Raw genomic sequence first — 51,381 nt, 5'->3', positions numbered from 1 at the left:
CCTCTGGGCTGGTGCCTCCCCCTGAGATGGGCCCCTCCCTGTTCCCATCACCTACTCCTCAAACTCCCCTTTCAAGACCCAGGATACACACGCCTGCCCCCCTACAGAACCAACCAAAATACAAACTGAAAGGGACCTTGCAAGCTCTCACCACAGATGTCTGCAGTCCAGGGGACTCAAAGAGGAACTGGTTCTCTGGGGCTGAGGTACTTGGCCACAGTGCGGGGGAACTTCCTGCCCCCTGCGTCACCCCTCACCAGCCTAGAGAGACCCTGAAGAGTCAGTGCCTGAATAGCACGTGGCCATTCTGGGCACCCAGTCCTCACCAGGCACGAAGTTTCCCCCATCTTTGCTCATTAACACCAGTGACTGTAAATTTGCGACTGCCCTGGTCAACACAAACCAAAACACATTGAGTGGCAGGACATATTATATTGTTAACTGTGATAAAATATACATAACATGAAAGTTACCATTTTAACCATTTTAAAGTGTATTATCCAATGGCATTAAGTATACTCACTCTGTTGTACAACTACCACCACTATCCGCAGCCTGAACTTTTTCATCCTCCCAAACTGAACCTCTGTCCCTACTGAACACTAACTCCCCAGCTCCCCCTCCCCTAGCCCCCCAGCTGCCCCTACCCTAGCCTCCAGCACCCACCCTCCTGCTTTCTGTCTCCCTGAATTTGACTTCTCTAAGTGTGGCGTATGAGTGAGTCACACAGTATTTGTGTTTTTGTGACTGGCTAATTTCTCTTTAATATAATGTCCTTACGGTTCACACGTTGTAGCCTGTATCAGAATTTCTTTCCTTTTTACAATCGAATAATAGCCCATTGTGTGGATACAATACATTTTTGCTCATCCATTCATCCGTTGGTGGGAGTTTTATCCATCGATGGGTTGCTTTCACCTTTTCCCGATCGTAAATAATGCGGCTACGGATGTCAGTGTATAAATATTTGTTTAAGTCTCTGCTTCCTCTTCTCTTGGGTGTTTACCCAGAAATGGAATTGCTGGATCATACGGTAATTCTATGTTTAATTTAGGACTTATCTTTAAGCGATTATTCAGATGATCCTAAATAGGATTATAGTCAATTTGTTTTTAATTCACAGACCCAAAACTCACTGAATTTTTAAACTCTCATACTCTGCAGGTTATGTCCCAAGACTCCAGGCTGAGACTCGCTAGAGCTACACAGTCCTACTGGGGTGACCGCGCGGCATGAGTGACTGTGAGTGCAGGAATGTGGACAGCCTGCGTCAAGATGCTCTCTGCAGATAAAGACACTCATGTTTCAAACATTTACCGTGAAAGAGCCCTCTCATTAGTAATTTTTGCATTGATTACCTGTTGAAATGATAATATTTTGGCTATACTGGTTAAAGAAACGCGGTTCTTTCTGTCTTGGCGCAGAAAGAATTCAGTGAGAGGCAAAGTGGTAGATGAGAAGCGATTGATTAGAATGGGATGCTTTGGAGGCTTACCAGTGGGCAGGCAAGAGGGTGCTCCGCCCTGAGAACTTAATGGGCTACAGTTTTATAGTCAAAGGAAAAGTGGGGCGGAGGAGAGGACCGCCTTCTTCCTCATTCTGGAGCAGATGTCAAGCTTCCATCATCAGCTCCTCCTGCACAGAAGGAGGAGTTTTCTTGTCCCTGCATGGCCAAGCCAGGACTGTCATAGCGCAACAGAAATGAGCAGAAAGGTGGTCACACACACTAAAATATGGCAAGTCATCTCAGGTTTCAGTATAAAGCCACCCTCTCCGCATATTCTGGCTTTTAGGGTACACAGAGGAGTGTATCCTACGAATCGTTAACTTACTGAGCTCACCGGGCTGGATGTGGGGCTCACGCCAACATTATTTTATTGTTTGGGGGCATCGTGCTCCTGTTGCCCAGTTTTGTGGTTAAGCAAAACTGCTTTCTCGAGTGACCATCAGCTTAAGGAGGACTCCCACGCTTTTTTCTTTACTTAGGATCCCCTGGTGCGGTTAACTATTTAATCACCTGCTTTGTCCCTTTACTCTGTGCCTATCAGTTTCACTCGTATCTTTTCACTTTTTGAGTGTGACTCTGAAGGAATCCAGCATGGCATTTGTGATTCAAACTTCCTGTCTATTGAAAACATAACCCTGGCAGGTTAATCCAGGTGATTGCTGAGTCTAGAGGAGGAGTGTGGAGCTTGGAAGCCTTGGCTGGCTCTCTTGTTTATTTTTAATTGAGAGAAAGTTCACAGAACATACACTCAACCACATTAAAGAGCACAATTCTATGTGGCACATGGTGTGTTCACAACCTTGGAAAACTACCACCTCTCCCTAGTTTCAGGCTTTTTCATCACCCCAGAAAAACACCTCATATCCACTAAGGATACACTCTCATTTTCTCCTCCCCCTGGGCCATGGCAACCACTGATCTGTCTTATGTCTCTATGGATTTGCCTAGTCCCAACACTTCATATAAATGGAATTAGACAACACATGGCCTTACGTGTCTATCTTCTTTCACTGGGCATAATGTCATCAAGGCTCATCCATTTTACAGAGTACATCACTGCTTCACTGCTTTTTATGGCTGAATAATATTCCACTGTATGCACAGACCACCATGAGCTGATCCACCCACCCACTGAGGAATGCTGGGGTTGTTTCCGCCTTTTGACTGTTATGAGTTGTGCTGCTGTGAACATTTGTGTATAAATTCTGTGTGGACATCTGTTTCCATTTCCTGGGATGGAATTCCTGGGTCACTTGGTAACAGCTGCATCTGTTTGTCTTTTTTACCTTACTTATGTACCAAAATCCTAGATACACATTTTCAAAGAGCCAACAGCTTCCTTGTGGTGTGTTAGGACACACCCTTGAACCTGCTGAAGTAGGGTCTGGGAGGTACTTGCTGGGGATGCCCCCCATGTCACTATTTTTAGGAATCTGTTCTTAGAGGATTCAAATCTCCAGAGGGTCCTTCAATGTCCTGCCTGGAGGGTCAAGGCCTGGCTGCTGCTTGGAGCAGGACAGGAGATAAGGCAGGGGCTCTGGACTCAGAAGACCCCAACTCTTGGCTCTGTATTTTCAGTATGACGCCCCTATCCCCAGGCCAGGGATCCCTGTTGCCAGGGAACGACTCTTCTCCTGCTGGGGTTGGGAGGGGTGGCTACCTAGCAGTTCTGCGATAGTTTTTGGGGGCCCGACTACTCTTTACTTCGCCCCCTCCCGCTACCCTACCTGGGGCTGTCCCATCAGGCGAAACCCTTGGTGGTTCTACGGGGTAAACCACACTGGGGCTCAGCTGCCACCCTGCTCGCTCGGCACGTGGCCGCCACTCTGTGTTTACTTTCCAGCTTCAGAACTGCACTGGCTTGTCTCCCGCCCTGCTTGCCCCATCCTCATGGCTTACACCTTTTTTTTCTTTCGCCACGCCATTCAGCTTGCTACGTCTTAGTTCCTAGACTAGGGGTTGAACCTGGATCCTCAGGAGGGAAAGTGTGGCACGCTAAGCACTGGACCACCAGGGAATTCCCAAAACATTGCTATCTTTTTTCTTTTTATGCTTTTTTTTTTGGCTGCACCATGCAACTTGCAGGTGCAGATCCCTAGTTCCCCAACTAGGGATCGAACCTGGGCCCCCAGCAGTGGACGTGCAGAGTTCTAACCACTGGACAGTCAGGGAATTCTATACTTTAAAAAAAATTTCTGTAGTCTTCACAGGGTTTCAGAGGGGAAGAAAGTTAGTGCCTGTTTAGTTTGCCATCTTTAGCAAAGTTGTTAGGACGTGACTAGACTAGAAGCCCATATCCTCAAGGAGTATGCCAGCCCTGGCTCTGGGGAGTTTCCGAACCCATCAGCAAGAAGTGGGGCTCCCACTCAGCTTGGGTCTCAGGGCCTATTCCAGCTGGAGTTCCAGGTGCTGGGTTATCTTCCCTCTAGGGCAGGAATCTCATTGGACTTGCCCCTCTCTCCACCCTCCCACCCACAGCCCCTGACCCAGGGCTGCACACAGCTGGCGCTCAGCGTGCTTTGCCACTAGACAGAGAAAGAAAGCAAAGGATACATGGGAAGAAGCGACTGTTGGGCAAAGGCTTGGAGCTGACGGAAGCGGAGTGTGAGGGGACCTTCCTCTGCTTTCATCTCAGGATCACCTCCTACCTGTCCTTGAACTCTCCTCGGGTTTTCTTCCTGGGCCTGAGACCCCAGGAGTGCTCAGTTCAGGAAGGCTGGGACCAGGCCCTCAACTGCAGGCCACCCCACTAAAGGGAACCGAGGCCCTGCTGGTCACTGAGAGGCAGGGCCGACCTCATTAGGCGCTACAGACAGCCCCAGGGTTGGGACCTTCAGGGAAGGGCTGGACCCAGCACACCCGCCCGCCCCCACTATCTGGGCCTGACTTTCTGCCCAGCGCCCTGCCGCCTGCTGTCAGCCCGGCCCCACTCCCTGCTAAAACGTGTGCCGCCTCCTCCCCGGAGAGGGTGGCCTGACCGCCACAGCCTCCTCAGGCCCGCTGCAGCCGCCAGCCCTACAGGCCCTCCACACCCTGGGCCTGTGCTCCTGCCTTTCAGGCCACCCGGAGCTGCCTTCTTTTCCTTCTCTACCCAGCTGAATGCTACTTCTGTCAAGATGCCACCCCAGTCCCTCCAGACGATATTCCAGGAGCCCTCGAATCTTGGTCAGGTGTAACCCCAGACTGCGAGCCAGGACAGGGCCATAGCCGATTCCTGCCTGGTCTGAAGTTGAGGGCCACATCCCAGTGTGGGGGAAGGCCTGGTACCTCCCCTGTCCCTAAATCCCAGAGGACAAGTCAGACCTGGCAAGAAAATTCCAGTGTGACCTGTGATCTCAGAGGGTCCTTGTGAAAGTTCCCCTCCTTCACCCGGGGGGTCAGGATATGTTAAACCCACACTGAGGGACTGCTGTCAAATCCCACCTCTCAGGCCTGGAAGGTCCTTTGAAAATCATGAGGCAACCTCCTGGGGCGTAGAGAAAAGCCTCAGGTTCAAATTCCTGCTGCCACGTGATCCTGGGCACCAGCTCATCCTCTCTGAGTCTTGGTTTCCTTTTCTCTATGGTGAGGTCACTGACATCTGCTGCTTGGCCAGGTTGGTAACTATTACGCGAGACCTCATTGTCAGGTACCTGCCTGGTACATGAGTACAATTCATTAAATGATAGTTGTGGGCTTTCACAGAAAGCTGAGCTGTAAACCCTCATTTGGAACTGAGACAGGGATCAGAGAGCTTTGGGGCCTCGTCCAAGGCCACTCAGGGGCACAGAGATTTACCATTCACAGAAGCACCAACTCAAGGAAGGCCACCTGGAGGGGGCAGGTAGGCAGAGGCCTTCAGTCAAGAACTCCAGGGGTACCTGGTCCTGTGGGGTTCCAGACCCAGGGGTCTCCCTCTGGAGGGGGTGATTTGTGAGTCCAGGGTAGGGCCAAGGAATCTGTATTTTTAATAACTACGCCCTCTTCAGTGTCTGTGACAGGCTGGGTCTAGAGCTCAACCCTTCCGCTCCAGCAGATGCCAGGGGTGCAGCTCGGCTCACACACCAGAAAGATGGACATCTCCATGTTTACGGTGTGCGCAGGTAGCCCCCTCTGACGTTCAACAGCTCACAGGCTTACTGCTCTTCTCCTGAGCAGAACTGTCTCCTGATCACTCTTCAAAGTCCCACCTGTGCTTTATTTCATTTCTAAAGCGAGGACTATCAACAGGACCCAGCGAACCTTCGGGCACACATCCCTTTATTTCATTTCTAAAGCGAGGACTATCAACAGGACCCAGCGAACCTTCGGGCACACGTCCCCGCCTGGTGGCACTGGGAGGCATGTGGGGGGCAGCCGCCCTGAGGGCCTCCCTCACAAGTTAATGCCTTGCAGGTTCCCACCTGGCACGGAGTAGTTAAAGAGCTTTATAGGGTCACCTGGGTCCCTCAACCTGGGAACTGCTGGGCTCCCTGCAATATGCCGAGGCCTCCGAATCTTCAGGTCTGACAGGGAGTGCTTCCTGAAGCATCGATTTACTTGGTGGTAAGTAACTAACTCACCTAGATATTCAAAATAAGTTATAAGACATCTAATTGCTTACACACTTCCAAACTCTGGGGAGGGGGGTACTGGTGGGAGTAGTTTTCTATAGGCTAGAGATGTTTCCTGTAGGAAAGTTCTAGAAGCTCTTCCCCAGGCAGTTCACCCATTGCCTGTTCTTGCTCCTCTGATGTTTCTTCGACTTGCCCAGGCGCTGGCCTGTTGAGATGACTGAAGAAGAGGGTTTAGGTTGGAGGGGGCGGAGGAGAGGAGTGAGCAAACACAAAGGACTGCAACACAGCAGGTGTCGGGAGGTGGAGGCAGGAGGTATGGAAGGTTCTTGAGCTCAGCATTGTCTGGACAACAGGAAGGCTTTGCTGAAGAGACAACTGCAGGAAACAGGCAGGGGCTTTGGCCGTGAAAGAGACGGTGGGGCTCTGAGGTCCACCCTGGCCCACTGAGTGACTTGGGAGAACAAGGCAAGCAGGGGCTGAATGAGCCAGCTGGTCCGATAGCCTGAAGGTGGCGGGTAGAGGGGGTCACAGAGGCAGGAATGGAGACTATGAACTGGTGTCAATACTCCTCAAAACTGGCCGCCTGACACTGTCTGTCCTCGAGGAGTCCACCTGGACTCATGGAAACATCCAGCTCCGCTCTGAGCGGACATCACCTGTGTGGGGGAACCAAGCGCGTGCACATGCCAAGCCTGTCCGGGTTAGCAGTGATCTGCATCGTTGTCTGGTTTCAAAGGAGGGGGCCCAGAAAGAATCATGGAAGATGCTCTTGTTGGAGGAAACGTTTGGGAGCCTGGCTGACAGCCTCCCTCTGGGCTTCACTGAGAAGAGGTTGAACCACACCCATGGCCTGACGTCTGGGTTCCTGGGATAAGCGGCTGGTAGCACCTGCTACATGCAATGACCAGGCAGAGTCTTCATAATACATGACTCCACAGTGTTAGAGGGATGAGGTCTCAAGTCCCGTAAAGCAGGAAGAGGCTCTTTGTGGACCAGTATTCATAGAATAGCTTCCACGCAGACAAAACTGAAATGAAGCTGAGCAACCCTCTCAACATGTATTAACCAGTGAGGATGGGAGGCCTGCAGCCCAGCCAGCCACACCACACTGGTGCTGAGAACCGGGCCTGCCACCAGGAAGACTGGGGGCCACACAACAGCCGCGCCACCGTCCACAGGCCTGGAGGACCTGGCCCGCAGCAGGAGAGACCTGTTGGCCTCTCCAGATGTGCAAGGACCTGGGGGGCCCTGGACAACACAGCGCTCTCCCTGGGGCTGGGAGACGGCAGCTCTGGTCCAGTCAGGAGGCCGGGTCCGCATCCCGGCTCTGCCACTCCCGGCCTGGGGAGCTGGTGCTTCCAGGTGCCGAGCGGGGTAGGCAACAGCAGCCACCTCCCAGGGCCACCGAGAGTTACACGAGATATGAGTGAAAGACTCAACACCACGGCATATAATACCACCCTTTATTATTTCTTTACTGCAGTAAAAAAGTGATTCTATTTCTAGAGACCAAACAGCATCCCAGACACTCTTGGAAGAGAATTCCTTTTGTTCCTGAGCCTCTGTGACTGATCTGAAATCTGCTCACCTGCACAACAGAGACGGCCTCGTAGTCGGGGCGGGCTGAGGGCTCCCTGCTGAGATCCGCTCCCTATGGAAACCGGCACCGTGTGGGGCCCTGCCCCACCACAGGGAAACACATTCCTGGACCACAGAGCCAACAGGGGACCTTGGAACTGGCCTCAGACTTTTCACACTCCAAGCACACCTGACGCCACACACTGTGGCCAGTCCCTGGTGAGCTGTCTGGGGAGTGGTGGGCAGGAGCCTGGGAGCTGGGGAGGGGGCAGTAAGAATCCCGGGGACCTCAGAGACTGACAGAAAGATGCGAATTCTGCCCCACCACTAACTGGGCTTCCCAGGTGGCACAAAAGTAAAGAATCTGCCTGTCAATACAGGAGATGCCAGAGACACGGGTTTGATCCCTGGATCGGGAGGATCCCCTGGAGGAGGGCAGAGCAAGTACACTTGCCTGGGAAATCCCAAGGACAGAGGATCCTGGAGGGCAACAGTCCATGGGGTCACAAGAGTTGGACACAAGTGAGCGACTAAGCCTACACGCCACCCCTAACTGTGTGACCTGGGCCTGCTTCCTCCTCTGAAAACACGAAGGGCAATTCTAGCCGAGAGCCCTGGAGGCACCCCTCCCCGCTGAAGGCAGACCACAGGCATGGAACGATCTGACTCGGGGCCTGGGCTGGCCTGATCCTGCCCTAAGAGTCTGTAGAAACAGTGCGCATCTCCAAAGCTCCGGACCACCCAGAGCAGCTCGTCTCCAAGACGTCTTCCCTTTCAGAACCATTTCCCACCGTTCTCTGTTTCTAATGAGCCCCGTGGCCTGACCGAAGACCTGTTTGTTACTCTGAAAACAGCAGAGACTCACAGTCAGTGGTAAAGATTGCAATCTTAGTGGCTCCCCAACCTGGGGCTCCCCGGGTCTGGGAGGGAAAGAGCTGCACCGGCTCCCGGAGAAGAGCAGCCGCTGTCCCGCTGAGGCCAGGCATGTCCTCACCTCTCCTTCACCCGGCTCTGGTGGGCTCCAGGACCACTGCTCCTGTCAGACCAGTTCCTTCCAGGTCCTTCCCACCTGACAGCCCCTCTGCAGTCATCCCAGTCCGCCTGAACCCAGGCGGGCCCAGGGACAGGTACAGGCCTCAAAGGTGCAGACGCCAACTGGAATTCCCCTCTGGAGGCCAGAGAAGAAAGACGAGAACCACCGCGGAGGTGAAGGGGTTTGCCAGCAGTGGCCACAGGCTCTTCCAGGCCAGGCGGGGGCGGGAAGGGATGGCCTCGGGAAAGCAGGGCCGCGGGCCTGCAGCACGCAAGGCTCCACTTGGTGGGCTCCTGGCTGCCGTACGCGTGCCCCGCGTTCGGAGAAACACGACGGTCCTGGCTGAGGCAGCCCCGTGCCGGCGCCATAATAAGGGGCCCAGCCTGCATTGGCACACTCGGAGAACATTCTCCGCCGCACTGAAGGCTGTGGGGTGAGAGAATGACGCAGGCTGAGGATGGGGCCCTGCCAGCCCCTACGGCACAGGCAAATGGCAGGAAAAGGTCCATCCTGCCCGGAGCTGGGTCCCCCGTCCCCGGGCCCCATCCTGTCGGGCAGCACTCCACGACCAGGCTACGGCGCTGTCACCACACTCTGCTCGCCATGGTCCACGCTCCAGAGGCGGTAGAACTCGGCAAAGTCCACGTAGGGCTCCACGCGGCCGTCCTCGCCGGGCGGCAGGGAGTGGGCGGGCCGGGAGCGGAAGAGGCCCCCGTCCGAGCTGGAGCTGCTGCTCTGGGTGTGCGTGTCGGTGGACTGCAGGGTCAGGGTCGGGCTCTGGCTGTGGGCACGACAGAGGCAAGTCAGTCACAGGCCTTGGCTTCTGGCCTGGGGACACACGGCGCCTGCCTTGGCCAATCCCTCTGGGCACAGGCCTCTCTGACAAAGGCCATCACGAAAGCCAGCCTGGCCAGGTGTTCTTTGGGGCAGGTGAAAAGTGAAAAGCATTTGCGAAGTTCTCGCTATAAGTGGCTATTTAAATTACCTGGAATTAAGTAAAACGGACCACTCATGCCAGTGCTCAACAATCACGAGGGGCTAGTGGCTGCTGTGTGGGACACAGAACGCGTCGCCCTCCGAGCTGCGCTGAGCCATCCATTCCAGCCTCTCTGAATCCACCCTACGCCAGACCCCACTGACTGCAGGGAGGCCAGCATTCTTCTCCCAGGAAACCTCCTCACTCCTCCTCCTCGTTCCTCTCACTGCTGGGTCAGGACAGGCCCCCCTCAGGCACCCACCCTCAGAGCCTGTAACATCTGGGAATTACCTGCCAACCCACCGTCCTGCAAATGTCGCGCACTGCCTAGCACTCTGCACTGGGCCAGCCCCGGGGGCCCAACTAAGCTCCAGCGCGGGGTGGAGGAAAGAGGCTGTTTGGGGTCCTGGGGAGCCGGAGGCACAGAACGGCTAGTCTCCCTGCCTGGTCCGGGACGACTGCTACCACTCCCGGCCTTTGTGGACACAGCTGGTGGCTCTGCTGCAGGGGCGGGGAGATGCCCATTACTCAGTGGCCTGGCAGGCCCCTTGATCCCACAGTGGCAGTGGCGGGGGAGGCGGGCAGGGAGCTGGAAAGGCCCCCTGCAAGGCAGAGGGAAACCTTACTGGTGGCCCTTCCAACTGGCCAGCTCCTGAGTGGGCCGGGTGTGGCATCTCTATTATTCTCTGCGGGGGCTGGAATGTGGAAACCGGACCCACCTCCTGCTGTGGCAGCTGGTTGGGGGGCGGGACACACTCCCCAGAATGGAGGGGGTGGGGTGGACACCAGACCTGTCAGGCAGGTCTGCCCTGCGGAGTGAGGAGAAGGCCTGCCTGCCACACCCCCAGGATCCAGACCCCCCAGCTCCAGCCACCCCTCCCCAAGCCTGAAACTAGAGGCCTCACTTCAAAGCTAACACTGGACACTTTCAGTCAGAGCGCACCAGCTCCCACGGGCCAGCACAGGTCAAACAATGCCCCACAAGCACGGGCGCCATGGGGTGGCCTCCCAAACCACACACTCTGAGCCGGGAGCAAAGAACAAGAGGAAAACATTCCTATTAAATGAAAACTGACCTGCGGCACCTGCAGGAAGAAGTGAACGGCAGGCTGTCGGCATGAACCGCCTGTCCCCACCCTTCTGCCCGGCTTCAGGGAGCTGCTGGAACCAGATCTACGCAGGCCTACCCAGGGATGTGGAGTTGGGGAGTTCGAGAGGAACAAGACCCTACAGGATGCGGCCTGTGGCCACTCCATCCAGGGATCGAGGGCTGTCCTGGGGAAGCAGGCCTGCCTGAAAGCGGCTGGGGGTGGGGGTGGATGCTTACTTGGTGAGGGTGGGAGTGGCCTCGTCCAGGGTGGAAGCGCTGTGGGCCCCGTTGACCAGCTGGCCCTGGGAGGGCATGACGAGGGACAGAGTCACGCTGGTCTTGCTGGTGCTCTGGGCGCTCGAGTAAGGCACGGACACGGGGTACACGCGTCCTCCAGCGGCTATGGGAGGAAGAGAGTGGTGGGCCACGGGATGCAGCTGGTGGGGAACCCTGGGGTGGCAGGAAGAGGACTGCGCCGGGAGCTGAGAAGATGGGCAGGGGCCCGGCTTGGTGCCCCGAGCTCGGCCCTCTGCCTCTTGGGACGGCGAAGGAGTATTTGGCAGAGACAAGGTCCTGGCCAGGCGGGGGCCTGCTCTCAGCAGCAAAGCATCGCTGGTGCTCAAGCAGGAGAAAACACCAGGGCTGCGCTGCCTCAGTGAAAGGGTTACTGCATGGCTTCCCACGACGCTTTAACCCGAGGGCTAAGAATGCTCCTGGGTGAGCTTGGCCCAACAAAAATATGGTTGCAATAACAACCTAAAACTGCAGGAACCCCGCTGCCCGTGGGAGAACGAATCCCTCTGCGGAGGCCTGAGTGCTGGGGCTCGCTTGTTTGAAAAAAGAAAAGGAAGCGCAGCCTCAGGAACTGATGGTCTTGACACGACACAGCACTAGGAGGGAGGGGAAAAGCGCAATCGCCTCTCTTCCTGGGCAGCTCGATCCAGAATTAGACCAAATCACCTCCAACACAGGCAACTGTGCCTAGGTCCCTTCCTCCCAGGGCCTCGGTTTCCTTTCTGTAAATGGTCATTAATGAGGACGAAAGGAAATGTGGCAGGTGAGGCGCCTGCTGCACAGCGGGCCCTGGGCCAGCGGGTGCCACGGTCCCAGAGATGTGGCCCGTGGCGCTGCAAAGTGCTTCCCGCAGCTCGGGTCTTTAGGGGGAGGCCAGGGCAGAAGCTACTGTCCTGGTTTCACAGACAAAAAGGGAAATGTAAGCGCAGCTCAGAGAGCTTTCAAGTCAGAACCTGACCTGGAAGTGCTCAAAGGCAGGCCTCCCAACCCCACTCCACCCAAGGCAGCGAGGCCCAAGGCCTCAGCTGCTCTGCCCGAGCCCGGCCCAGACGGTGGCCTCGGACGCCTTCCTGTGCACGCGGCATACATACCTGGGGCTGGGGAGGGTGCAGACTGGCTCATCTCGCCCAGGGGGTAGCCAAAGTTCCGCACCAGCAGGGTCATGTCCTCATGCCTCGGACAGAACTTGGCACGCTCCCCGCCACTGGCAAAGGTGTCGCTGTGGATCCGCTTCACCCGGTCCACCACGGCCTGGGCCACCGCGTCGAGCGAAGTCTGCTTGGCGAACTCCGTGTCGATCATGGCGGCGATCTCCTGGGGGTGGGGCGAGCACCAAGCCGGTGAGGAATGCGCGGTCCCAGCGGCTGCAGGCCCCAACCGCACCGTCTTCACAGTCTAATCAGGACACTTAGGGGTCACCAGCCAAGCCTGCGATCTGAGCTTCTCAAGCTATTCAGGATAACTCTCCCGGAACTTTCTCATTAGAGAAGATGTGACCTTGTGATTTCTCTGATTTTTGGCTTTCAGACCAAAACAATGGGGGAGTAACATCCACCTCGCTGCATTACAATGAGGATAAAATGGATGTGAGGACACTTCGGAGACTACTAAAAAGCCCAGTACAAACCGTCATTATGAATAAGCTTTCTTTCCTGGAACAAACTTACTGTAGGAGATAATATGCCAGTTTTGCCAGAAACTGAGGACACAGGATGAAGACGGGGCCCTGCCCCCAGAAAAGTCCACTGTTCAGTGCATTCTAGAAGCCAGAAAAAGCCACTACATAATCTTATTGTGAAGACCAAAGAAACAACAACAACAAAAAAAATCACACTGCTGGCCGCAGTCTCCTGGAGGTAGGAGAGCAGAAGCAGGTAACAGGAAATGACCTGGGCATGGTCCGGGGGAGGTGGCAGAAATGGGCTCAGCTCTATCACCGAGCAGCTGTGTCGCCTCCGACAAGACCCTGGACTCTGTGAGCCCCAAAGTCCCTATTCTGACATGGCAGTGAGCCCTCGCCCCCTTACGTCATCAGGCAACTGGAAGGAATGAGATAAAATAGGCGAAAAACCTAGAGCACAGGTGGTAAGAGACAGTTAGGCGCCTACACTTCCCCTTCTTACTCTCATTAGGACAGAATCACAGATGGGAGGGGGAGCACCAGCTGAACTTCCCTGCCCGGCCCCGCCAGCCGAGGTCTTCCTTCAAGGTCATCCTTCAAGTGACTGCCTCGAGTCCCACTTCAGAGACACGCACACACTCCGAGGCAGAGGGGAAAGCAGCCTCTCCCACGGGCTAAGGACCTATGTCTTCCCCGCCCGGCCCTCACCGCAGCCCCACAAAGTTAAGAGGTCAGCATCCTCATCTTAGAAATGAGGATCAAACTATAAGTCGTCTCAGCTCAAAGAGGAAAGTGGAAGAGGCAGCGGAGTGGGACCTGGGCAGGCCCCACAAGTCCTCATCCGGCACTCTGGGTACCAGGCTGCACCCCTGCAGGCCAGGCCCTTCCCAGCAGTCTCCAGAGCCATGCCTGCCTCCACTTTCCTCACCCTCTTCCCTGAGGCTCTGCTCAGGGCCCTGGGGACTGACACTGCTTCAAGTCCGGAAGAGCAAAGCTTTTGGGTGGGATGGGTTTGCCTAGAACTCTGGGCTTTTTCTTCTCCCAGTTTTGAACACAGCAATGTCTAGCAAAAGCATTTGAGAATCAGAACTCTAGGTCCCTGATTACCCTGGAGCTGAGGGGGAGAGCTGACTGCAGCCCCCGGGGAGCATGCCACCCTGCAGGCTGGTCAGCCACGCTCTGCCCATGCCCAGCTCACCTGGTTGGCCTGCCCAGGCCCGTGGGCTGCCTCCAGGGCCTTGTACAGCCCCTCGGACATCAGCACCAGGAAGCCTGTCACCCCATCCAGGGGCTGTGCACCGTGGATTTCAGGCTCCGCGATGATCGGCTTGGACTTGGCAGCGCTGTGGGAAGAGAGTGGAGGGGAGAGCTGTGCTTGGAATGGGCCCTGGGACATTTATCCTGGTGAGAAGAATCTACACCCAGAATGTAAAATAAAACATACTTCTGACAAGAGCAAAAGAAATAGAGGAAAGAGCAAAACCAAGAAAACAGACCTGTCTTCTGAGGACAGCTGCCAAAATAAAGCTCAGCAGGCCAGGAAAGTCAGTGGGCAGCTGAGGTCAGAACAGCCAAGGTCAAAGGCCCAATCCTGGCCCCACCCCACATCTCCTGTCCATAAAGAAGTCCACATCTCCCCGAAGCTGACTAGAGTCCAAATACACTGCAACTGCAAAGGGACCATGAGCTGATGGTCCATCAGAGCTGGGCAATGTCAGGAAGTTCCAACACATGCACGCAGGGCAAGGATGAGGGGACGATCCTGGCAACAGGATTTAAAAGAGTGAGTCTAGAAACACCCCAAAAGTCCATCAGCAGGGGCAGGTTAGGCAGGTGCTGACAGCTGCACCCTGGAATCCTAGTTGCAGCTACCAAGAGTGTGGCAGCCGAGACTGCAGGTGTGCAGGAAAGGAGAGGCACACGCCTATGCTGAGAACAGTCAGGTGCATAACACGGCATGGGATGTGAGATCTGTAGCTGTTCTGAAAAACAAATCTGCCCCCTCCCTGCACCCACCACACGCACACACACACACACAGACACACACAGACACACACAGACACACACACACACACACGTATACACTCATGTGCACGGAAACTAGCAGCCTCTGAGGAAGGAGTCTGAGCCTAGGGTCGGGGGAAGATCCACTTTTCACTCCGTATCCTGGGCATTTCTTGAATTGTTGTAAAATGCAATGTGCCTTCCCATAAAGCAAACACAACCCTGTGAATTAGACAAAAGGTTCCAAACTCGATTATTTAAACCCAAGCTCTGAATCCAGGCTCCCTGGGTGCAAGTCTTGACTCAGCCCATTGTTAGCCTTGAGACCAAGCAGGCTACCCACTGTCTGCATGTGTCAGTTTCCTCATATGAAAATATTTTGGGGGCAGAAACAGCACCCACCTCACAGGGCCTGAGTGAGGACGGAATAAGAGCATGGATGTGAAGAGCCGTGCACCGCCTTAGATGAAGGCTCACGATTATTACCCTCTCCCGTCTGCTGCGAGCACTGGGTGGCGCCTAGCGGGGACAACCCATCTAGCACCCCCGCCTTGGCCTCAGCCACGAGAGCGCTGACCAACAGGCTTCGGTCCGTTTCTGTCCACACGAGGCTGCTCATGCCAACTCTGGCCTGCCAGGCCCCGTGGCACCGGATGCTGCCTGTGGCTTTGACCCAGCTCCCTAACTGACCCCCTGCCAGCCTGGTCTACAGGATCCTGACTCCTAGCCTACTGGGTCCAGGGCCTGCCCTACACTAACCTCTCTGGGAGGATGAAAGAATCTCCTTGGGCTCGGAACTACCTCAACTCTACCGCTTGTCCCCAGAGCCTACAATCTGTTATCTGCCCCTGGGCCTCCGGTTTTCCAGACAAACGAGGGGCAGCTGGGCCGGCGCTTACCTGAGTAGGTCGGTGTCAGTGTACCCGTACTTGACCTTGTAATCCCCGATGCGCCTGGTGCTCTCCTGCCCACAGATGACCCCCACTTGCTTGATCTTTCCTGCATCCAAACCTACCAAAGGGAGAAAAACACACCTCAGGCTTTGTTCATAACGAAGAACCCAGCGGCTTCCCTGGTGGCCCAGTGGTTAAGAATCCACCTGCCAGTGCAGGGGACAAGGGTTCAATCCCTGGTCTGGGAAAACAGCACGTGCTTCAGAGCCACTAAGCCCATGTGCACAGCTCCTGAGCCTGCAGGCCCCAGAGCCCGTGCTGCTGAGAGAAGCCACCAGAGGGAGGAGCCTGCACGCCGCAACCAGGGACGAGCCTCCGCTCTCCACAGCTGGAGAAAGCCGTGCACAGCAACAAGGACCCAGCGCCGCCAAAACCAACAATAAAAAATAGAAAAAAAAAGAACCGAAAGGGGACAACACAGACATGTCCACAAAAACAAAGCAATGGGGACCCACTGAACAGGAAGCGAGGTCACAGCAGGGAGCCTTGGAAGGCAGCTAACCCCAAGTGCCCCAGTGTCCTCAGCCCCCCTGCTGTCGGAACACGCCTGGCTCAGAGTCCCTCCCTGACGGGAGACGAGACCCAGCACCGGCCAGCCAGGCTCCCTCTGCGGCCTGAGCTCACAGGGGAGAGCGGGGGTGGCCGTGGCAGGGCTGGAATCCCAGGACTTCTTTGGCCTCTCAGGCTCCACCAGCAACAGTGAGCACCAGGGACACTTGGAAGCAATGCACACATGATAACCCTTTCAACCCTTACACCATCCTGAGTGTTACTACTATCCTCGGTGCACAGAAGGGGAAAGTAAGGCACAGAAAACTCGAGTAAGATCCCAAACCACCAGCGAGTAAGTGGCCGAGCTGGGATTCGACCCCGGGCAGGCCAGTCCCAAGCCCAAGGTCACAGCCTGTCCACACTGTGCCTCTCTCTACACGGCCACAGAATGAGCCGCTGGGTTCGAGCCCCTCCCCCCAGAGCCCTCAGTCTGCACTGCCCGCCCCCACTCACCCAGCTGCGAGAGCCGGAAAAGCTCATCCTCATTCTCTGTGGTGTGGTCCACGTTCAGCTGCGTCACCTGCAGGCCATCCACCGTGGATTTGCATAGGAGTGCGCGGTTTGTACCTGCAGCGGAATGTGAGCAGCTGAGCTAAGACTGAGAACACAGCGAAGAACAGGACACGTTGTGAAAAAGAGAGACAAGAGGCAGGCGTCTCACATGCGGAACTCCCTCAAAAGAGCAAAGAAAACAGGCTCAGACCACTGGAGCAAGTCACTAGCTGGGGAGAGCTGAGGAGATTAAGGAATTCGTTCAGACTTCTCCAGTGTCAACCAAGGATGATTATGATTTGAATAAGAGACCTTTTTTCTAAGGAGACACACTGCAATATTTACAGATAACACGACAGTGTCAGGATTTGCTCCACAACAAGGCAGGGACAGAGGGCTGTGGATGAAATGAAACTGGCCGGGGGAAGGGATGCTGGGGCTGGGAGAGGGGCACACGGAAATTCATTAAATGCTATTCTATTTGTTTACACTTTTGAGTTTTTCCCATAATGAAATCTTAAGGGAAGGAGGAAGAGAAGAGGCACCCTGTCAGAGGGATCTCTCAGAGCCCCTGCAGTAGCCTGCACCCAGGGGGCACCAGCTTCTCGGGTTCCCAGATGGCCTTTCTTTGCCTACAAACCCCATCAGCCCTGGGACCCCGCCCCACCTCCAGGCTGCACCTAGCCCATCTTGGTCCCCTTCACAGGACGCCACATGGGTCTTCCACAGCCAGGCAGCCTCTTCCTTCTCAGAGGAAGCCACTGAGGCAGAGCAGAGAGGGGATGCAACTCCCCAAGCCACAAGCCAGTTAGGGACAGCGCAGGGACTAAAGCTAGGGTGCCCGCCTCCTAGCAGGTGCTTCAAACACTCTGGGCTGGGACCGAGATATCGTGTGGAGTAACGGGAAGCACCCAGCGGCCTCAGGACACTCGGGCTACAGGTCTTGTGTGTCTGGGGAGCAGGCTGGCTGCCCAAAGGACTCCTGGATCCTGAGGAGGCCCTCTTCCCCACCGCCCGGCCTCGGGACAGGCAGGCGGCTCACCGACGTTGGCCACGTAGAGTCTGTTGTTGAGAAGGACTGCCACGACGGCCATGGCTCCTCCCGAGACCTCCTTCTCCAAGGCCTTGAGTCTGCCGAGGATCTGCTGATACTGAGGCGGCAGCTGGTGCTGAGGGACACCCTAGAAGCCATCATGGGGGTTCAGAGCAGGCCAGGACCTGGAGACCATCTCACCCGCCTGCCCCCCTAAAGAGCGGGCATCTGAGGCCCGGCCGGGAGGGAAGCTGGCTGCAGCGCCAGAGCAGGTGTCTTTCGGGACAACCAGGCACGACCTCACTTGTCCCGGCAGCCCCGAAGGCGCCTAAAGCATGACGTGAGCAGGCAGGTGACGAGGCCTGGACTGATTCGGGCCAAGGACCGACCTGACAGGGGCTTCTCTCACACCCCTGCCCACCCTAGCAGAGCCTCAGAGCACGGCTGCTCACAGCTAGCCAACAAGGTCCCTAAAGGACAGAACTTTCGCCCACCCACATCCCATCAGGAACTATCCCCCTAATGCCTGCTGCTCTGGCCCAGCTGTGTCAATGGCTTAGGAGGGACACAGCAGATGAGTCCTTGCTCCAAGCAAAGATGGGCCTTGCTTCTCCAGGGGCACAGGCTGAGGACGTTACCTCGGGCAGCTGGGACTGGAGGCTCGCCTTCTCAGCCAGTGCGTCATCAATAGACTCCAGGAAGCTCCTCTCCACCACATCAAAAGCCTAGATGCAGGGGACAAGGAAGCGAAGGCAGGTTGAAATACCACTGTCACCTGAGGCTGATATGCCCCTTATTAATAGCAATAAGTCATAGCAACCACAGGTTGCCACGTGATGAGGCTTCACACAGGGCACCGCCAAGCACTGCTGCTCCTGCAGAGCAAGGTCTGACAAAGACAGCCCCGTGGGGCTGGTACCTTCTAGGAGGCATCACAGAGCAACCAGAGAAGCAAGAGATGGCAGAGAGGCTAAGGGCACAGGCTTGGAGTCAGGCCACCTGGGGGTGAACGTCAGCTCTGCACCTGCCGGCCAGTCTCAGCCCCTCATCGATGACACAGAGAAAGTACTGCCCGAGAGTCACTGAGAGCATCCCCCCGAGCACCCAGCCCTGGCTCAGAGTGAGTCTAGGTCAGTGACAGCTAATGTCACCGCCACATCCTGAAGGCCCCTTGACACGGGCCATGCCACCACCTTCCTCAGGGGCAGCTGACAGCTCTGGGCCCTGGCCCCGAGTGATCAGGCCTTTGGGTGCCAAGGCAGGAAAATGGCTGGGAACGCTGTTATCGAGGAACCAGAATCCACCATTCTCATCTACAATTAATGCCTTGGGACTCGCTTCCAAAAGGAGATGCCAGGAGGAGAAACTCCAGAACCGCAGCAAGCAGGAACGCAGAACTGGAAAACGACACCAGCCAGCCAGGAGTGAGGGGCTGCAGGGAGCAGGGCCCGGGAGCTGCAGTCACCCAGGCCAAGCGTCTGAGCCTCATGGAAAGAAAGGGGTCACCCTAAACACCCTGCTTCTACCAGGGCTCAGCAACTCCCACCTCAGCCCTGGGTCCAAGGTGATGCCCATAAGCCCTTCCCCAGGAGGATCTCCTCTGGGCCAACCCTGGAAGTCACAGTCGGCCTGCCGGAGCCTGGTACCTGCAGCAGCACCCGCCGCACGTCGGCCTCGGTGTGCTCAGCGTTGAGCTGACCCAGCAGGAGCTCCGCCGACAGCCGCTGGGCCACGAAGTTGGTCACCCGGTTGCCATCGTAGCCGTTGAAGACCCCGTACAGGAAGCAGTTGTTCTCACTCCTGACAGAGAGACAGGGCAGGAGAGGCCTGAGACCAGGGCTTCGTAGGAGACTGACTCCAGCTCCAGAGTGAGAGGATGAGGAAAGCAGCCAGGGAGACAAAAGACAAAGCGGCTGTGGCTTCAGGTGAGCACCTGGGTCCCACTCTGACCATCATTTCTCTCTGGCCAAGACCTTCTGGGATGCCCTCTGTCCCCTGGAGCAGGCCCTCGGCTAGTCTGAGGTCTAGATGCGGAAGGGACAGCACAGACACCACCTCCCGTGGGCCACGCTGCACTGGTAAGCCCCACGCAAAAGAGCTGCCAAACTGCTTTTCTTGCAAGCCTGCTTCTGCCACCCAGCAGAGCAGTGGCGGCACCTCACCTGAACTTGAGCCAGTTGTCCTCTGGTGGATGGCTCTCGGTGCCCTTACCGTCAGCGGAGTAGCTGCGGTTGGAAGCTGAGCCGACCCCCGAGAGGTGGCAGAGCGGCAGGTCGTCCGTCCAGCTGGGCTGCTGCTCCTGGGAAGGACACCAGGACACCAAGACACATTACCTTCTCGCCCAGGGCAGACCCCACCTCATCTTCTTTTTCTTCCCCAGCAAAAACCTAGCAAGCCCAAAGCCCCACCCAGAAGGTTCCACTTCCTCCTGGAAAACAACGATGCATTTATGAACAAACACCTGCAGAAGGGTTTGTATGGTTTCCGTCTAATCCACAAACGGTCCCCAAGACACCTGGAAAAGACTGGAGTCCCCAAACACAAGGCTCAGCAGTGGTCTCCAGGAAGGTGCTGCACTACGGACGGAGCACGAGTCACAGACACGAGTGAAGGAAACTCCTCGCGTGAAACTCCCTGGTGGTCCCCACCTCACACCGCAGCCCCTGGGGCGCGGTTTCAAACTGCAGATTTCCAGGCCCTTCCAGAGTGTCTGATCCTGGTGGGGCTCAGGCTGTCTGCAGTACAGGCAGCTCTTCCCAACCTCGAGAAACTGACAAAGCTCAGCCGCACTCACTCTTCCTGGTACTAGGGTCTCCACCCCTGGTTCCTGCTTCACCCTGGAGTCCAGTCCCATCTGCGCCCACCCCCACATGCTTCTCTACTAGTATCAAATGCCTGGAGTGCCTGCCCACATCTCACTCTTTCTTCCTATATGGACAGCCTCTTTGTCTAATAATTCTCCCTGTCCTTCGCGACTCTGGCTAGGGAGTCACCACCTCCAAGCAGTCTTCCTTCAGGAAGACCTTCCTCCAGACTTGGTTGCCAGCCCTCTTGCGTATCCCTACTACACCTGGTCCCCCCATCCCTGCCTGTGTCTGACTCCCATTCTATCCCATAGGTCTCAAAGCAGGCTGTTCAGTACAAGGAAGATGGAGCTTTAAAACATGCACAGCTGTCCAGGCGCCAGCTCAGACAGACTCTGCTTTCCTCAAGCTCCTTGGGGGACACTCTGAACACCTGCATTCTCTAAGCCCCAGAAACGACCCTGACACAAGGCCAGGTGTGATCCATGGCGTCCTACTGGAAGCCTCCCCTCCACCCGGCCCCCACCGGGGAGCTGTGCCTGGTTCACAGAGGCACTCCTGTGCCCACCATGTTGAACTAGAGCAAACTAAAACAGCTGGGAAAATCCAAGTTCAGCTCAAGGAGAGTAACATTTGGATTGAAAGCTTTACTGAAAATTGAACAAGCACGAATACTGTGCACAACTTCTTACAAGTCAGCAGTCGCAGTCTTCAAAAAAGGATGTGAAAACCACTTCAGCCGGCTTTTGCAATCAGATATGTAAAACGCCTGTGGTTTAGCTTTTGTGGCACATTTCGTCTTTTGTTTATTTACATATTGACAGGGAGGGACTTTACGGCTTTTTTTTTTTTTTCCATTTTAATTGCTTCTATGCTGCACTTATTTCAGCAGTTTAGTTGTATGCTTTGCACCGTGGAGCAACTTCAGCAGGCTGTGGGAGTTCATTTTTATTTTTAAATTAGCCTATAGTAACACTGCCTTTCTGGTGGGTAGGCCTATGAATTTTAACACTTGTAGAGATTTGTGTAACAAACTGAGACACCGAACAGCCACAACTGAGACAAAGAACAGCCCAGCAACCCCAAACGTACCCTCAGGTGCCCCTTTGAAGCCACACCCTCCTCTAACTCCTGGCAACCACTGACCTGTGCCCCATCACTATGCAGTCTTTTCAAGAATGCCATAAATGAAATCACAGGGTACATAACTTTCTCCCTCTTTTACTGTGGTTAACACATGGAAGATAAGCTTTATCATTGCAACCGTTTGTAAGTGCGCATCTTACTGCTATTAAATAAATTCCCAATGTTGTGCAGCATCACCACCATCCATCCCCAGAACTCTTTCCATCTTGTGAAACTGAAACTCTAAACCCATCAAACAAAAACTCTCCATTCTCCCCCTCCTCCAGCCCCAGGCCACCACTACTGTACTCCAGGTCTTTAAGGGCATAACCTTTTGACGCTGGCTTCTCTTGCTCAGCATTATGCCTTTGAGATTCATCCAAGCTGGTGCCTGCATCAACAGTTGGTCCCTTTTTATCGTAGAGCAGTATTTCATCATACGCATGTAGCAGAGTTTATCCATTCATCCCCTGAAGGGCATCTGGGCTGCTTCCGGTTTGGGGTAATTACGAAAAGAGCTATTATAAACACTCATGGGCAGGTTTCTGTGTGAACATAGCTCTTCATATCGCTAGGGTAAATACCTAAGAGTGAGACTGCTGTTTAACTTTGTAAGAAACTGTCAAGTTGTCTTCCAGAGCGGTGTACCACTTGCATCCCACAGGTAACGCACAAGAGTTCCAGCTGCTCTCCATCCTCACCACTGCGTAGTATGTTTTTTTCTTTAAGTCAGGCATTCTAAGAAATGCGTACTTATATCTCATCACACCTTTAATTTGCATCTCCTAATGACTAATAATGATGTGGAACATCTTTTCATGGGCCTTTTTCGTCATCCACATTTCCTCCTTGGTGAAGCATCTGTTTAAGTCTCATGCCCATGTTTTAATTGAGTTGTTCTCTTAACTGCTGAATTTTGAGAGTTCTTTATATATTTTGGATAAAAGTCATTTCTTGCATATGGGATTTGCAAATATTTCCCCCAGTCTGTAGCCTGCTATTTCATTCACTTACTCGTGTCTTTTGAAAAGCAACTTTTTAGCTTTAGTGAAATCCATTTAATCACCTTTTTCTTTCATGGTTCATACTCTTGATGTCATGTCTAAGAAATCTCTGCCCAGTCCCAGGTCAAGAGATCTTCTGTTTTCTTCTTAAAGTATTATCGTGTTACATTTAGACCTGTGATCCATTTTGAGTTAATTTCTATATAAGGCAGGAGATTTTGGTCAATTTTTTCTTGCAAATGGATGTCCATTTTTTCTGATACTATTTGTTGAAAAGATTATTCTTTCTCCACTGAATTATCTTTGCATCTTTGTCAGAAATTAACTGGCCATACTTGTATGTGTCTATTTCTGGACTCTGTTCTACCCTGTTGATCTATGTGTCGATTCCTCAACCAATTCAACGATCTTGATCACCGTGACTTTCAGTTCAGTTCAGTTCAGTTCAGTTCAGTCGCTCAGTCGTATGTGATTTTAACTCCATATTTTAAATCTACATTATAAAATTGGTTAGTGTGATGCCTCGAACCTTAATCTTTTTCAGAATTGTTTTGGCTATTCTAGTTCCTTTACCCTTTCCTATAAATTTTAGAATCAGCTTGTCTGTATCCACCAGAAAATCCTGCTGGAGTTTTGACTGGAATTGTTTTAAATCTATAGATCAATGTGAGGAGATGTGATACCTTCACTAGGTTGAATCTTGCAATTCATCAACATGGTATGTCTTTAAATGCCCTTGTGTTTTCTTTACAGGATTTTTTAAAAATACACACAATTTCACCATAAGGGCTAAAAGACTATCCCGTGACAACATAAAATATGACTGAAACCTGTGAGTGGAACAGGAACAGCAATAAGAGCTGAGTTTTTGCTCAGCTCCCGGTGATACTGGCTATTTATTAGATTGGTGTGAAAGTAACTGGTTTTGCACTGTTGATGAACTTTGCTGTTTGATACTGGCATATATCCTTAAATAAATGTGGTTATGTTATGCATAATTTTAATGCACATTTCTCCCTTTATTTTTTTTTTTGCTAATGACTTATTACTGCTGTTTATATTTACTTTAGATTAGGGAAATGATGTTAGACACAAACAAAATTCAAGTGATCTTATTTGAGTTCAAAATGGGTCATAAAGCAGCAGAGACAACTCGCAATATCAACAACGCATTTGGCCCAGGAACTGCTAACGAATGCACTGTGCAGTGGTGGTTGAAGAAGCTTTGCAAAGGAGACGAGAGCCTTGAAGATGAGAAGCGTGGTGGCTGGCCAGGAAGTTGACGATGACCAATGGAGAGCCATTATCAAAGCTGGTCCTCTTACAAGTACACAAGAAGCTACTGAAGAACTCAATGTTGACCATTCTACAGTCATGCAGCATTTGAAACAAATTGGAAAGGTGAGAAAGCTCAATAAGTGGGTGCCTCATGAGCTGATCGCAATCAGAAAAATCATTGTTTTGCTTGGTAGGTGGATTCTTTACCACTGAGACACAAGAAGACCCTTAAAATCATTTTGAAGTGTCGTCTTCTCTTATGCGAAGCAACAATGAACCATTTCTCACTTGGATTGTGATGTGCAACAAAAAAGGATTTTATGTGACAACTGGCAATGACCAGCGCAGTGGCTGGACTGAGAGGAAGATCCAAAGCTTCTTCGAACTTAGACCTAAAGACAAACTTGCGCCAAAATAAAAAGGTCATGGTCACTGGCGGTCTGTTGCTGTCTGATCCACCATAGCTTCCTGAGTCCTGGCGAAAACATTCATCAGAGAAGTATGCTCAGCAAATAGATGAGATGCACTGAAGATTACAAGGCCTGCAGCATTGGTCAACAGAAAGGGCCCGATTCTTCTCCAGCAATGCCCGACCACACGTCATACAACCAGCACTTCCAAAGTTGAATGAACTGAGCTATGAAGTTTTGCCTCATCTGCCATATTGACCTGACCTCTCACCAACAGCCTACCACCAAGCATCCTGACAACTTTTTGCATGAAAAATGCTTCCACAACCAGCAGGAGGCAGAAAATGCTTTTTAAGAGTTCACTGAATTCTGAAGCATGGATTTTTATGCTACAGGAATAAACAGACTTATTTCTCATTGGCAAAAATGTGTTGACTTTGTAATGTGTTGACTATTTGGGGCTTCCCTGGTGGCTCAGGCAGTAAAGAAACTGCCTGCAATGCGAGAGACCTGGGTTTGATCCCTGAGTTGGGAAGATCCCCTGGAGGAAGGCATGGCAACCCTCTCTAGTATTCTTGCCTGGAGAATCCCTATGGACAGAGAATCCCTACAGTCCATGGGGTCGCAGAGTCGGATAGGACTGAGTGACTAAGCACAGCACATTTTGATTAATAACTGTGTTTCAGCCTAGTTATAATGATTTAAAATTCATGATCCAAAACCGCAATTACTTTTTCACCAACCTAATAACTCTCTTGACAAGTTGAGCTACAGGGAAATAAAACAAAACAAAAAACTACTTCATGGTAACATAAAATTGTTTCTTGCTCTAATCCTAACCTGTCTCATTTAAAAGCAACAAAAATGTCTGTTTCAATGTAAGTGCAAGCTTGACTCTTTGGAATCCCCATACAACATTACATGATGAAAGTATATTTGATTAATACATATATTCATTCAACAAATATTTACTGAACATTTACAAAAGGCTGACATTACCCCTGCTGCTGTGGATACAGCAGAAAAAACAACCAAGGGTCCTTAACTTGAAATCTCCTTGCTAGGGAGAGAGACTTCAAACATGTTATACAATGAATAAACAAGGCACTTTTGGACAGGGAAAGCGCTACGGAGAAAACACATCAGGGTAAGGGGACGGACAGGGATGGGCAGGGCTCTTCTAGACAAGGACGTTACAGGAAGCCTCCCTGGGGAGGTGACCTCTGAGACAGACCTGAGTGATGATGGAGCAGCGGTCATTTCAAGGAGCCTCCAGTTAGAGGGCACAGTACACGCAAAGACCCTGAGGAAGAACCTAAAGTGAGTAGGGCTAAGGGAGCACGAGGCGGGCATCGCCTCTGTGGTGAGGAGCAGGAGCAGTAGCTTATTCCTGTGTCACACACATGCATGCACGTGTGTGCCCAGGTGGGGACACAGGAAGGCTTTCAGGCCACAGAAAGGAGTTCACTGCCATGGAGTTACTTTTCAAGAGAGAGATGTTGCCCTAAGCCCATGCACCACAACTACCAAGCCTGCTCTCTCTCTTGAGCCGGCGAGCCGCAACTGCTGAGCCCATGTTCCCAACTACCGAAGCCTGCATCCTGCAACAAGAGAAGCTGCAAGAACCTTGTGCACCGCAGTGAGGAGTGGCTCCAGCTCGCCGCAACTAGAGAAAGCCCGTGCACAGCAACAAAGACCCAGCACAACCAAAGATAAACTAATTTAAAAAAAGAGAGAGAAAGAAACATGTTGCCAATCATCCCCTATTACCTTAGATCTGATTACTGTATCTTCATCCCCAAGAACCTCACAAAGGTCTCAGGAAACCTGGCAACTAAATTTTCACAAGAAACTCCTTTTCTAGGGTCTCTCTCCTGCCTCCAACTGGGATGAAGTTAAGCACAAAAATAAGCAGAGGCATAAAAGCAACTCCTCAATCACAACTGTCACTTGTCCTCTTGAAAAGATGGGCCAAGAAGCCAATATTTGGCACTCCGAAATGCCATTAACTGTTTTAAAGCATGGGAGAATACATTTACATGTTCTAGAATCCTGCCTGTGATTAACACTGAGATTAAGATGGACTGAACTTGTCCTCTAATGTGAGATGAACAATACAAGTATGTCCCCCACGATGCAAAACCTGTCATCCATGCTGCGATCACCGTGCTTCCCCTGCCATTTTCCAACCCCCATGAGGGACAGACACAGGTTTCCAGGGACTTGAATCTTTCCAACACATTCATACTTTCCAGCAAAAAATAAATTATCACCCAAGCAACTTATGGCCCCACTCAGCACTGAGAAATACACTATGAGAAAGACCGGTACATTAGTTTCTCTCACAGGAAGGAAACAAATTCAGGTGGATGACTGGGGAACTTGCCACGTCAGTGTGCCGTGGCAGGGGAACAATTCGTGTAAAAGCACTTCACGATGGGAGTACACAATGCTGCTCTCGGGAGCAGGCTGACGCTGCACTGGCGGCTGCAGCCGCGTGGGGCTGACGTGAGCACAGCAAGCTCCCCAAACCAGAGAGACTGCGTGTCTGACAGTGGTCAGTCTACTCAGCAAGCACCTTATTCTTCAGAGGGTATTTATGCCTAGTGCCTGGATACTTAAACAACGTCAAGTGCTTTTTCTGATATTTGATTTTCATAATGATGAGCTGGTAATATTTTGGAAATATATTATTTTATTAACTGGTAATCAGTGTTTAGGTCAACGGGTAAGTACTTCAGGGTTATTTTTATTTAAAGGCAGTCTTTGTCCATAAAGACACTTAAGGAAACTGTAATTGATGGATATTTTCTTAATGTGCCATTCTATGTATACTTCAGTCAGTCCTAACACCAACGTCTTAGTTAGTGAGTAAACACAAGAGGTATTTGTGTTCAGATCAGGAACACAGCAAGGATACTGCAACCTCCATCACTTAACAACGAATTAGAGGTATTAGCACATGCAATTAGACAAGACAAAAGGAGGAGGGCTTAAGACTTGGAAAAGACACAGTTATGTCTATCTGAATTTGATACGACAGTACTTGGAAATCCCAAAGAATAAATAATAAAACCAACTCAAAGGAAATAAATAAAGGTGGCAGGATAGAAAATCAACACAAAAAGTCAAAAGCCTTCATATACCTAAAGAAAAGATGGGCATCTAGCCTCCACGGGAAGATTCCTACTGTCAACAAGAATAGCAAAATCTTTTCTCTCTGAAGTTCTCGAGTCAGTCCCCTGCAACCACACTCCTGTAGAGGGTTTTTTAAGCCTAAATTTTTATCGGTTGGATTACATCGTAATGCTTTCATCTCAGCCTTCCAGCCTGTTGACACAGTTTTGAATCTCACCCTTTGACAGATGGACAATCTCACTCAGCTGTCTTGTACAGATAAGGCCTGCTACAGAGTGTTCCAAATGATTTCCAAAAAACTGTGACCAGAACAAAAAGCGTGGAAAGCTAACCCACTTCTGACAGGACGTGTCCGCAGCAAACACAGAAGGGAAGTAACACCTCCACTGAAGGTTTATGATACTTGAAAAGCCATGTGTATTTTTGGAGCCTCAAATGAAGAGGTTACTGACCCTAGAGGTACAGTCCCAGAAACAAGCACACACTTTAAAAAAACCAGCTATTCATGCATAGGAACCATGCTGAGCAAAGTTCTCCTTATTTCACACTGGCACTCTTGAAACGCTGAGTTTCTAGACAACTTAACTTGGTTTGCTATTTAAAGAAAGAAAAGAAGAAACTAAAAAAAAACTACCCAAAAAGCATATTAAAAAGTATCTATGGTAGGGCTGGGCCTTCCCCTTTCTGTCTTTCTAAGTCCTGCCCATCCCCAAAAGCCCTGCTCAAATCTAACTGGTGCTGGAGGCCCGTGCTTCCCAAACCTCAACCATCCACTCACTATCTTCAACAAATTACCCACTTCATGTTTTTTCTTTTTAATATTAATTAACTTATTAGGCTGTGCAAGGTGTCAGCTGCAGCACGTGAACTCAGCTGCAGCATGTGGGATCTAGTTCTCTGACTGGGGATAGAACCTGGGTCCCCTGCACTGGGGGCATGGAGTCTTCGCTACTAAACCACCAGGGAAGTCTTTCATGTTTCTTCTTTAATTCCCCCCCCTTTTTTTTTTAATTCAAATGGTTTCATTTTGAATGTGAACTTATTAGTATTATAAAGTGGAAAATATTACTGCCTGCCAGATCTTGATGGTGATGAAAAGGAAAACAAAACAAGGTTAGGAAATTCTAATTGATCTCTTGGCGCACTGCACTGTGAGCTGAAGCCCTGTTCTCTCTGTTGAAAAAAAGGGAGATTAGCAAGAATCAGAAAGGTGTTTGGTCCTACATACATAGTAGTTTTTCTCTTGAGAGCATCACAAAGTTTGAAAGAGAACTAAAGAACAAATAGCTTTCATAAGTAGCAATGAGTTTTACACCAGCACAACACTGACCACCTCATGAATGTGTCCTAGGCTCTGGGAAAATACTGCCCAAGGCGGCAGGGCCCTTTCCCGGCGCAACCATGTACACTGGGCACCTGCCCCCCGGCTGTTAGTTCTTTGGCTTTGCAGCAACTCTCAGGTTGTAGCCTGGTACTGTTAATTGGCTCCTTTATTTCACTGATTCGAAGACACGTGTTTTCAACATTTTTAATATCTCGGCAGTTGGCGTATTACAAGTTAATCAGCAGTGTGCTTTCTTTCTTAGTAGTATACAAAATAATGATGTGTCCTTACAAGCAATAGTGTCTTAGACCCAATGACATCTGGGCGATTTCTCAGGTAGCTAGACTGCAGTCCCCATGGCAGCGCAAATGTTCAGTAACAAGTCGCCCGAGAATTCCAGGAGGTGCTGCCCATGTTGGAGTGCGAGAGTACTGGGTCCCCCCTGATTTCAGCAGTGGCCCCCAAAATCATTCTCACCCCGCTGTGGCTAAGTAAGCTTCAGTTCTATTCTCCCCACTTTCTCCACCTCCATGGGGATTATCCACACCAAGCGTTCCCTGCTGATTCTATTAAAACCCACCAGACTGCCTACCCTCTTGCTTCCTTCCTCCACATTTCTGAACAGTTTTCGGAAAGGTCATTTATTTTCTATTCACACAAACCACCCACCCCTCCACCCGGCACCCACTGATGCATGCTTTCTCCCCCGCCTGTAAATGCCAGGACCGAAGCGCCAGCGGCAAGCAGCGCTAAAGTGCCTGAACACAAGTCGTGAGAAGCTGGAAAGGGGGCATCTCACGGCTCACAGAGCCGAATAAACACAGGCAACTGTGAGCATGGCCCACTTAGCTCTTCGACAGGCTACAAATTCATTTCTCACAAGAAAGAATCTGTTTCAAAAAGCCTAACTTTGACTGTGAGGGAGTTTCCAAAATTAATATTTTGGAATACATTTCTCTAGTGATTCAACTGTATTTAACCCTTTAAGGACGTTACACCTTGTGCACATATATTTACGCATTAGCACCTCATGTACATATGTGACCATGTCACAAAAAATCCTCCATAAAAGCCCCTGTGGAGACACAGCTCAAACTCCTGGGCAGCAGAAGTGGACAAAAGCATGATTCCAAGTTCAGGCCACAGCTTGAATATCAAATTATTATATGAAAAGGCCAAGCGTTTTTTGTGGCGAAAGTACCCGGATTCCTTTGAGGCAAAAAGGAAACTCAGAAAGGGAGAATAAAGCCCCCAGGAGGATGACTCCGGGTGGGGGGCGGACAGGTCTTTCTCTCCAAAAAGCCTAAAACACCCTGACGCCTCATGCTGCCTCCATCTTTCTGAATGATCTCCTTTTCCTTCCCTGCTTCTCTGGGAGCAACTCCACCCCTGGCGCCCGCATCTTTCACTAGGGTTTCCATCAAAGGTTCTCTGTTTTCATCAGAGATAGAGACCTGATACACTCTTAAAGGGGCTACTAATAACCACGGAGTTTACTGTGCCCTAGAGCAGCTAGGCAACCCACTCCAGTACTCTTGCCTGGAAAATCCCATGGACGGAGGAGCCTGGAAGGCTGCAGTCCATGGGGTCGCTACGAGTCAGACATGATTGAGCGACTTCCCTTTCACTTTTCATTTTCACGCACTGGAGAAGGAAATGGCAGCCCACTCCAGTGTTCTTGCCTGGAGAATCCCAGGGACAGGGGAGCCTGGTGGGCTGCCGTCTATGGGGTCACACAGAGTCGGACACGACTGAAGCGACTTAGCAGCAGCAGCAGAGCAGCTAGACCACATTTTGATGGTGATGAGATGGTTACAGGTGATGACCTAAAGGATGTTTTCACTTTAAGGCTGCATGTTTATTTTCATACACATTGGGGGGGAAATATGGCTAGGACTTGGGATATCATAGATATAACTGCTCAGGAAAAAAACTGATTTCAAGTGAACTTTTTGACAATTAAGCAAGTAATAGTTTAGGCAAACTCAAACTAGTGATTCTCCCTGCCCCCAAGGTCCCCCACCTCAGTAAATGGCACCACAGTTGTTTCAATGAAAACCTTGTAGTCCTTCTCAACTCTTCTTCCTCTGTCCCACACCCCATGCCTGATCTGCCACCAAATCCTATCAGCTCTTCCCCGAAATGCAGTTAGAACCCAGCACTCCTCACCACCCATCTGCCACCGCTGGCCAAGCCTCGGTCATCTCACTACTGGACGACCAAGAGCACCGCGCTTCCACTCTCGCCACTCAAATGCCTGCCTCTCTACGGAAGGCTCTTGCTCCTGCCACAAATCAGATCGCTCCATGCCTCGACTCAAACCTGAGAGCATCTCGTTACACTTGGCACAGAACCCAGAGCTCACATGAGGATACACAAGGCTCCCTCAGACGTCAGGCATCTACCGCTCCCCCAACACTCACTCCACTCCAGCCATGCTGGCCTCCTGATGCTCTCTGAACAGGAGAGCCTTTGCATCCCTCTTGCCTCATGCGGAAATACTCCCTCCTACACGGCCCGTGCACCTCATCAAACGTCAATCTTCCCCGACCACTCTCTACAACAGGCTCTCCATCATCCTGTCTGTGAATCCTGCCTTTTCTTCCTCATACCACTTCCTGTGTTATAGCCTGGAAACTGTAATATCATATACAGTCTGCACTTATTGTTTCCTGTCTCCCTTACCAGAACACAAGCTTCCTGAGGGCAGAGTCCCCTGCCCCTACCCAGTGCCTGCCACACAGTGAGTACTCGGTGACATTGGAGGGAAAGAAATGCAGCCTTCATTCAGAGCAGAACTGCAGGTGGAGGTTCATGGCTGGAGCATAACCACACCAGGTGAGGCATGTAACGTGTTCATTTAATACTAACAACGCTCCCGGGAGTACCCTCGGTTGAGGAAACTAAGGTTCAGGGAAGTTAAGAGAAAAATCAAGGTTCAGGGATGCTATGTGACTTGCCCAAGGGCATACAGGACTGGTGAGCTGTTTTATCAGGCTGTGAAGGGCCCGTGTTCTTTTGAAGCTACTTCCAAAGCTCATCTTCTCTTCAAAAGACCTTTCAAGGCACTACACCACCTGGGGACCAAAGGTGAAACTCCTCAGGACGACATCCCATGAAGCACTCAGCTAATCTGTCAGCTAATCAGCGCCCCCTCCCAGCCCCATGTCAACAGGTCCCCAGCCCCTCCTACAAGCCTCCAATGACCTGGTCAAATCAGGCCATCAGCAGGCCCTCTTCACACTGACAGGAGAGTGCCTTCATCACTGCCTTTGTGATACAAGCTTCTCCATGCAGCACGGCAAATGCAGTACGGGTGGACATCCGCCCTGTTTATCTTCGTATCCCCAGGTCCAGTAACTACAGATCAGCATCCCTTACAGCCACCTGCGGAATGATGCTGTCTGAGCTCCTCTCAACAAGACTCGGGACAGTAGAGGGCAGGTCAAGCCTAGCACCCGTGCATGGACCCTTGGACACCCTGTGAGCAAAGATGTCTTGACCGTCATTAGGGTGGGAGGGGCCTAATGTAGGCACGCCCACCATTCCTTCACCTTTCATCCTAATGCTATGTGCTTCAAGCTAACCAGCCAACTTTTTAAAAGAATGCACACCACCCAGGAACACATTCTGGAGCTAGCAAAGCTCGCCTCTGTCTAACCCGAGTCACTTGGGCTCCATCGCACGGAGAAGCGAGGGAAGCTGGTAGCCACTCTCTTCAGCAAGCCAAGTCAGCCTACAGTTACCACTCCAGCACTTGCCACCATCCAGCCGGTATTTCTTCAATGTTTACTACACTGGGGACATTTGCACAGGGGCCCTGCCCTCCTAAAAAAAACAGAAGGCTAGGCCTGCCTAACCAACTCAAGGGTGAGGCCAGACTGCCAGGCAGCAGTCAAATAAAGGGGCAGCCAAAGGTGTGGAGGGGAAGAGAGCATTCCCCACCGGGGAGGGCTGAGCACTGGACCTGCCTTCAAACGCTTTACAATGTATTAGATGCCCACCCAGTGGAGGTGCGCAATGGTGACACTCTTCACTGTAGATCATAAATCCCTCTCTTCACTTTCCACTACAGGAGGCAGTCAAGTCCACAGACAAGTACAACAGACTGCCATGTCTGAGGAGGACCCAGGTGACTGCCAACCTGTCCTGGCAAGTCAGAATAGGTCCATGGTGCCAACATGCACCACGGACATGAACGTGCGTCAAAAGGATGCAGAGGCTGGAAGACAACAGTGACAAGCCCACGAGGGTCCAGACTGACAGGAGTGGAATCTCAAGACACGCCCCCACCTCCCGCACGCATACACTACCTACTCTAACCTAACACCTAAGGAAACTGAGGCCAATGGCGGAATAGTGAATTAGAACCAGGGTCTGAACCCAGCCATTCCTTCCGTATAACCTAGAGATTAAGAGAGTTTCTGTAATCAGAATCCCTAACTTGAATCCTGCCTCTGCCACTTACCAGCTGTGTGGCCTTGGGCAAAGGACCACCTCTCTGTGCCTCAGTTTCCTCATCTGTAAAACAGGAAGAATTACAGTATCTACCTCACGGGGCTGATATGAAAATTAAACTTACAAACAAATGTAAAGCGACTGGCACAAAGCCTGGAATACAGTAAGCCATACACAACGGGCTGGTGTTGCTATGAGGATTACCGAACGACCTGCCCGGGGCCGGGGTGGGCTCGCCGCTCGGGCTCTCTCGGCGGCCGCGCGCTAGTGTCCCTGCAGGGTTCAGGACGCTCGCACCCTCCACGCGCCCTTGACGCTCGCGGCCGCTGGACCGCGAATCCGAGCCCCCGACGGCCTGGGCAGCAGCGCGCACGCGCAGGCCTTGCGAGGCTGCACGCGCCCCCCGGTCACGAATGAGGGGGGTGGGGCCGGCCCGGGAAACGGGAAGAGTGACGGCCACACCCGGCCAGGAACTGGGAGGCAGCCCAAAGGCGCAGAGGGGGCCGCGCCTGCACCCGACAGTTCCCCCGGGGCTCCCAACCCCCAGCCCGAAGAGCAAGTGGGGTCCTCACACTCTGCAGCAGGCTCCTCCTCTGCGCCGCCATCTTGGAGGGACCCCCGCGGACGCGCCCGCCTCCCGGCGGAGCAGTCGAAAAGGGCGGCTAGAGCGGCCCGGAGCCAGTCAGGAGGACCACGCTATCAGGGAGCATGCGCGCAGCGCCACCCCACGGCCGGAGCAGGATGCGGCCGTAGCGAAGCGAACTGCGCAGGCGCGCTTTTGAGTCCTTGCTCCAAAGCGAGAAAAAGCGCGCTTCCTTTTGTGGTTGACGCTCATCCTTTATTTACGAGCATTCTCCAGAATCCGTGTCAGGTGGGGCTCCTAAAAGTTTGGGGTACTTTATGAGCAGTTTGGGGGCGGTTGTTATTCAGTCGCTTAGTCGTGTCCGACTCTGCCGCCCCATGAACTGCAGCACGCCAGGCTTCCCGCCTGCCTCCCGGGAGTATGCTCAAACTCATGTCCATTGAATCGGTGATGCCCATCCGATTCAATGCCCAGCCAGCTCATCCTCTGCCCTCCCCTTCTCCTTTTGCCTTCCATCATTCGCACCATCAGGGTCTTTTCCAATGAGTGAGCTCTTCGCGTGGGGGTGGGGGCGGGCGAATTATTCATTCACTCAATAAATATTCTTTGGATAACTGTGCCTGACCCTTTGGGGGTGAAGCAGCAAGCAAGACAGGCCCTCAAACAACTAACATTTTAATTGGAGAGGACAACATTAACATATGTAAGTCAGTTGAATGGTACTACTTGCTGGAAAGAGTTTATGGATGTAGCAGGCATGAGAGTGTGGCAGGTTAACTGACAACGAGGAAGAACTGGAGGGGACAGTGCGAGGAAAGCGAGTGGTGAGTTCAGGAAGCGTGGGTGTCACGGAAGGCCAGAGGCGGGAACAGAGAGGGAGGGGGAGTGAAGGGAAGCGGGTAAGAGCGCGGACTCTGACCCTGCTGGCCCAGGCAGGAGTTGGGCTATTCATCTGGAGGACAAAGGCAAGTTGTTGACTTCTGAGCAAGTCATTGACATGACCCTGTTGGTAGAAAGATTCCTTTGACTACTGTGTGCAGAACTGGTGTTTAGAAGAGGATTGGAGTGGAGATGAAAAGACAGATTAAGGAGACTATTTACTAGATCGAGGCAACAGCCCCTGGAGTGGCCTGAGTCAGCTGATGGCCGTTGGGTGGACTTTATTTAGGAGATGAAACTGGCAAAGCTTGACCGTGGATTGGTTGTGGATGATGATGGGAAGAGATGTGTCAAAGATTCAGATTTCTGACAAGAACAGCTAGGTTTCTGGAGAGGGAGGATTTTCAGTTTGGATGTGTTGATGCTATTTCTGTTGCTTTCTGCTTTGTTTTTGGCTGTGCAGCACAGCTTGTGGGATCTTAGTTCCCTGACTGGAGATTGAACCTGGGACCTCCGCAATGAAAGCTTGGTGTCCTAACCACTGGACTGCCAGGGGATTCCCTGGACGTCTTGAATTTGAGATGCTTTTGAGACATGCAAGAAAAGGAATCAGATCATTCCTTAGACAGAGAGGACTAGAGCTCAAAGCAGAGGGTTTGCAAGCAAAGACAACAGAGAGTGAGCAGCTGGAGAGGCAAGGGAAGCAGAGGTGCCCCAGAACCCAGGGTGAGGGGGGGCATGGGCAGCAACAGGGTATGCTCCTGAGAGATCCAGGTAGACGGTAACCGAAGCAAGCCCGTTAGATTCAGCCGTCCCAGGCCCTTGACGCAGGCAATTCCAACGGAATGGTAGGACAGAAACCCAGATTCAGTGAGTTGAGGAGTGGCAGGGAAATGGAGACGCGAAGACCTTGAGAATAGGTGGTTCCTCCCAGTTGGTGGATTCGGGAGAGGCAGGGAAGGGAACGTGGGTTTGAGGGAGGGTTTTTTCTTTTAGCTTGGGAGAAACTTGAGCCTGTTTAGAAGCTGAAAGAAAGGCTTAATAGAGAAGAGCTAACATTCAGAAGGCGGAAGAGGGAGGCAGTCTACGACTGGGATGGTGATTCACCATCTTGCTGTCCTACCAACACAGCTAGCTCCGCACGGCCCGAGATGGCTCCTTGAGTTCAGCCATTTCATCTGAGTTCAGCCAGCAGAAAGGAAAGAGAAAAGTAGGAAGATGGCATTGTCTTCCTCCTTTTTTTCCTTTTTTTTCAAATTAACATTTACTTGTAACCAGTCTCACTGGCTTTCCAAGTGCCGCTAGTGGTAAAGAACCTGCCTGCTAATGCAGGAGACATAAGAGACACAGGTTTGATCCCTGGGTTAGGAAAGATTCCCTAGAGGAAGGCATGGCAATCTACTCCAGTATTCTTGACTAGAGAATCCCCATGGACAGAGGAGCCTGGTGGGCTGCAGTCCATGGGGTCGCACAGAGTCAGATACAGCGGAAGCGGCCTAGCATGCACGCATGCACCCAATCTCACTTGCTTCCCAGGTGGCACTAGCAGTAAAGCATCCACCTGCCAATGCTGGAGATGCATGAGATGTTCAATCCCTGGGCTGGGAAGATCTCCTGGAGTAGGAAATGGCAACCCACTCCAGTGTCCTTGCCTGGAAAATTCCATGGACAAAGGAGCCTGGCACACAATCTCCCTTCTCTTTTAAGGAGACCCCAGAGGTGCCTCATGACGCTTCCCCTTACATCTCAATGGCTGTATCCTAGCCCCCGTGACCACATCTTGGTGAAAAGGAGGTCAGGAAATGAAGGCTTTGAATGGAGCTACAAAGTGACCTACTACAAGTTGTGTTACAGAAAAAGATTGGGAAATGAATGCCAAGAGGCTATGCGCAGTCTCTGCAATGAAGGTAGGAGAGGCTTGGTGGTTTGTCTATTGAGAAAAAGTCGAAAGAATTAAGATTTGGAGTCCAGCCCACTTCTTTCTAACTCTTGCCCCATATGCTGTCACCTGTGTGACCTTAAAGAAGCCACCTGCCCTCTCGGAGCCTCAGTGTCCTCTGTAGAATGGGAGTGACAATCTACCTGGCTGAATGACTGCAAGGATTAAATGAGATGCCACAGGAAGACCTGACCTATGGCAGGTGCTGAGGTTAATTACATTCAGATTACAATTTAATGTTTTAAAAAGAGAATACACATTGAGCACCTACTGGATGCCAAGAACTAGTTGGATGCTTTTTCATCACACATTTATTTACTTCTCACTCCAACCTGGTGAGATGGGTATTGTAATCATCCTAATTCATAAAGCAGAAAACTCCAGTTCAGCAAGTCAGCCAACAGAAATGTCAGAATTTGAACTCCAGTCTTCTGATTCTTCGTCTTCTTCCTAGGTCCTAGCACAGAGCTTCTCAAAGGGTTTGGGAGTCTTCCTGGTGGTCCAGTAGCTAAGACTCCCACTCCCAATGCAAGGGGCCCGAGTTCGATCACTACAGTCGGAATCACTACAAATCACGCCGTCAGTCATTTTCTGATCCCACATGATGCAGCTAAAGAACCAGCATGCTTCCGTGATGAGCGAAGATCCCACATGCTGCAACTGAGACCTTGTGCAGCCAAATAAATAAATATTTTAAAACAAAATAAGCATTTTTTTTAAATTAAAAATAATAAGAGTTTTGACATTTCCTGACAGCGATGATAGGAGCATCTTGTTATTTATAGCAAGCACTTATTCACTGTACTGGAGTTTATAGATAATGAATGATGTGGCTGGAAGCTCTTAGATAACTTCTGGATGGAGGCTGATTGCAGAGGGACCAACCGTGTGGTTAGAGGGCTGGAGCTTTAGGGCCCCCACCCTCCACCTGAGGGGAGGGGAGAGGGATTGGAAAGGGGAGAAGGGCTGGTCACCAGTGGCCAATGATTCGATCACTCATGCCTGGATAATGGAATGTCCATAAAAACCCTCAGTGAAGGGGTTTGGAGAGCTTCTGAGTTTTGAATACGACCACTTGCTGGGAGCGTGGCACACCTCAAACTCCGTGGAGACAGAAGCTCTGCTCTCTGTGCACCCTAACAGAGCTTACCTATGTACCTCTTTGTGTAGCTGTTTGTGTCCTTTGTAATAAACCAGCAATAGTAAGGTGTTGCCCTGAGTTATGTAAGCTGTTACAGCAAATTATGGAATGGGAGAAGGGGGTCAAGGGATCTGATTTGTAGCCAAATTGGACAGAAATGTGGGAAAGCTGAGAACCCTCTGTTTGCAACCGAAAAGGAGGGCAGTCTTATGGCACTTGACCCTTAACCTGTGGCATGTGTGTGTGCTAAGTCGCTTCAGCTGTGTGACTCTGTGCGACCCTGTAGACTGTAGCCCGCCAGGCTCCTCTATCCATGGGATTCTCCAGGCAAGAATACTGGAGTGGGTAGCCATTCCCTTCTCCAGGGGATCTTCCCAACCCAGGGATTGAACCCTTGTCTCTTATATCTCTTGCATTGGCAGGCAGGTTCTTTACCACTAGCACCACCTGGGAAACCCTCTTAACCAGTGGGGTCTGCACTAACTCCACTCCACTCCAAGTGGTTAGTGTTAGAATGAATTAAATTACAGGGCGCCCCATTGGTATCTGCAGAGGACTGGAGAATTGTTTTGCTGGGGGAATCCACAAGCTTGCCCTCAGAAGTGTCCTGCTATTGTGGGTAAAAACACGTCAGTAGAAGATGCCAAGACCTTTCCTGGAAACCCTGTGAGGGAGGCAGACCCTCCAAGGCCCTTCCCAGCTCAGCCTCAGCTCAACTGCTTCAAGTTTCTCAAACACGTGTGTCTCCTGCCACCATCTTTGTCGCTGTTCCCACGCTTGCCTGCCCAGTGAGCTTCTGCCCCATCTTCAAAGCCCCTCAGCAAATGAGAGCCGTTGGCATTTTTCTTGATCCTCTAGGATGGGAAGAATTTCCCTTTGCCCTTCTAGGTTCTTTTTGGATGGTCTAATAGAATTAAATTGGCGAAAGACAGATCAACAGGAGAAAATCAAATTTAATTTCATCCATTCGGGAGCCCCAAACATATGAAGCTCAAAGAAGTGACTGAAGCAGGCAGCTTTTGTATCTTGCAGACAAAGAAACAATTATTTGTGAAGTTTGGACAAAACAAAAGGCTTTTTGCTTGGGGTAGCAAGTTAATGAAAAAGTAACAGAGTTTGTTTAGGCAGCCTTCTTGGCCTTGAGACCTTGCATTTCACGTTTCTGGAGATAAGGATTTCTCCTCTCATCCCGGTACACAGAGAATAGCTTCACATGGGAGGTTTATTTCCTTCTTTCAAGGGGACACGTGTTCTCCCATTGGCTGTTCCCCAAGAAACTTTAATTCAAAATAATCAATTTGCCAAAGTGGCATATTTGGGGGTAGCCTACCCTGCACCCCATCTGTTCCCTCACTACAAATCACGCCCTCAGTCGTTTTTTGATCATTTAAAACCATAGTTATTGTTTGAAGTGACCTTTCCAAGGACAGGAACTATGGCAGGTCAGCTCTGGGTCTCCTCGCAGGCCCCCAGGAAGCTGCTTAATGACCATGTGTGGCATCACACTGGTTAGAGTGAGATGGAGATGAATGGACACATTGGTAGATGCGGCAAGTGGAAGAGATAGTCCTAAGGTTCCCAAGTGACTTATGGGGAGCCGGAACTGAAACTTAGGGCTTCCAGACATGTACCCCCAAGCCTCTTTCCATCCCTGCCCCCAATGCACTCTGATGGGTCCTCTTTCCAGAATTCCTCAAGTTGGATTTTCTAGGGAGCAGGAAGACACTGGGCTCAGCATGGCACTTGGGAGAACAAGTATGAAGTCATCACGCCTCCTGTTTACAGGACGCTGAGCTATGGTTTTTCCAGTAGTCATGTACAGATGTGAGAGCTGGACTATAAAGAAAGCTGAGCGCTGAAGAATAGATGCTTTTGAACTGTGGTGTTGGAGAGGACTCTTAAGAGTCCCTTGGACTGCAAGGAGATCCAACCAGTCCATCCTAAAGGAGATCAGTCCTGAATATTCATTGGAAGGACTGATGCTGAAGCTGAAACTCCAATACTTTGGCCACCTAATGTGAAGAACTGACTCCTTGGAAAAGACCCTGATGCTGGGAAAGATTGAAGGGGGAAGGAGAAGGGGATGACAGAGGATTAGATATTTGGATGGCATCACCGACTCAATGGACATGAGTTTGAGCAGGCTCTGGGAGTTGGTTTTGGACAGGGAAGCCTGGCGTGCTGCAATCCATGGGGTAGCAAAGAGTTGGACACGACTGAGTGACTGAACTGAATTGAACTGAGCTCCCAAGGAGTAGGGGTGGATCCAAGGAAGGCTGCTGGGGACAGGCCCCCTTCTCCTCTGGGGTCAGTGTGCCTGGGAACCAAGCTGAAAAGTGGATCCTGTTTTCCTCAGGACAACCGTCTGGGTCAGGGTTTGTCATCAATGCAAGTGCCAGAGGAACAGAGATCTCAAAGCCACTCACCCCGGCAACCATTCAAACAGGCGGAGCAAGCTCCAGGCGCCCAGGTGGGCGGGCCACCTGGCTGGGATGAGGACCCTGATGCACTTGAAGCACACACATGGCCTGGAACATCAGATGACTCCCTGCCACCACACCTCGGCCTTTCTAAAACCCTGGCAGCAGAAGAACAAACAGCCGTGTGGCTTGTCGACCACCTTCTGGAAACAGACGGGCTGTCTCCGGGCTTCGCCCAGAGTTTGGATCCACTCTTTGTCAGGAGATCTGCAGCAAGGCTTTCAGTGGCTCCAGCCAGCTCCCCACGGAGCCAGCAGATGCCACCAGTCCTTTGTTCAGCCTCACACACAGCCCGCAGCAAGTCTGGTTTGCAGGTAACAGCCTGGAAAGATGATGTTAAGAACAAAGAAGAACATTTGGAAGGGAGAAGAGCATTTTCGCCCGCATCTCGCCACCCTCATCCTCACCTTCCTTTTTGCTTTCTCTGTTCTGACTGGGAACCCAGGCAGCTATGTTGGCCTGCTTGCCAAAAAAAGAGTGTGGAGACCAGCTTGGACTGAGCTCTTTGTTTTTCTGGGCTTTTCTTGGTCACGAGCATCTTGCCAGGAGGCTGTTGTGGTCTTCATATTGATCCTCTGAAGAGATGCATCAGAGTCCTTTGACTAGTCACCCCTTCATTTTCAAATGTTAGCTAATAAGCATGTTTCCAGTTGGGAGCTGTTATAAACAGCTCTGCAGCAGTCATTCATGTGATTAAAAACTATTCATTCAATTTCTTAGAGAAGCATAGTGAAATACGTGGGGGGTGGGGGTGATTTGCTTTACAATACTTTAGTAAAGGAGGAAAAAAGTAAAAAAGGGGGAGAGAGAGTGAACCAATGGGACAAAATCAGTGTGCTCCGGGGTGATGGCTGTATGGGGTTTCATGGTGCTCTTCTCTCTTGTTTTTGGTAGATGTTTGAAATTTTTCATAATGAAAAACTAAAAATAGAAATGTAAACACAGTCCCTGCCCTCTGGGAGTTCACAGTCCTGCAAGGAAAACAAACAGCCAGGCCCTGGCAGAGCAGTGTGACAGGGCAGACATGGGGCTAGGGGACCCAGAAGAGAGCCACCTCTCTGACTTAGGAAATCAGGGAGGGCTGCCCAGAGGAAGAGCCATCTTAGCTGAGGCCTGAATGATACACAGTGAAGTGCAAGTTGCTCAGTCGTATCTGACTCTTTGCGACCCCATGGACTACGGAGTCCATGGAATTCTCCAGGCCAGAATACTGGAGTGGAGAGCATTTCCCTTTTCCAGGGAATCTTCCCAACCCAGGGATCAAACCCAGGTCTCCTGCATTGCAGGTGGATTCTTTACCACCTGAGCCACCGAGAATACTACAGTGGGTAGCCTGTCTCTTCTCCAGGGGATCTTCCTGACCCAGGAATTGAACCAGGGTCTCCTGCATTGCAGGCGGATTCTTTACCAACTGAGCTATCAGGGAAGCCCATGAAGGATACATAGGAGGTGGTCAAATGACAGGGAAGGGAAAGGTGTTACAGGCAGAGGTACCTGCAAGAGTGTAGACCTGGTAGAGAAAGAAAGGCGGTGGCTGAAGCCGACAGCGATGGTCTGTCTGGCTTCAGTGCTGGTGTGCTAAGTGGCTTCAGTCGTGTCGGACTCTGCGACCCCATGGACCCCCGCCAGGCTCCTCTGCACATGGGATTCTCCAAGCAAGAATACTGGAGGGATTGCCACGACTTCCTTCACGGATCTTCCCAACTCAGGGATCGAACCCTTGTCTCTGATGTCTCCTGCGTTGGCAGGCAGGTTCTTTACCACTAGCGCCACCTGGAAAGCCCTTGGTGTTGGTGAGATTGAACCAAAGCTGCAGCAGAGGCAGGGCTGGACCAGTGGTGCTTCGTGACCGTGGGAGTCTGGGGGGCCCCCAGGTGCCTGGCAGCTGGGGAAAGATGTGATCAGATCTGGATTTGAGGATGATCTTTCTGATCACTCGGACTCCTGGGTGCAGGGTGGATTGTGAGTGGTGGAGAGTGCCCTGGGCATCCTCACCTTTGTAGCTTTTTGTTTCTCCTAAATTACTCCTTTAAGATCATTTCCAGAATGCTCACCCCTCCCCCATACCCTGCTCTCAATTTCTCCCTGTACTACTTCTATCCTCACTTGGGTTCACCTCACTTGGGTATACCTCTTCAATACCAGGGACGAGGGACTTCCCTGGTGCTTCAGTGGCTAAGACTCTGAGCTCCCAATGGAGGAGACCTGGGTTTGATCCCTGGTCAGGGAACTAGATCCCATATCCTGCAACTAAAGATCCCACATGCTTCAACTAAGACCTGGTATAGCCAAATAACTAACTAAATAAATTTTTTTTAAAAATAAGAGAGAAAGGAAGGACTAGGTTTTACTCATCTCTGCAACCCCAGTGTTTTGCACACAGCAGATACCAAATAAATGCTTTGTGAATGAATAAACTTTTATTGAGCACCGAACAAGTGCCAAGCGCTTTTCTCAACTCTTTACACATATGACTTCTTGTGCAGGGTTGTCATAACTACCCCTGTGGAACGTGTTACTATTATCTTTGGGTAGGATATGCCATCAGACTATGATGCAGGTCTGAAAGTCTGACGCCTGGGGGATGGCCAGTACGGGGGGTGGGGTAGGAAGGATCTCAGATGGCTGGTAGTGCAGTCGGAGGACAGTGTCAGCCAGGCCACCTGGGAAGTCCTGGCTAAAGGCACCATGTGTCTCGTGGGGACTAGCCCACGTTAGCTCCCCTCTGCTCAGTCACTGGCTGGAAGCAGCATGTTCCTGCAACCTCAGCAGCAACATGAGGGTGGATCTGGAAAGGCAGCAGCTGGAGACAGCTGTCAGCGATACACACAATCCCCATTTTACAGTCATGAAAACTGAGGCCCAGAGAAGTTAGGTCACTTGCCCAAGGTCACACAGCTAGGAAGCAGTGGCGCTCCTTTGCTTCAGGGGCTGTCTTTGTGACCCCCTACTCTGTGACAGTGTTGTTAAGGGTTGAATCATGTCCTCCCAAATTCATATTTGAAGTCCTAAGCCCCAGAACCTCGTCACAGATGTGATATGCTGGATGGGGTGGGAGTGGGGAGGAATAAACAGGATGGAGAGGTGGAAATCCCAAAGGTTTCCCAGGAGGTGCCCAGCCTTAGGCAACTTGGCTAACTTCTCTAAGCATCTTGAAAGTGAAAGTGTTTGTTAGTCACTGAGTCCACGTCTCTTTGCAACCCCACGGACTGTAGCCCGCCAGGCTCCTCTGTCCATGGAATTCTCCAGGCAAGAATACTGGAGTAGGTTGCCATTCCCTTCTCCAGGATATCTTCCTGACCAACAGATCAAACTGGCGTCTCCTGCATTGCAGGCAGACTCTTTACCATCTGAACCACTAAGGAGGCCCTCTGAGCATCTTATCAATTGTTTATTTTCTTTAATGAGTAATTCTTAGGCAAAGCTCTAGTCATCAGAAGTGGATCAGTGGTTATCAGGGGTACAGGAAAGCAATTGGATAGCACCGTATATATTATTTTATAAACTTTTTTCCTCTGAATGTAATTTTAATGTTTTATTTTGTTATTCTTCTACAAGAAAGTTCTTACCTCCCTTATGGTAATGGTATTCCACTGTAAAAGTAAAACCAAGATTACTTAACCAGTTTTCTCTGTGTGATGTCTTGGTTGTTTCCTGTTCAGGATTCAGCTCAAGGTTGCATTGCAAACTCCTGTAGACTAAGATTTCTTAACTTTCTCTGAGCCTCTGACCACTAGGAGGAGCCTCCACCCGCCCCCCCGAATAGTATTTTAAAATGCACAAAGTAATATACCAAAGTTTATAAAGGAGATCCATTATATTGAAATGCATTTATCAAAATATATATTTAAATTGGGTACAATGGTCCAAAGAAGGTATGAGACCGTGGAGCAGAGCCACCCCAGCAGACCCGGAAACCCACAGTGAGAGACAGAACAGGCCCAGCCATGCGGCTTGAAGCACCCAGCCTCACCTAGCCACAATCAGCTGAGACCCACAGCACCTACAGATGTGTGACTTTGTTTTAGAATAGTGCGTTAACACAGCAAAGGCTAACTGATACAGTGGGGGAGGAGTAGCCCTCCAACAGAACCCATCACCTCAGTGCATGTCCCACTTCTTGCTACCCCCTGGACTGTAGCATGCCAAGCTTCTCTGTCCATGGGATTCTCCAGGCAAGAATCCTGGAGTGGGTTGCCACTTCCTCCTCCAGGGGATCTTCCCGACCCAAGGATCGAACCTGTGCCTTTTACATCTCCTGCACTGGCAGGCGGGCTCTTCACCACCAGCACCACCTGGGAATCCCCCAAACCTGGAACAGAAGTGGTGATAAGTGTATGAAAAGATGCTCCACATGTCTTCACTGTTGTTGTTTCGTCACTTAAGTCATACCCAGCTCTTTTGAGACCCCATGGACTGTAGCCTGCCAGGCTCCTCTGTCCGTTCTGTCCATGGAATTTCCCAGGCAAGAATACTGGGATGGGTTGCCATTTTCTTCTCCAGGGGATTTTCCCAGATTGGGGATTAAACACACATCTCCTTGCTTGGTAGGTGGATTCTTTATCACTGAGCCAATGGTGAAGTCCCCCACCTGTCTTTGGGAAACTGCAAATTAAACAACAATGAAATACCACTACACATCTATTATTATGTCTGAAATTCAAAACGTGGACACCTCCAAATGTTCACAAGGATGTAGAGCCATAGGAATTTTGCTTTATTGCTTGTGGGAGTGCAGAACGGCACAGACACTTTGCAAGACAGTGTGGTGGTTTCTTGCAGAGTTAAACATAGTTGTACTGTATGATCCAGCAATTACGCACCTTAGTGTTTATCTAAATGAGTTGAAAATTACACTCACACAAAAACCTGCACATGGATGTGTATAGAAGCTTTATTCATGATTGCCAAAACTGAAGCAACCAAGATGTCCTTCAGTAGACGAATAGACAAACAACTGTGGGACATCCAACCAATGGAATATTATCAAAGATAAAAAGAAGAGCTATTGGGAGTTCCCTGGCAGTCCCAGGGAAGTGTCAGTGTTCCCTGGAAGTCCCAGTCAGTGTTTCCACAGCCATGGCCCCAGGTTCAACCCCTGATTGGGGAACTAAGATCAGAGTATGCACATTTTTAAGGATTTTGCTGCAACTGGAAAGTTGTCTCCCAGTTTGCAGTTGCCATTTCCAGTCACCCAGTGTAGAAAAGGGCCTGTTCTCCTGCCTCCGACACGAAGCCAAGGGTCCTGGAATTCTGGGGTTTGGGCCCTTGGGCAACACTGCTCTTTAACACAGCCCGTGAGACCAAGCTTTCGAATGTTCACTTTGCCCAGTGACTTGCAAGCCATGCTTCCTGTTTCCTGCTCTGACCTGGCTGCCACTCATCACCTGAGCCACCTTCCTTCCTCTGGACCACTGCCTTTCTTCCCAGAAATGGGTCACCTCCTGCCATCTGCTGACATCTCCAGGCTTCAGCTCCCAGGATGGCTTCTCTAGGCTCAACACTCTCCCTGAATTCCCTAAAGCACAGCTACCACCAACCTAATAAAAATCTGACTACAGGTTTGGGGAGAACAAAAGGCAGATTTAAACTGGAGGTCGCTGCTGCCAAAGTCCACAGTCTGGGATTCTCCACGGGGGCCACATGACTGTTTTCTTTTTAGCCCACCTCGGCCTCTGGATAGGGGTTCAATGCCCTCGACTGGACCCCTATTCCCCAGCGTGCAGCCTACTGCCCAGCATGCAGACCACCCCAGCCACCACCGCAGGGGAGAAGAATCCTGGCCTCCCATCTAAAGCGTGCTTCAGCGCCTGCTCTTGCATCTTCCTGCAGAGAGCAGTCCAAAATTGAGTTTGGGTTTGGGGCTGGGGGCATCCCTTTAACTACCTAACCCAGTTTATATAATGGATTAGAATATTTAACACCTTAGTCTAAAGCAGCTAGCTTGGAACGTCCCCAAGAGCATCAGGGGGCTGTTACTTCGCAGCTGCCTGACTAAGAGGGCTGGAGGAAAGGGTCTTTGCAAAACAATTCTGAACAAAGGGAGGATCTTCTCTGTAACAGATCCCCTCTCCTACCCGAGAATGCAAAAGCTGTTTATAACCTATACAATGACAGTTTCTATCATCAGCAATTTTATACAGTGCACTCTCCCATGGTACCTCATGACACTTTCATTATTATTTAATTGCTTTGGCTATGCCAGGTCTTAGTTGCATGTGGGATCTATTTCCCTGACCAGGGATCAAACCTGGGCCCCTTGCATTGGGAGCATGAAATCTTAGCCACCAGGAAAGTCCCAGATAATTTGGTAAATGTTAAACAGTACCTCAATTTGACTTAACTCGTATTTCTGTGATTACTGGAAAAATTGAACTTTGGCCCATCTATATTTCTCACTGTGTGAATCATCTGTTTAGATTATGAACCTGCGCTTCTGTCTGGTGCTATGCTGTGCTTGCTCGCTTCAGTCGTGTCTGACTCTCTGCGACCCTATGGACTGTAGCCCACCAGGCTCCTCTGTCCACGGAATTCTCCAGGCAAGAATAGTGGAACGGGTTGCCGTGCCCTCCTCCAGGGGATCTGCCTGACCCAGGGATCAAACCTGCATCTCCTGAATTGCAGGAGGATTCTTGACTGCTGAGCCACCAGGGAAGCCCTTTCTATCTGGTAGCATGTAGGAAATATTTTCCCCGGTTTTTCATTTTCACTTTATTTGTTGACATAAGAAGCATTTACATTTTTACATAGTCGGGTCCCTCAGTATTTTCCTTTCTGGTCACTGCCTTCTGTGTTAGGCTGACAAAGACCTCCCCTACCCCAAATTCACATAAATCGTCACTTAAATGATTGTGTGGTAAAGCACCTGCCTGCAGTATGGGAGACCCCGGTTGGATCCCTGGGTCAGGAAAATCCCCTGGAGAAGGGAACAGCTACCCACTCCAGTATTCTTGCCTGGAGCATTCCATGGATGGAGGAGCCTGGTGGGCTACAGTCCATGGGGTCGCAAAGAGTAAGGCACAACTGAGCAACTAACGTATTCCATTTGGAGTTTTAATGCCATGTAAGGGATCCAACTTGATTGTTTCCATATACATAGCCGATTTCAAATTAAAGTCTTTTATTGAATAGTCGCTTGAACTGCTTTGAAATGCTACTTTTATTAGTTTTGTAACTCTTATAAGCCAGTTCTTTTGTTTTTAAAATCCTTACCTCCCAGGGATTTAACAATGAAGTAGCATCTCCAGGGCCTTTAGCACGAGAACATAGAATCTGCTCCAAACATGTTGGTTCTTGTCCCTTCTCCTTCTCTTTTCCAGTCCCACTTGCCCCCTCCTCATGCCATACGCATCTACCGTTTGACCTTGGGATTCTGGGAACAGTTCCAGATTCACAGAAGGTGCTAAGGCCTTTGCCATTTGGGCCACCAAACTGCTTTTCTGGCCTGTCACCTCAGCCAAGGTGACTTTGCTGTGAGGACTGGATGGGTGAGCGCCGGGAAGATGATGGTAATTACAGAGTGCTGGGGAGGTGGGAGCAGGTGATCAGGGAAGACTTCACGGGGGAGGTGACCTTGGAGCTGAGTCTAGGAGCACAGAGGAATTAGGCAGACAGAGAAGGGAAAAAGGGCGTTCTGGACCAAGGGGACAGCACGAACAAGGGGTGGGTTGGGGGGGTGTTGGGCAATGGTTGAAGTCATGGCAGGAGGCTGGAGACGGGTCTTGACTGCAGTGTGCAAGATTTTTGATCTTTGCTGCAGCTTGTGGGGTCTTCGCTGGAGTTTGGGATCTTGGCTTGCGGCATGCATACTCTTGGTTGTGACACGCAGGATCTTTGATGTTCCTTGTAGTGTGTGGGATCTAGTTCCCTGGCCAAGGATTGAACCCAGGCCCCCTGCATTGGGAGCACAGAGTCTTAACCATTGGACCACCAGGGAATTCCTACAGTGGATGTTTAAAGCCATAAGACCAGGTGGGTTCACCCAGTAAGCGAGTGTGGATGGAGAAGGCCAAGGATGGACTGGGCATCTGCCATGTTGACAGCTAGGGCTCAGCCGATGCCAGTGGCCCAACTGATGTGACTTTTAAAAAGCCTGTGGATTTGGAAAAAGCTTGAGGAAAAGGCTTTTGGTTTTGTTGAAGTTTTTCCAGCATTTGAAGTAGCATTTTCTAGGACATGTAATTGGGACAGGCTTGGGAAGACAGCAGAGATGGGTGAATCCAGAGGAGGGTGGATGGCTTACCAAAGCCAAAGCCTTTGCTGATTCAGAAACATTCAGAGCCGGGGGAATTGCTGCATAAAAGCCTTTAAGGATCTGTGAATTACTGGAAATATATACAAATATTTCAACAAAAGGCAGCAAAATGCCTAAGAGCATGGGTTTTGCAGGTGGGGCCCTATAGTACTTCAGGCTCTGCCTCAGCGTGACCCTAGCGGAGCCCAGCTCCTCCTCGGCAGAATGGAATAAGCTTAGTGCCTCTATCCACAGGTGTAAAAGAAGTGAAATAGACACTACGAAGTGCCTACCATAGAGCTGGCCCTAAAGGGAAAAACAATTTTCTTCTATACTTCTACTCCCAGTTCTGACAACAAAGGTATGTGGGTTTCCCACACCGACCAATTCTCTGACACCAGCTGAGTGTCCTAACCAAACCTTATTTGGTTTTTTGTTTTTAAATAATTTTATTTATTTATTTATTTCTGGCTCTGCTGGGTCATTGTTGCTGCGCAGGCGTTTTCTCCAGTTGCAGCGAGTGGGAGCTATTCTTCGTTGCAGGGCACAGGCTTCTCATTGTGGTGGCTTCTCTTGTTGCTGAGTACGGGCTCTAGGGGGCTTGGGCTTCGGGAGTTGTGGCACATGGGCTCAACAGTTGTGCTTCCCAGGCTCTAGAGCACAGGCTTAGCTACTCCAAGGTATGTGGGATCTTCCTGGACCGGGGATCGAACTCGTGTCTCCTGCAGTGGCAGGTGGATTCTTTGCCACTGAGCCAACAGGGAAGTCCCCTATTTGGTTATAACACTATGCACCTGGAGTTAGGGTCCCATCCCTCAAGTTAGATCAGTTTCAGGGACTGCCCTAACTTCAGAAAATACTCCTGAGCTACTGGATATAAATCAGTGGTTCCCATGGTCTCCTCCTCGGGTTCAATACTTTGCTAGAATGGCTCACAGAACTCCAGATAGTGCTTTACTTATTACTGCCTATTTATCATAAAAGGATGCCTTTCAGGAACAGCCAGATGGAAGAGACACAGAAGGCAAGGCATGTGGAAGGGGTTGCAGGACTTCCACACTATCTCTGGGTCTGCCATCTACCCAGCACTGACCTAGAAGCTCTCAGAAGCCCTTTAGGTTAAGATTTTTATGGTGTCAATACATAGGCATAATTGATTGACTCATCGGCCATGGGTGATTGAACTCAATCTGTAGCCCCTCCCCTCTCTCCAGAAGTCAGTGGGTAGGGCTAAAAGTTCCAACCCTTTAATCACAGGGTTGATACCCCTGGAAACAATCCCCCATCCTTAGGGGCTTTCTAAGTCACCTCATGAACATCTGCTCAGGTGTGGTTAAAAGGGGCTTATTATGAACATAAAAGACAATTCTCTTAGCCAGATCATTCAGAAATTTCAAGGATTTTAGGAGCTCTGTGCTGGTCAGGAACTCGGATTGGATGAAGACTAAGTATGTTTCTTATTACAGCACAATATTACAGGCCCAGTCAGTGTAGCTATCTACCTGACAAGGAGACTAAAAGGAGGGAAAAAAAAAAAGATTCAGAATTGGACTTCCCTGGTGGTGCAGTGGATAAGAATCCACCTGCCAACTCAAGGGACACAGGTTCGATCCCTGATCTGGGAAGATTCCACATGCCGTGGAGCCACTAAGCCTGGCACCACAGCTACTGAGCCCTAGAGCCTACGCTCCGCGACAAGAGAAGCCACCACAGTTGGGAGCCTCCACACCACAACAAAGGCTAGCCCTCGCCTGCCACGATCAGAGGAAGCCTGTACGCAGCACCAAAGACCCAGCACAGCCAGAAATAAATAGATTCAGAATCGGGTAAAGGGGAAGTAGAGAGGGCACTGAACTCACGGGCATGTGACCAGTGCAGTCACACAAGGGCCTGCTCTCAGAAGGGATCCAGTTTTCGGTTTACTGTCTGCATGTGGCATCTTGAAATTCTTAACAAGTTTCTCCTTGAGCTTGTTTTGTAAGAGAAATCCAATGGGATGACAAAGCATGTGTGTGAGCAGGGAAGATACAGCAGGTGGCAGCAAGCAGGCTCTGGCCAACAAGAACGGCGGGCAGTGGGCAGTCTGGGTGAGGAGCAGTTGGCCTGGCCACTGGGCGTGCACCCACATGGCTGGGCAATCTGAGACACTGTGGGGCTGCAAGGGGCCAGGATCTGTGCCCAGACTGGCAGCAGTAGAAGATGGCTGCGGTCCATCGAGGCTGTGATGAGAAGGGACCCCACATGGAAGAGGATCCTGTAGCATCTACAGAAATATAAACGCTGCAGCCCAAGTCTGCGAAAGAACTGCCAGGACTCTTGCAGTAAACTGTCAGTAAATTATTACAAAACCAAAGCATACACGTGGATGTTGCTATAAAGCATGTCAGGGAGTCATTAGAATTCTTCAGAGCTTGAACCTCTCATTTTGAAAACTGCTGCAGCATTGCAAGTATTCACAGGCTTAGAAATAGAAATTAAATTTACAGACCATCTTCTAGAGAGAGGAATTCCATTTTCAAGTGAAGTTGCATTATTAGTAAGGAAGGCATTTTTAAAATTAATTTTTCCTTGTAACTGAAGGTAGAGCAAGCTAATGTATAAACAAGTTATTAAAATTATATACAAATCATGAAGTCACTCTGTTTCTTATACAACTTCCATAAGTTACACAAAATGTTGGGGAAAACATTAAAATGTCACTGTATAAATTTACATTCAAAATTACAAGTCAGACTTACATGCAATTGATTTGCATGAAGAGTTAAATCTTTTCAGAAAATGGTTCCACAAGAATCATTATGTGTAGATGCGCTTCAACGTATGTTTTGAAAGTTTACTAGAAATTTCTCCTAATGTGACAGCCTATGAAATATTCTTAACAACTCCAGCAACAGTTGCAGCAGCAGAAAGGTCCTTC

The 51,381-nt window shown here is 50.9% G+C and overlaps 1 protein-coding gene across 1 annotated transcript; it reads right to left on the bottom strand.

Moving 5' to 3' along the window:
• Positions 7,492–33,895, bottom strand: TAB1 (TGF-beta activated kinase 1 (MAP3K7) binding protein 1). Its single transcript, XM_018048785.1, has 11 exons — positions 33,782–33,895; positions 19,831–19,967; positions 19,315–19,468; positions 18,307–18,393; positions 17,678–17,816; positions 16,597–16,710; positions 15,538–15,649; positions 13,833–13,977; positions 12,105–12,327; positions 10,957–11,119; positions 7,492–9,434 (listed from the first exon to the last, which is right to left on the bottom strand). The coding sequence occupies exons 1-11, from the start codon at positions 33,812–33,814 to the stop codon at positions 9,227–9,229; spliced, it is 1,515 nt and encodes a 504-aa protein (XP_017904274.1). The 5' UTR covers positions 33,815–33,895; the 3' UTR covers positions 7,492–9,226.

This window comes from Capra hircus, chromosome 5 (assembly GCF_001704415.2).
Source record: "Capra hircus breed San Clemente chromosome 5, ASM170441v1, whole genome shotgun sequence".
Lineage (NCBI taxonomy): Eukaryota > Metazoa > Chordata > Mammalia > Artiodactyla > Bovidae > Capra > Capra hircus.
The sequence above is the reverse complement of the archived record's forward strand: the minus strand, read 5'-3'. Positions and strand labels throughout refer to the sequence as shown.

Excerpts from the sequence above, each read along its gene's own strand:
- TAB1 (XM_018048785.1), bottom strand. The coding sequence starts at position 33,814 with ATGGCGGCGCAGAGGAGGAGCCTGCTGCAGAGT. Across the intron at positions 16,711-17,677 it reads ACTCTACGTGGCCAACGTCG|GTACAAACCGCGCACTCCTA; the intron begins GTGAGCCGCCTG and ends ATTCCGCTGCAG. Across the intron at positions 9,435-10,956 it reads GCCACTCCCACCCTCACCAA|CCAGAGCCCGACCCTGACCC; the intron begins GTAAGCATCCAC and ends TCGTGCCCACAG.